The sequence below is a fragment of the Anabrus simplex genome, chromosome 6 (genome assembly GCF_040414725.1).
Source record: "Anabrus simplex isolate iqAnaSimp1 chromosome 6, ASM4041472v1, whole genome shotgun sequence".
In the NCBI taxonomy this organism is placed as follows: Eukaryota; Metazoa; Arthropoda; class Insecta; order Orthoptera; family Tettigoniidae; genus Anabrus; species Anabrus simplex.
Genome location: NC_090270.1, coordinates 30,597,684 through 30,669,772, shown reverse-complemented (window position 1 = coordinate 30,669,772; position 72,089 = coordinate 30,597,684).

Genomic DNA, 72,089 nt, shown 5'->3' with positions numbered 1-72,089 from the left:
ACTTTATCCATTTATGTAATTAATTTATGTTTATTTGAAATCTGAAAATGCATACGCAACAAAGCCCAACAAATTGTCATCTTTGCGTACTTACGATGCATGCTTACACGTACAGGAAATCATCATCATCATCATCATCACCAATCAACCAGTCAATCAATCAACACAGATAGGCTGTCTCCCATGGGGTCAAACCTGAAGCTCTTCATGCTTCAGAAACGCTCAATTTACATCATGAAACTTGAAAGGAACAATTAGAGATTAAAGAAAGGAACGTCATGGGAAATATATTAGGGTCTAGAATTAAAAATTACCCCAAACACAACTCAAAATTGCATTTTAAAAGGCTAAACTTACTTGTACAATGAGACTGGTGTGAATTCAAGTTTTAAGCCATATGAATAACACCAAACTTACTTATCGAATACACGAATTTCTTCTAATCAAACGTAAGAGATAAAAATGGTATAAGCGAGTAGAGAAAGACCTCACTGAATTAGAATCACCAAATCTTCAGGATGGGAAAATAATCAGAAAAATTGTTTACACTGGGGGATTTGAGGAGGACGAGAAGAAAAGAACAGGGCGTACTTGTACTTGGTCGGAGCAACAGAAACTACACCAGTCGATGAAAATTAAAATTGGGCAAGGAGCAAAGCTCAACAAACGTTCATTCCGTGTGATCCTAAGTGAACCATTTGCGCAGAAAAATAAGAAGAAGAAGTAATATTTTGTAAAATAGGGTTGTAGAGCGAGAAATTATGTCCATGATCAAAATCTCATTTTCGTCAGAAAGTGTGATAGCTGATAAAGAAAGGTCAGGGTTAGACGTGGGAAGGAATCGGCCTTGGCCTTAATTAAGGGACAGCCCCGGCATTTTCTTGTTGTGAAAATGGGAAACCACTGTAAAACATCTGCAGGGCTGCCGACAGTCAGTTTGGACCACTATCTTCCGAATGCAGGCTCACAGCTGCGCGTCCCCGTCACTATTGTCACTATTGTCGCTATATTGTCTCTGTTGTCACGGCCGCAGGATTTGGAGGGTTTCGTAGACTTATCTATATAAATAAAATCGTAACGACTGTATGTCTGTACATTGACTGTTATGGCAAAATTTCCCTACAGTTATCCGTTTCAGGTGTAATAATGACCATCTGCATATTTTTTAACTTTGGTGTCTGTTTGTTCCTCTGATTTCTTATAACTGAAAACTACTGGATATATTTCTACGAAACTTGATATTTAGAATCCACCTCTCCTTGGGTAAGTTTCAGGACCAATATTATTTCTGAATACCTAAATTTACAGGAAGTTAATTCGAAACCGAAACCATGCTTTTGCAGTCACTCAAAATATGCTCATCCCAAAATTAATGGAAATCAATTTCTAAAACTTTTTGTCGTGTGAATCATTTCGATAGGAGGATTAATAAGGAAGATATCACGAACGGTCGGTTTTTCAGGCTAAGTCCAGCGGACATAGCCCGAAAGGTGTAACTGGACCAGATTCTAATAACGGTGCAGACCTTCGTTTCGGGGTATTTCGTTGATAAACGGTAAGTCCTATCACAAAACGGATTGCACAATATCTGTTCAATTTGGAGTGATCTACAATTTTGGTCCTATCACTTTTTGTCCTATCTCTCTCACTTATACGTTAGATTTGGCTGTATTTCTCGATTGTAAGTAAATTTTGCACCTTTTACACGCATAATTCATACTTTGAATCACTTACAGGAAAGATAGAATCATCAAATTCTACACGATCATTAGCTCACACAGTAGCCGTATGTGAGCCAAATACTATGTTTGTAGCTGTTACATAATTGTCCGAAAAGTAATGCACTCTGAGACAATCTTACCGAATTTTTACCCTATTCACCGTTTCTAACTCAATCTGCCCCAGTAATAGATGAGATACGAAAAAATATCGTAGGACCAGCCATTAAGCCGCTAAATACGTCATTTTAAGGTACAATCTGTTTGTCTTTATGACGTATAGTTTAGAACCAGTCAATCTGTAAATGAAGGTCTGCAATATTTTAAACATGCTTATGCTTTTGTATGTCGATATATATATTGATGTCGATTTGTAGCGATCAAGAAAGGGTGTGTCTGCTATTGTAATCAGTACTCCCCACATCGACTTTGACTGGCAGTAGGCATGGAGACCTTTCCCAAATCCTGTGTGAGTGGGATCAGTAAGGAGGGCCCACCGTTTTAATTCCCTTCACGATCTCACTTGCAGAAGGCTAGGGATCGTGTAATTTTTCTCAAAACTCCGCTACCCGATTTGTGTTTGGCTGTGGGAAAGGGTACCCGTCATTATGAACAAATGTACTCATTTAAAATATGACTGGCATTAGGCATAGTGGCTTGCTATTTTAATGGAAAATCCCGAACTCGGTGTGACTGGCAGTAAGCTAGCTGGCATTAAGAAAAGTGACCTGCCATTATTATGATAACAGCACAACTCAATTTTGACCGGCAGTAGGGAAGTTACCCGCAATTATAATAAAAACTCCTCAACTGTAATCTGTCTGGAAGTAGGAAAGGGAGCCTGTGATTGTAACGAAAACTTTCCAAATCAATTGTGACCCCGCATTAGGCAATGGGGCCTGCCATTATAATGTAAACTTCCCAACTCCATTGTGAATGGCAGTAGGCAAGTGGCCGTGCGGTTAGGAGCGCGCGGCTGTGAGCTTGCATCCGGGAGATAGTGGGTTCGAATCCCACTGTCGGCAGCCCTGAAGATGGTTTTCCGTGGTTTCCCATTTTCACACCAGGCAAATGTTGGGGCTGTACCTTAATTAAGGCCACGGTCGCTTCCTTCCAACTCCTAGGCCATTCCTATCCCATCGTCGCCATAAGACCTATCTGTGTGGGACGTAAAGCAACTAGCATAATCATCAGTAAGCAAGTGAGCCTGCCGTTATCATCACAACTCCGCAGTTAGCACTTTACATTGGAGAGAACGTACGGGGACCTCCCCATGCTGTTCCTCGGATAACGGCAAGAGACATACAATTTGAAAAAATATTTTTCACTTCACGTACAGTACTTCGAGAATACCGTAGCGAAGTACGGGTACATTTGTTAGTTAGAAATAAAAGACAAATATTATGTGGATAATGTATTGTATTCAGTAGTAGATGGTACACTTGGAACGTGGGTAATAACACGGTGTAGTTTGGGTCTGTAATGTGAGAAATATGATACATAGTTTAAGTTATAATTTAACCTTTATTTTCCATTATTCAGTTTGTTAATCTATAGAAATCACCACAATGTATTCACAACGACAACTAACCTCCAACTGAACGCGCGAGTCAATACAGCGCCATATTATAACAGAGTATGCGTGTGACGTCATATAAAAGCGCTATTTCATGAAAACTGCGTTTCAGATTTCCAATTATTATTTTTTAGAATAGTCAGCCTCCTCTTTTATCTGTAAATTCGGGCATTAAACATAATCGTACCTTATATACTCTCGGCGATTTATCCGTTCTACCAAAACACTACAAGCATTGTAAAATATTTCTTTCCATGTACCCGTTATCGAGAAATGCAAGTCAGCATTAAACTCAGCTTGTCTGAGAGTGGACATGTGTCATTTTGCAGATAACCGGTAAAAATCTCTCTTCCCTTAATTATAATTATTTTATGTTGACGAGTTCTTGGTACACACATAAGAAACTTGGAAATCCTTGGGTGGAGCTTCTGACTCAAAGACGAACATAACACGAGAACAGACTTTACAAGGCCACTCGTGCTGATCACATTACGTCTGACAAAAACTTTGGCAAGCAAGCAATTTTGTCAAGCCAACTTTTGTCTGTCTTGACATCTATCTCGTGTCTTAGGTCGCCTTCTTTGCAGGATATGTTTAGGAATCTTTATTTCTCTTTCCAGAGTCCAAGAAAATGTAATACTGTCTCTTGGAATGTGTGTCTATAAGATAAACTTTCAAGGATTTCAATCATATCCCATCGTAGAAAGTTTCACCAAGTTTGTGAGCTCGGTGGCGCGGAGTAAGGAGCGATACAGGAGGCCAACTTTAAACACTCCTCCACAGTGACTTCTGTGCTAGAAACACAAGTCAAGATGACAGACCTGATACCTCCACAAAGAGAAGACGAAAAACTAAATAACTGCAAATAATATGTAATTGGATATAAGTGCGTGTATTATTATTATTATTGTTGTAACCAAGGTTGAAGTTTACAAAACACAACTTTTATTGCTTCACTTTTGATATTTACACAAATAACTGAAATTTATTTTGAAGCAAAAAGGAATATTGAATCTTGAGAAAAGTTTGTCTTTATACAATATGTACAGGTTTACAGTCTTTATATACACTCCTATCTTGAAAAGATAGTCTTTGTGAATTGACACGTTGATAGTCGAGAACTATCTGGCACACTAACATAAATGTCTTTGAGAGTCCTTGTTTGTTGAAGTGCCTGAATTCCTAAAAAGCAAGTTCAATTGATTGAAGAAATTCCACCTAGCGAAACTAAGGGAGCTTGCATAAATTAGGGAATGAAAATGGCTTGTAAAAGAATTACGGAACATAGGCAGTTGAAACAGGTAAGGGAGCGGTGACCAGAGGTGAAACCTCGTACTGCCAGAAATTCAGTCCACCTGGTCGAAGCACATTTTCAAGAGGAGTAGCCTCCGTGCTCGACGTAGGGTGTATTCTGGAGCTGGACACCGGGGCAAGTGGGCAAGTGAGCAGGCAGGGAGCTCCTATTTATAGTACACTCGATGGTCAGGCACGCGCACTGAGGGCTGCGCGTCGAAGCTAGCAGAATGATACACAGGCGCGCTTGCAGCTGGCTGGTGGAGCGAGAAAGGGAGCGCCGGACATACAACAATTATTATTAATCAGTTTACCCTGCAGGGTTGGTTTTCCCTCGGACTTAGCGAGGAATTCCACCTCTACCGACTCAAGGGCAATATCCTGGAGCGTGAGTCTTTGGGTCAGGGGATACAATTTTGAAGGAGGACCAGTACCTCTCCCAGGCGGCCTCACCCGTTATGCTGAACAAGGGCCTTGTAGGCGGATGAAAGATTGAAAAGGAGAGACAAGGAAGAGGAAGAAACCGGCCGTGGCCTTAATTTAGGTACCATCCTGGCATTTGCCTGGAGGAGAAGAGGAAAAACACGGAAAACCACTTCTAGGATGGCCGAGGAAGGAATCGAAACCCGTCGATACAGTTGATCTCCCAAGGCTGAGTGGACTCCGTTCTAGCCCTCGCATCACTTCAATTTCCGTGACAGAGCCGCGAATGGAACCCGGGCCTCCGGAGGTGGCAGATCCTCACACTAGCCACTACACCACGGAAGCGGTATTATTATTATTATTATTATTATTATTATTATTATTATTATTATTATTATTATTATTATTATTAGACTGACCCATCTATATTCGACGGATGTTTATCATTGTAATCGAAATAAACAAGCCTTCCTGGTAGCCATGATCGTTAAGGTGCTCAAGTCTTACGATCTGACACTGTGATTTTTCTGTTGGAGTGCCGTTGTTCGAAAAAACAATCTCACCATCAGAATGTTGGCCGGCAGGGAGAGAGAGATGGTTGTGTACAATTTCTAATCAATGGATTGCGTGCCAAAAGCCTGGATCCAATTCCAAACCGCTCCGAAGTATTGATGGTAATCCGACCGCCGGGTGGAGACGATAAGCCTTGAGGAGACATCTTGGGCCTACTCGGCAGGTGTAGGCTGTATGTTTGCACCCGGCCTCACCCTCTCTCTTCTTACTGTCATACATTACGTCATTCCTTTCATCTCATTACCTCCACTGATGGGATTGACGTCAAGAAGGGCAGACGGAAGTAAATTCTGGCTACGGAGGTTGATCTCCCTTTATACCCGACCCTGTAGAGAAATGGGATAGTCGTTGGACAGAAAGTTGTCGAAATAATATCTGTAATAATGGAACTGATGTAATTTATAATAGTTTTCTGTAAATGGTAAGTAATGGATACCGTATTGAACTTTAAATATTAGTATATGACCCTTTTACGTACTACTGTTAACACTTTCAAATTATTGAAGGAACGTATATGGGAAAGTGTAACTTTGGCCCTGAGTAAATACTGGCTGGATTGTAGATAACAAAACGATCTAAAGTTTATCCAAGTTCTATGATATTCGTTACATAAGTGACAAATAGGAAATTGTCGTTTTGGGATCAGAGTTCTTTGATTTATCCTTGCACCAGTAACGATTTGAAATCTAGAGAGTGTTCGTACTTATATTGTATGTGATATCTGAAAACGTGTCTATCGAGTGAGTTGGACCCATTGTCAGGGTTCCGTAGGTGTCAAATTAGTAGTTCAAAAGACCGCGCATGTAAAGGCCTTTACTTATCTCGTATGCAGTGGTTAAACACAATTCCAGTCCGTAGGTGGCACTCTGAACCAACAGTAGTGACATCTTGTAATGATCCGGTAAGTAAATGGATCTACTGTATAATAATAACCAAACTTGGGATGAATATATGAGTGAGACTAATGCAGACCATCAAATTTGCCGATGATCAAGCTATAGTTACGGGTAGTCCAACGACTTTATCCAACATTTTGTAAAGCCGAACGAAACAGCTAAGGAATTTGGTATGAAAATGAATATTAATAAAATAAAATTAATGATGCTTAGTAGGAACCCACGTCCATTGCACGTGATGTTCAGTGGTGAATCTGTACAATAAGTAGCATAGTTCAATAACCATGGTCATATCATAAAAGAAAACCTTAAGTATCACACTGAAATGAAAACATGAAAAACAATAGCAAAGCCAGCCTTCAGAGATTAACACTCCCTTCTATGTCAGGGTACGTAGAAGAATCATGAAATCTTATGTTTTGTCTGTTGCGCTGTATTGTGCTGAGACCCGGACGTTACGCAAGAGTGATATTAAGAGGACAGAAGCCTTTGAGATGTGTTGGCATCAGCACTTACGGATAATTTTGTGGAGAAGAAGACCACTACTCATGTACTGAACATTGCCCAAGAAAAGATACAGCTGTTCAGTAAGATTGGGAAGAGACAACTTTCTTGAATGGGACGTAGGCCTCGACATATGAAAGTGTTCTTAGACATTTTGGAAGGTAAAAAAAGTACCAGGAAAACGCCCTTGTGGAAGACCAAGAAAGACATTAAATTTTATGATGATATTTTTTGTGAGCTCAAGATGCAGGAGCTATGCAGACGCAAAACGTACTGCACAGGATAGACCCAGTTGAAGAAGACTCATCGTAGGAGGAAACCAGTCATTAGACCGTATTACTCTAAGAAGAAGAAGTCCAGTTCAACTGGTCTCCGTGAGAATTTACCACTTCCAGACGTTAGAATATTTGCCTACAACTAGGGAGAGGCCGAAGTAATATCACTGCAACAATTATTATTATTATTATTATTATTATTATTATTATTATTATTATTATTATTATTATTATTAATATTATTATTCAACATGTAGGAATACATGACGTTGTCAGCTAGACCAATATACATATATGCGGAAAGTGAAGAAATATTACATGGAGGGTTTGTACAAGCGACGGCTCTACCATCATTTATGAACAAAAGTAATTATCGAGTCTGAGCTGATGGTGTCACGGTACAGCAGTTTAATTACTGCTCTAGAAATGTTTTACTGACAGTCCTATATGGAGTGCAGATTACATTCATCCAGTGTCAATATAGCGAGAAGTGTTCCATGTTATTCTGAGTGGTCTTTGATGCCACTCGCTTGTCGCGCCATCTGTTTGGAGTTCAATAGTCCCGGCCTGTCACCCTGCTTATTGGCTGCAGCATATTGAGATCCTCGACAAATATAGAGAGCGCGTTCCGCTCTTATTTAGCAGTGTCCACCCTTCCAATAATAAGGCCAGAAAACGTACGTAAAGAATTAATTTTTTCCTGCAGCCTCACGACATACAGGGTGAACTATCGGTCGGGGAAAATTGCTTTTAAATAGGGCTAGGAAGTTGTAGACCTAAAAGCCGGCAAAAGTACGTTAAAATACGGTCCAAATTCATTCATAATTTTAATATTAATAACATATTTAATGAATAAATATAATATTTAAAACGCAAAATTCTGATGGTATGCAACATAAAGTGTAAAAATGCATGATTGAAATACTCCTTTCGGGTTGCATATATTTTATATTACAATATTTAACATATATATATATATTTAAAAAGTTTAGTAAAATTATAGGGGCTGCCTGGCCGAGGCGGTAAAGGCGTGGTCGGTCCGCCCGGAAGGACGTGGGTTCGAATCCCCGCGGAGTTGCACATGGCCCCGAGGTTCACTCAGCCTACACAAAAAATGAGTACCAGGTTAATTCCTGGGGGCAAAGGCGGCCGGGCGTAGAGCTAACCACTCTACCCCATCACGTGCCGAGGTTAACAATGGTGGAAGCCTTTATCTTCCACTCCTCTAAGGGCCTTCATGGCCTGTACGGAGCTGACTTTGCTTGCTTTTTAGTAAAATTAGAGCTTTGGCAAATCCTTCCGTCCGTTCTACTGGACCTATTTGCTTCATTTTTGTATTATTGTCTCCGGAATTACCTGTCGGTGTATCATGAGACATTGATAGGTCTCTACGTTCAGCCATCTTCAGGTAATTATAAAACCAAATCACTAAATGAACACTCCAATAATTGCAGGCGAAAGCTTGCCCTGACCCGCAATACATTCTGTACTTTGCAGGTTGTTACGCGACTAACACTTTCAATAATATCCGGATATGTGATTTTCATCCTTAGTAAAGTCATTACATCCAGCCATGTTTGATTAATACCTGTCAAGCCAGGGAAATATACTCTTCCTCTGATCACGGAAGAATGCTATTCTCTGCTAGATACTCTTTGATTCTCTGACCTTCCTCAGCTTCTGAATATACTTACTAGATGGCAGAACGTTCCTAAAAACTTTCATGTTGCTAAGAGGAAATAATCTACGTACGTACAGACGGAAAGTTATCAAGACTTCTGTTTGACGATTAATGAAGTGCAGGCACAAACTCTTGCAAAGTGGGTAGTCAACTAACCGGGTCAATTGTATCTTAGTCAAGATCGTTGAATGGCCTAAGCACAGAGAATATTGTATGGAAAGAAGTGTTTTAAACTACATTACTGATATTAAATATTCATCAAACTATCAAGAAAGGCGGGAAAACAATATGATGCGTCAGGCATATCAAGACGAGTTACCTAACCTGTGGAGCAGCGCGGGTCCACTAGTATATATTTAAAAAATAAATTCCGTGTTTGTTGAAAAAGTACTTGCAGAATTTAGAATGGCATATTTTTTTCCACCTAGAATGAATTTAGTGAACCCGCAATGGACATCTTTGAGAAATAAACTGAAATGGATATAACTAAAATCATATTTGGCCTAAGCACATTAGAGTTGCAGAAACTGGAATTCGGAAACCAGTTGGTCCTGCAGGATATCACAATAGTCCTCTCCGGATTCTTAGCTGTAAAAGATCTTCGCTTTACAGACAGCACGTTGCGAAACATCCAGAAACTTTCCTCCTCATCAACGGATGTTAAGAGTTCATACATGAAGGAAGTGAGATCTTCCGCTTCAAAAACCCTCATAATTATTTTTGTGAATGTGACTGGATTGGAAAGAAATAAAAACTTAATAATGGTGGTTATAGTGACAGAAAAGTGACTCAACAAGAGATGTGTGGTTTACTGAATCAGGTGAATATAAAGAATGTCCTCACTGTTAAAAGTGTCATACTTTCCCCGGCATTATACTTTAATTGAACTCCCGTGATAATGATCAGAATATCACTAGTCATATAACACTATAAACATAGCCCACCTGGTGGACGTGAAGTCCATATGATGTGACACGGTGGTCAGCCGGTTCGAGTCCCACTGGTTGAAGAAATGTTCACCCTTAGAATCGGTAGGGTAGGAGAGGCGATGGTACACAATTTCTAACCACTAGATTGCGTGCCAAAAGCCTAGATTCCGTTCCAAACCCCTCTACATTGTTCAGATGGAGTACTTTTCGTTTCCTGATTACACGACGTTCATCCAGAACTTAACTACATCGACTGCGTTTTCATTTGTAAGTGTAAGATCCTCATTTGTGCAAGGTTCACCTATATTTGCACAAGTCAGCAATTGATGGAAGTCCCGCATTATCCTACACGAGATGTTTTCTCCTTCCAAAAGCATCCTCCATCGCTCTAAAAAGGATTTGAATTTTGAATCCCCTGTGCATTTCAAAGGGGAGAATATAGGTCGATTCACACTTGTCCGTGTCGTGACGGCATCATCCCACAAAATAAAATACCATCGCCTTGTAAACGAAGTGATGAGTTCCAACACGTTTAGTGCTTCTCCGTGATCCGAGCAGGCAAAACGTATTCATTCGCCAGTGATATTTTCTTGTTTTCACGGACGTGAATTTTCTCATCGCACTTTCCGCTTCCGTCTTCTTCCAGTGTTGTAGTTACTGTGCGCGTTTACCAGAATTTGGGTAGAATTAAGTTCAGTAACATGACAACTACTTCAATATCCATTATCATTCGTGATTTCAATTTCATTTTTTTCCTCTTGTTTCATATGCATATATTTTCCCCATTTTTCTCGTAAATTTTACGTTTGATCGTTTAACAAAATATTGGACTTGTGATCATGAATGTTCCTGAAAACTTAACATGAACATGAATTTTATTCCTTTCAGTGACGTACCTACGTTACTTTAATATAATTTAAATAGACCTAGCATAGGTATACTGACCGCCATTCCTTCGGTAAGAGTTCTTAATGTGACCGGGAATTGAGTCGAGACTTCCTACTGAGATAAAGGCTGCCTTATCGGCCCCCGGATACACCATCACATACCGAACTATCAAGCCGGGATATGATTCATCAGTCATATCCACAGAAGAACGTCCCTGTTACACTCAACAGAAAGTTGTATGTCTCGAGGATTCCTACCTCTTCTCTGTCTTGAGTCCATTTGCTTTATGAACTTGATACTTCAGAGCCATTCTTTCGTAGTCCCCATCTTCTTTCATTTCGTCTCCTGCCACCACAAGCAAACTTCATAGATTTGGCTTTTGTATTTCTTTCCGTCGTGTAACATTTCTTTCGTCCGTTCTTTTGTTGAGAGACTCTGTTCTATTCATGTAACTGAAGCTATTTGTGAGCGTTTGAGCGAGAAATAATTTCCCAGATGTCCTGGAATTTATCAAAGTTACATTCTGTTCCTACCAATGACGACAATGGACTACCATTGTAATGAACGATTCCGTCAATTTCTCGAAAGAAACTTGAATTTTACAAACGTATTTATAGGGAATGGAACACATTCCTACAGGAGTTTTGATCATTACCGACAGGGGGAAGGGGATACTAATTTAAGTACAATAAAATTAATTTTATGCATGATATAATGATCTATTTAAACCACGTATAAAGCGTTATGAAGGGGCTGCCTTGCCGAGGCACTAAAGGCGTGCTCGGTTCGCCGGGAAGGACGTGGGTTCGAATCCCCGTCAGGAAGTCGTAAAAATTTAAGAAACGAGATTTCCACTTCCGGAGGTGCATACCTATGGCCCTGAGGTTCACTCAACCTACACCAAAAATGAGTACCAGGATAATTCCTGGGGGCAAAGGCGGCCGGGCATAGAGCTAACCACTCTACCCCATCACGTGCCGAGGTTAACAATGGTGGTAGCCTTTACCTTCCACTCCTCCAAGGGCCTTCATGGCCTGCACGGAGGTATCTTTGCTTTTTTATAAAGCGTTATGAAATTCTTAAGCTATAATAACCGTGAAACGAAATTACAAAATAATGTGGCAAAATTTTGCAGACGTCGAGACATATGGCGTATTTAGGAGAGCGGTATTTCATGACATTACAATCAGAAGAAAGAGTAGTTAGTGGCGATTTCAGAAAGGTGCCTCTTACGGGTGATGATAATAATAATAATAATAATAATAATAATAATAATAATAATAATAATGGTTCCATGGGTAAATGGCAAGCATGCTGGCCTTTGGACACAGGGGTCCCGGGTTCAATTCCAGGCAGGGTCGGTTAATCCCCCTGGCACGGGGACTGGGTGTATATGTGTCGTCTTCATCATCATTTCATCTTCATCACGACGCGCAGGTCGCCTACGGGAGTCAAATAAGACCTGCACCTGGCAAGCCGAAGTCCTCGGACACATCCCGGCACTAAAACCCATAGGCCATTCCATTTTTCATAATAATAATAATAATAATAATAATTGCCGTGCAGCGACTGGGGAGGGGGATGGGCCCCCTCCTCTCCAGCGAGGACGACATGTGCACGGCGAGCCGGAGCTCACCTCCCGGCCAAGGCTGATGTGCGGCGCACGACCTGCTACATGCCCGCAGCCTGTATCTGTTCACCGCGGGCGCGGCGTACTTCAACACCTCTGCTCCCCTCATAGTGCGGGCGAGCGGTATCTCAGGGTACTTGAGGGGTCCGAGCGGCCTCCGTTGGACGCAAGCTGCAACGGCCGGTCTGGCCATCCGACTCAATCTACATCAACTACATGGACAGTCACCATAAGCAATAATTACATTTGGGAATTTAACAACAATATTTGGTGGACATTGCAAAATTTTTCTTCACCTTTAAGTATTAAAAGTTTATCTTCAGAAATACAAATTCTACAAACATAAAAACTTTACTGCACCGGCAACAACAAAATTTTGAAATTGCAACCAACCAAATTACTAAAATCTTATAAATGCTTCCGCAATTAATCTTAATATCAACATCAAAACTTGGACCTTATTTTGGAAACAAAGCTTATGTTCTTCTGTGTTACCCCTTGGAGGAACTTTTGGGGGGGGAGGTCTGTACCGGGCGGTACACCTCTACTCTGTTTATTTAAAAGTTGCGCCAGTTGAAACACCTCTTCTGGAGGAAGGTTGAACTTTATCTATTCTATTAATTCTCTACTTTCTCAGAAGATGTCACCACGTGGAAAATTTTGAGTTTTTGAACTGTGTCACTTTTGATGTGTTTTTGTTTCGCTTGAAGTAAGAAGTGGGAACTTTCTCTTTTAGAGGACACTACTGAAGAATTACAATAGTGCAACCTAGTGCGAAATCAAAGAACTATTTTGTTGGAGAAATTTTTATTTCAAAAGTTTGTTTCTTGTTAAATTTCTTTCTGTTTAAGTTGGCTGTATACCCCTCTTTTTCCCCTTAGTTTGGATCTAGCCAATCCCGAATTTCTTTAATTAATTTTCCACCAATAATGTGTTTCTTTTTCCTCTATGTAGGGGTTTCTTTTCCCGAACCAATAAAGATTTTGTGGGAGGGTGTTTTATTTCCCCTAACGCCTAGAATCTTCCGCGAGAGGATATAAACTGCTGATTTTGGGGTCTCCGGGCCACTTCTGTTCCATCTTTCAGTGTATTAAGTACATAGCAGGAGGCGGGAAGCGCCTCTTTCCCCGGCAGCGATCTACTACCAGGTAATGGCCTATTAATATCTTCCTTTCTTGCTAGGTCGGCAGTTTAACTCTCGCGGCGGGTTCGAAGCGTTTTCCATCATGTAACCTTTTCCTAAAATGTAACTACTCTTTTCTTCTTTTTCTTGTAAAGTTACATATTGGGATAGAGAGTGCTAACCCTCTCGAGCTCCCACTCACATTTGTTTCGAGGTGAACTTATTTTCTCAAACTTTTCTTCGTTTATGTAATGTAAAGTGTTCTTCTCTAAGTCACCTCTGTAGTATGGGATTAGCCCTTGCGTTAGTGGCCCAGAGCCAGATTAGGTTTTAAAAGCAAAGTGTATTAGGAGTGCAAGTTCGCCTCCTCTCAAGTTGTATTTTAGAGGTCATGTATTAATCTTTTCTCACCTAATAGACCTCAGTAGGTTGGGTATTTTACCCCTGTGTATATGTCCTTTGAGGACAACTTGAAAGTTGAGTTTGGTGTGGCCTGGGAGAGGCTTAACTTTAAGAGCGAGTGGCTCTTTTCTAAAACTGAGAGTTGTATGCCTCGAGGAGGCTTTGCTGTGTAATTTGGAGCAAGGGCTCCAGGGTTTGAGTGGGGTCTTCTGCCCCTTTTGTTAAAATTGGTATATCGTAAAGTTGAGCTAGTTGCTCAAGAATTGTGTTTTCAGGGCTCGAAGCCCAAATTCTTTAATCCCTGTAATTGTACATTTCAAGTTGTATTTCGGCTACTAAGTACCTGTTCTATTTGTTGTTACCTAATTTTGAAAAGAAAATATAACCTTGTTAAATTTTAAAATTTAATTTCTCTTTAGTAGCTTGAGACCTATTCACCACCCAGCACCTTCTTTCATGCTTAACTACCACAAAAACTCGGTAACAAGTGGTAGCAGAGCGTGGTTGAATGGGTCTCAATTTAGCCCCTTTTGACGGCTAAACATTGCTTTGATTCGAACTCTAACAATTTTCTCAGTTGCTGGAATTTTTTGAGTTTTTCAAAATTGTTCTGTCATCATGCCCGGCCCTCGCGATGTTCTCCTCCTTAACTACTTGCGCAAAGAGGAGTTGATATATGAGTTAACTATCAGAAACGTTCAATCTGGAGGCACGGTTGCAATAGACACTAACAAGCTTAGAGAGTCCCTTGATTTGCCCATTTCCATCCCCAATTTGGGAGAGAAAGAAATTGACGACTCTCTTTCCACGATTGTCGAGAATATTACTGGGCTAGCATCGGTAGTCAGCTTTTTTGATGAAAACGATCCATCTCCTAATCAAATTAAGCGTGTGCAAGGCAGGCTGTATCACTTTGCAAATAGAGTTAATGATCTATTGTCTCTAAAGGTGAATGACGTTCAGAGGAAGCAAGCTAATACGCTCCTTGAAACTATTTCTGAATTGTCTAATAAGGTCACTCAATTGCTAACCGGCGAAGCTCCTCCCAAAACTGATCAACCCGCCACGGTGAATGTAGGTAACGAGGAAGAGCCTCCTCAGGGAGAAGTCAATAGGATAACCGTTGCTGCTCAAACTATCTCTGCCCCATCGAACAACGAATCTGAACGCCGTGCGTCATTGAGTAACATCCGCTCTGAATTAACTTCCTTGCCCTTGAAACCTTTAACGACTATGACACCTGGGTTCAGCAGCTTGCCTCATCCATTGGCAATGTTGCTTAGAGGTATCTCTAAGTTTTCCGTCAACACCACCAGTGACGTAATTTCATTTTTAAGATTTCTAGTGGAATTTCAGGATCATGCCCTTGTGTTTTCTCTTTCCCCATGTCAAATTTTGCAAATTATCTATCCTTATGCTATTGGTGTTCTATCTGACAAAATAGTTAGAGCCATTGCCGAGCAATCTTCTATTGAGGATTTCCACGCCCATTTGCTAGCTAACTTCATCCCGGCTAGGGCCAGGTCCTCCCTTATTCAGAAATACTATTATCGGGTACAGCGCTTGGATGAAAACCTGGCAGACTTCATCCAAGATATTAAGTTTTATACTAGGGTGTTTGCTCTCCACTTCCCTGAGGATCAGATCGTGCAAGCTATTGTTGAAGGGATTTCACCACCCTACAGGTCATATTTGTGTTTCGCGGCGTGCCCGCAAACCTTCTCTGAACTGGAAGCATTAGCCGTCTCTGCGGAAGGAGTTAGGTATGCCGATTCCTTGCGTGTGGCGAAAGAACCCCCGCCTTCCTTTAGTAACACTCGGCCTCCACCTCGCCGACCAGTCAATCCCCGTAAATGTTATGCTTGTGGGTCGCCTGACCATCTGCGGAATAAGTGTCCTCTGATCAAGTCAAGTGGGACAAGGAATGGAGTAGGGTCATCACAAGGCTGTTTTAAGTGTGGGGCCTTCTCACATATCGCCAAGAATTGCCCAAACTCAAATAGCACCCCCTCCTGCTCAACTTCTGGTGCAAATTCCAGCTATTCCAATAATAAAAAGTGACTAGTGGCGTCGGCTGAGCCGACTAATCCATCTTCCCGAGACTTAGCCCCTAGTAAACAGGTTGTAAATGCAGAGAACGACCAGCCTTCAAATTCATCTTTTGAATGCCCTAAAGAGTGTCTTAGGATTGCGGCGGATACCCCCGCACCTGTTCCTTTTCTTAAGATTGAGTTAAATAACGAGCCTATAACAGCTCTCTTAGATTCAGGCAGTGTTTGTTCCATTATTTCGGCTGATTGGTATTCTAAATTGAAATCTGTTTGTAAACTCCCTGACTATGTCTCTTCTCCTGTTCAATATGTTTCGGCTAATTCATCTCCATTAGAAATTCTAGGTTCCATACATGTCAAAATTCGGGTTTTTAAGTTTACATGGAAGATCAAATTGTTTGTGGCCAAGCGTTTGTCTTGCCCCATCATATTGGGAGCGGACTTCATTTCTCACACTGGTCTTGTGCTCGATCTCCAGAGTAGGTCGTGCATATTCAAATTTGCGTCCAATTGTAGAATTCCCTTGTTAAAGTGTAATTCTGTATCATGTTCATCTATTTCGCCTACCCAGGATGAGAGGTTGTTAGACCTTAGACATCTACCTGAGGAGCAGGCTGATAGTATTCGGAAACTGTGTCAGTCGTTTCCCGAGGTGTTCTCTGATACTCTTGGTGTTACTGACCTTATTGAATACAAAATTGAGGTCACGGATTCAATTCCTGTCCGTTTTCCACCGTATAGGCTATCTCCACCTAAAATGAAGGCTCTGAAAGAAATCATCGATCAGATGTTGAAGGATGGTATTATTAGGCCCTCTAAGTCAGCGTATTCTTCGCCTATTTTTCTAGTCCCGAAACCCCAAGGAGGCTTCAGGCCTGTCATTGATTACAGGGCTCTCAATCGGAAGGTGGTGTTGCAATCTGTGCCCCTTCCCGACCTTCATTCTTGCTTTTCATGGTTTCGTAAGGCCAAGTTCTTCACCATCTTGGACTTGAATCAGGCCTATAATCAAATTCCCCTTGCCGAAGAGTCTAAACATCTTACAGCGTTTGCCACGGACTGGAATTTATATGAATACAACCGCGTGCCTTTCGGGCTCCCCACGGGGGCAGCTGTGCTCACTAGGCTACTAGATAGGGTCTTTTCCGACATCAAATTTGAGTACTTATATCACTACTTGGATGATGTCGTCGTATTTTCCGAAACCTTTGAAGAACATCTAGATCATTTGCGAGAAGTTCTCAATCGCCTTCGTAAGGCTGGGTTAACTGTTAAGTTGTCCAAGGTTGCCTTTGCTAAGCCCTCTATATCATTCCTAGGGCATATTGTGTCACCTGATGGTGTAGCAGTCGATCATTCTAGAACACAGGCCATCCGTGATTTTAAACCTCCTAAGGACATCAAAGGTATCGCTAGATTCATTGGTATGGTGAATTTCTTCAGGAAGTTCATTCCTAACTTCGCTAATAGAGCGGCGCCCTTAAACCTTCTTCGTAGGAAAGGCATCAAATTCGAGTGGGGACCTTCTCAACAAGCCGCTTTCGAAGATCTTAAATTAGCTCTCTGTAATGCCCCTGTACTTGCTATGCCTGATTTCTCGAAGAAATTCATCGTCCAAACGGACGCGTCGTCGTCAGCTGTAGCTGCAGTCCTTCTTCAAGAGACTGAACTAGGGAGGCGTCCCATCGCCTATGCATCTAGGACTCTATCGGTTCAAGAAGCCAAGTATTCCATCTATGAGCTCGAAGGGTTGGCAGTCTTATTCGCCTTAGAAAAGTTCCGTCTCTATCTGGAACATGTCAAATTCGACCTGGAGACAGATAATCAAGCCTTAAGCTGGGTCTTAGGTAGGCCGCGTCGTACTGGTCGTATAGCCCGTTGGGCCATCCGTATTTCTGCCTTCCAATTTGATGTACGACATATCAGAGGTACCGAAAATGTTGTTGCTGATGGACTCAGCCGTATGTTTCATAACGACGTCGAGACCCACGAACCGGTCGATAGTTCATCACCTTCCGAGTCCATACTATCTGGTGTTAATGCCATCTTAACAGGTGCTCCCATGCTTTTTAGGGATATTGAGAAATACCAACGTGAAGATCCGACGCTGGCTCCTATAATGGAAACCCTTTCTTCTGGGGAACATGTTGTCCCTTATGTTCTGAGGAATGGTGTTCTATGTTGCCCTTCGAGGCATGATAAGTTGATGAAAGTTGTTGTTCCAGCGGTTCTTGTACCTATGATCTTCAAATACTATCATGAGACCCCATTGGGGGGGCATCTTGGAATCTTTAAAACTCGTGAAAAGATTCGTGAAATGTTCATATGGAAAGGTATGGACGGTGAAATTCGAGAACTTGTAAAAGCTTGTAAATCTTGTTTGATCAGTAAACCCACCATGTCCACTAAAGTAGGCCTTTTGTCTTCTCATCAAGCGTCGCGCCCCATGGAACGCCTGTATATCGATTATGTGGGACCCTTCCCCCAGTCAAAGGGTAATGCCAACAAGTTCATCTTTGTGTGTGTAGATGGTTTTACAAGATTTTCCTGGTTATTTCCGACTAAGCTGGCTACCGCTCAGTCCACCATTACTTGCCTAAATTCTATTTTTGCTTCTTTTGGTCCGTGCCAATACATTGTATCTGATAATGCTAAAGCTTTTACATCAAATCTGTTTCGTAAATTCTGTTTTGACTTGTCCATCTCTCATGTAACTACATCTGCTTATTACCCTCAACCATCTCTGGCTGAACGGGTTAACCGCAATCTCAGGTCCGCACTTATTGCCTATCATCATGAAGATCATTCTAGGTGGGACACGTCCCTGCATTGGTTAGCTTTTGCTTTGAATTCGGCGGTTCATGAATCTCACAAATTTACTCCAGCTTCTTTGATGTTTAAGTTCGTTCCCAACACGCCGCTCTCTAACCTCTGGTCTCTGAATGACATTCTGCCCGAGACAATAGATCCGGACAACATTAAAGATCTTTGGAAGAAGGCTAAAGCTAATCTTAAAGTGTCTCATGAAAAGGTTAGGGAAAGGTATGATCGTGGACGGAGACCCACCACTTTGAAGGTAGGTGACCAGGTTATGGTCAAAAATTTTGTTCCCGCGGGCAAGCTTGCCCCCAGATTTCATGGGCCTTGTATCATTCTCGATTTTCTTACGCCGGTTACCTTATTGCTAAGTAATCCAGCCACCGAGAGGATATTTAGAGTTCACCTGTCCCAGGTGAAACCGGTGTAATTTCTGTGTTAACTTGCTCCATATTATTTTGAAAGGATATGAAGGTTATATTTTTTTTGAGTTTCACTTTTAAGGCATTCTGCCCCTTCTGTAATATTTTGGTTTTAGATGTAAGCCTTATGTAAAACCTGCCCCGACCCGTTAAACTGCCATCCTGTTCTTGCCACGGCCATTACCACGCTCCCGTCTCCTGCTCCACTCTACACAGTGGCTTAATGAATACCATGAATATCTGCACGCCGCTGGCCCCTCACTCTCTCTACAAGCCTGTACCCTCAAAGAAAATAATTGTCCAACACAATTCTGCCGCCTAGCTTTAATGTTTCAGCGCCCCCGCAGCCGCGCAGCGCCGTGCAGCGACTGGGGAGGGGGATGGGCCCCCTCCTCTCCAGCGAGGACGACATGTGCACGGCGAGCCGGAGCTCACCTCCCGGCCAAGGCTGATGTGCGGCGCACGACCTGCTACATGCCCGCAGCCTGTATCTGTTCACCGCGGGCGCGGCGTACTTCAACACCTCTGCTCCCCTCATAGTGCGGGCGAGCGGTATCTCAGGGTACTTGAGGGGTCCGAGCGGCCTCCGTTGGACGCAAGCTGCAACGGCCGGTCTGGCCATCCGACTCAATCTACATCAACTACATGGACAGTCACCATAAGCAATAATTACATTTGGGAATTTAACAACAATATTTGGTGGACATTGCAAAATTTTTCTTCACCTTTAAGTATTAAAAGTTTATCTTCAGAAATACAAATTCTACAAACATAAAAACTTTACTGCACCGGCAACAACAAAATTTTGAAATTGCAACCAACCAAATTACTAAAATCTTATAAATGCTTCCGCAATTAATCTTAATATCAACATCAAAACTTGGACCTTATTTTGGAAACAAAGCTTATGTTCTTCTGTGTTACCCCTTGGAGGAACTTTTGGGGGGGGAGGTCTGTACCGGGCGGTACACCTCTACTCTGTTTATTTAAAAGTTGCGCCAGTTGAAACACCTCTTCTGGAGGAAGGTTGAACTTTATCTATTCTATTAATTCTCTACTTTCTCAGAAGATGTCACCACGTGGAAAATTTTGAGTTTTTGAACTGTGTCACTTTTGATGTGTTTTTGTTTCGCTTGAAGTAAGAAGTGGGAACTTTCTCTTTTAGAGGACACTACTGAAGAATTACAATAGTGCAACCTAGTGCGAAATCAAAGAACTATTTTGTTGGAGAAATTTTTATTTCAAAAGTTTGTTTCTTGTTAAATTTCTTTCTGTTTAAGTTGGCTGTATACCCCTCTTTTTCCCCTTAGTTTGGATCTAGCCAATCCCGAATTTCTTTAATTAATTTTCCACCAATAATGTGTTTCTTTTTCCTCTATGTAGGGGTTTCTTTTCCCGAACCAATAAAGATTTTGTGGGAGGGTGTTTTATTTCCCCTAACGCCTAGAATCTTCCGCGAGAGGATATAAACTGCTGATTTTGGGGTCTCCGGGCCACTTCTGTTCCATCTTTCAGTGTATTAAGTACATAGCAGGAGGCGGGAAGCGCCTCTTTCCCCGGCAGCGATCTACTACCAGGTAATGGCCTATTAATATCTTCCTTTCTTGCTAGGTCGGCAGTTTAACTCTCGCGGCGGGTTCGAAGCGTTTTCCATCATGTAACCTTTTCCTAAAATGTAACTACTCTTTTCTTCTTTTTCTTGTAAAGTTACATATTGGGATAGAGAGTGCTAACCCTCTCGAGCTCCCACTCACATTTGTTTCGAGGTGAACTTATTTTCTCAAACTTTTCTTCGTTTATGTAATGTAAAGTGTTCTTCTCTAAGTCACCTCTGTAGTATGGGATTAGCCCTTGCGTTAGTGGCCCAGAGCCAGATTAGGTTTTAAAAGCAAAGTGTATTAGGAGTGCAAGTTCGCCTCCTCTCAAGTTGTATTTTAGAGGTCATGTATTAATCTTTTCTCACCTAATAGACCTCAGTAGGTTGGGTATTTTACCCCTGTGTATATGTCCTTTGAGGACAACTTGAAAGTTGAGTTTGGTGTGGCCTGGGAGAGGCTTAACTTTAAGAGCGAGTGGCTCTTTTCTAAAACTGAGAGTTGTATGCCTCGAGGAGGCTTTGCTGTGTAATTTGGAGCAAGGGCTCCAGGGTTTGAGTGGGGTCTTCTGCCCCTTTTGTTAAAATTGGTATATCGTAAAGTTGAGCTAGTTGCTCAAGAATTGTGTTTTCAGGGCTCGAAGCCCAAATTCTTTAATCCCTGTAATTGTACATTTCAAGTTGTATTTCGGCTACTAAGTACCTGTTCTATTTGTTGTTACCTAATTTTGAAAAGAAAATATAACCTTGTTAAATTTTAAAATTTAATTTCTCTTTAGTAGCTTGAGACCTATTCACCACCCAGCACCTTCTTTCATGCTTAACTACCACAAAAACTCGGTAACAATAATAATAATAATAATACTAATGACCGAGCTCGATAGCTGCAGTCGCTTAAGTGTGGCCAGTATCCAGTATTCGGGAGATAGTAGGTTCGAACCCCACTCTCAGACAGCCCTGCAGATGGTTTTCCGTGGTTTCCCAATTTCACACCAGACAAATGCTGGGGCTGTACCTTAATTAAGGCCACGGCCACTTCCTTTCTATTCCTAGCCCTTTCCTGTCCCATCGTCGCCATAAGACCTATCTGTGTCGTTGCGACGTAAAGCAACTAGAAAAAAAGAAATTACTAATAATGACAGCTCCTGGGTGGATAACAATAGGAGGGAAAATTCAGAACGTGGAGAAATTTAAATACATAGGAGAACGTATAGAAACTGGGCTGACAGAAGAAGAAGAAGCAATAGGAGCTCAAAAAAACGAAAAGAATTTATCACAGAAACTATCTATGAAAGTCTACAATAAGAAAGCGATATTGAGATATTAGCAGACAGCGTTCCGCCCTGACGCTTTATACGCAGCAGAAACTCTTAACCTGGTAAGAACAGGAATACTTAAGAGATTGGATGTGGTGGAACGAAATATTCTCAGGAAGAGGAGAAGAACGAACAGAGGACGGTCAGTTTAGAAGACGAGTGAACCAAGAACTATATAACAAGATAGAAAAAATTTCGGACATCATACGGAAAAAGAGGCGTCACTTCTTCGGACTTATCCTGAAAATGGATCAGGGGAGGTCAACACTTCAAATAATACAGAGTTTCATGTGAACAGGAGAACAAAAGTACACTGGATCCAAGAGATACAAGAGGATCTGGAAAATACGGGAATACAGGAACCAGAGATATACAACAGGGTGACTTTTAAATTTAAAAAAATTCAGACTTGCACAGGTTTTCAGAACAGAACTAGGCCCAGAACAATAATCATTATAAATAGAAGAGCGAAAAGGGTTAAAAAGTATGAGATGAGAATGTTGGACAAGGAGGAAGACCAGAAGAAACGAAGGTGATTGGAATTAACGTGGCCCTCAGAGGGCCAAATCGAAAAGAAGAAAATAATAATAGCGTGTGGCTTCCGTAGAGGCCTGGTGCAGGTCTTCCGAGTTGACACCCTGTAGGCGACCGGCGCGTCTGTGAGGGTGGGGTCCTAATTAAGATGAATTCTAACACTGAAGGTGGCAAAAATACCCAGTCCCTAACCTAGAGAAGTTGACCTCTTAAGGTTAAAATCTCTAACCCGGTCGGGAATCTAACCCGCGACTCCTTGGGCCAAAGTCCAATGACATTGAGCCTGATAAAAGTAAACTCGTGTTCACCTTTCAGGAACACCCCCAATGAAGATGAGGTGCTTGTACCATTTTATCCACATTCCAACCCTCCCGCCGTTCTTAAATCTCTGGTAGTACCGAGAATCGAACTCGGACGTCCGAGAACGGCAGCTAATAACTGAGACGCAGTTTACCGCAGGGTATGGCAAGACACCGTAGGGCAGACAAAATTGCGAAGTGCAAGTGGGCGCACATTGCCACGCAGTTTTTGGTTTGCTTTCAGAAAAAAGTGCAATGGCTGGCTACGTGGATCCAAGTTCAGAGTCAGATCCTGATAGGAAATGAATACTATTATTCTGATGTATGTCGTATCAAAACGTTAAAAGTCAACCTGGAAAAGCGAGTAGGCTATATGGAGAAGAGGAGAACTATCTTCGTTTAAACAGAAGTCAGTTCAACGAAGTTCAATTAATCAATGTCAATGACTTAAAAGTTTTCAAAGAACTTAGACATTTATCAAATATTTCACGCGACAAATTATTCCACTCCGTGACTCCCCATCTTATGAATAGATATTTTCTCCAATTTTTCCTCTTAAATTCAAACGTTACCTTCATATTATGATCTTTGCTACTTTTTAAATGTTCCGCTCAAACTTATTCGTCTAGTAATATCGTTCCACGCCATCTGTCCATTGACAGCTGGAAACATACCACTTAATTTATCATCTCGTCTCCTTACTCCGAAGTCTTCCCAATATTTGCGAGATTTTTGTAACCCTCCTCCTTTATTGAAAATCGCCCAGAAAAGAAAATGCTGGTTTCCTTTTAATAATTTCCAGCTCTCGTATGAAGTAGGCCTGGAGTAGGTCCCTTACACTGGAACCATTCTCTAACCCGCAGTCTTACCAGAGACTTGTACGGCCTCTCCTTTACATCCTTAGTAAAAAGCAAAGTCATCTCTGTACAGGCCGTGAAGGCCCTTGGAGGGATGGAAGGTAAAGGCTTCCACTATCCGTAACCTCGTCAGTTGATGGGGTAGAGTGGTTAGCTCTACGCCCGGCCGCCTTTGCCCCCAGGAATTAACCTGGTACTCATTTTTGTTGTAGGCTGAGTGAACATCAGGGCCATGTGCACCTCCGGAAGTGGAAATCACGTTTATTAAATTTTACGTCTTCCTGACGGGGACGCGAACCCACCTCCTTCCGGGAGAACCGAGCACGCCTTTACCGCCTCGGCCAGGCAGCCCCTTTTACATCCTTAGTACAACTCGTAAATACCCTCATAAGCTTGTGAAGAGTTCTGTACGCTTTATTCACAACCTCGTTGATATGGTTTTCACAATGAAGATCATTCGTTATATTAATTAACAGCTAGGTGCATACAGTGATTTCCATGACGAACTATCACCTCCATCCACACCGAGGACACCTGAGAGATCATTTTCTTCTTGGTGAAAATTACAACCTGTCAAAATTGTATTCATTCTGAAATCTGTAATGTACAGAGACCGATTTACCCTAAAGGAAAATTCGCTATATTCCGCGGCAAGTGAACGAAGTTCTCAAGAGATAACAAATGAATGATTATACGATGAGCAGACATGACAGAAATCCGACATTGCCCCACTTCTCTTTGTTCAGCCTTCTTCCGCTGTCAGAAATCTACGTAGGGAAGCCGAATTATTATTTGATGTGCTTACATCGGTTTTACGTTGTTTTATTTCTCTGTTTTACGTATGTGTTGAACTTACGGAAGTCTCTTACTGTTATACCTTTCAGCGTTCAGTCTGCAAGCCAGTGTCAGTTAACTAAACGTCTCCAAATTCTTCTCTTTCTTATTAACTCACTTGATTTAACACAAAAATATATTCATATCCTACCATCCTTTTGTATGACTCGTCGTATGGGTTAATATGGCCAGTCCTAGTTCGTGAACTAGTTCGTGGGGAGAAAATGACCTTTAATCTCACCTTGTTTACTCTTAGTTTTATAAGGTTCCTCAGTTTGATCTTTCCTCTCGCAGCACCCTTTGGTCAATTTCCATTCTTTGGCGCCCACAACGGTACAAAGTTTGTAAGTCCATGGGTGCCTTTAATTTTTTCACCGATACATTCTTCCTTTGAAGGTCAGAACTCTTCCACTTCAATTTTAATTCTTTCAGTTCTGGTTGTTGTACTTACCCTTAAAACAATAATCAAAACCACCGTAGTTCTTAACATTTCCTTTCAGTCAAAGGCACTTCACGTTAGATCAAACACTGACATTAATTGCTCACTACTGTGTCTCTATGCTTATTGATAGACATTATGAATGAACAGAAGAACATTTAAATTATTGTCAGCTCTTTGGTCCCACAATAGACACATTTAGAAGAGAAATCACAAGCGTTTGTGATCATTAACGTAGGGCTAATGGAATTATATGGATGTTGCCAGCATGTGATCGGATTACACTACAAACCATCAATCGCAGACATACCTTGCTAACACTATCCGTTGGACAATTCCACAGCACCATTGTGACTGCAAAATTGATCCATCACCTCGGGGTGACATTACCTTCCCTTCCATCACCACATAACGGAGGTATTTGGTTACACCTGGCGCATAACGTTTGGACCAAAACTATTTGGAAAGAGCAGTATATCACCCAGGGAATTAAAATAAAGTATGGCACATTATTCGAAGCCATGTATTTATCGCCTCTGCACCGCAAAGAGAAGCATCCATCAGCCATGACGTCATGACAAGCCCATTGTGTGGGAGAAAAATCCTGTGTGAGGGCAAGTGTCAAATCTGTGGCAGCAAAACCTGCTGAGGTACCGTGATTGATTAGAGAATAATTTCACAAAGTAATGTTGGTATAATTGTCCCAAGTTATTCACCTATGTGTGAGTGTGGTAGAATACTTCCATGGAAGAGGTATTGCAAGAGGTAACTAAAATAGAAGTATACACGGGCTGTCAACTTTAGGGGGAGGGTTGGGGCCACGTAGCTTAGTCTAGAATTCCTTCCACTTACCTGCACCAGGATTATCGATTTTATCTCTCTATCAACACTTGTTCTCTTCCACCTCCTACGGTATTTGGTTTGAGACTTCTAGGAAATGTTTTATTTCACACCCTTCGTGGTACTCTCCTTTCTTCATTCTTCGAAGTTTCAGACATTTCCAATGTTTTTTAAGAGAGCTTTTCACTTCTTAAAACAGTAATCACCAACGCTGCCACAAGACATCACCTGGGTTCCTCCGTAAGACTGTATAGCAGATTCCCGCAGAGTAATTCGCGGTTTGATGACTTACTCCACCGTCGAGGTAGTGAGATGAAGTCAATTGATAAAGGCTATTGAAATAATGAATAATAGACTTCGTAGTAAACGGCATGGAAAGAAAAATACAAGGAAAGAAAGGAAGGGAAAGACCAAGTGAGACATACTTCGAAGATGTGGGAAACTTGATGGGATGTAAAGAATACAAGGAGTTGAATTGAATTGAATTGAATTGAATTGAATTGAATTGAATTTAACTGAATTGAAATTAATTGAATTGAATCGGCCTTTTCGCCACCAATGTGTGGATTTTTCACTCGTCCAGTAATGACAGTTGTACCTGTTTACAAAACCGACGACGTAAAACATAGTTTTATCTGCTCACAACTCATTGTCAAACAGTTCTGGCCAATCATTATGCTATTCCAAAGAGATTTCTGTGAACCCCATCCTGCGGTTACAGTTTTCAGGGAAAAATTCCTGGACGAAATGTGGCTTCCATGTTCTCCAAAGGAGATCCTTTTTAAGAATGGTTCTAACTTCATGAGTTGTTTTCAGGGAACAATTTTTTGGACGTAATGTGGCTTCCATGTCCTCCAAGACAGATCCTTTTTCAGAATGGTTCTAACTGCATGAGTTGTTAGACCACATTTGTGAGCCCCTTGACTCAATGATTTGTGTGAACTTCTGGAAAACATCTCACCCACGGTAGTAACATTAGCATCTGTTCTCGAGGTTGACGGGTTTCCTGATATCCTCGCATCAGTGACACTGCCGATGTTAGCAGCTTCCGATAACAACTTATAATTCCTTGCATCTAATGATACATTAATACACCTTCAACCCTCCACCAACTTTGCACGCATATCACAGATCCCCAAACCTCATAACTTGGCTGTCTCTTCCACACTTAACTTACAGTACCTAACAAAAGTTTAAGACCATCAGCGAAAATCAGTTAACGAATTCTTGGTCCCACATTTATTGTACGACTTGTTCTGAAAAATATTTTCTGGTTTATTCCTGTTGATACACACTTTTGAGAAAGAACCCTTGAAGTATCCAATGAAGTTTAAGAACTAAGACCGATAAATTATCCCAGTTTTGGTATAAAGACCATCCTGTCCACTAAACTACAGATGGTATATGGCTGGGGTATATTTTCTTAATTACTATCCAATAGAGTGTATATATTGGCATAAAATTCGAAAGATGAAAGTATCATAGAGTCGTTTCCTCTGCGTATGTGTTCTCTGATATTTTACATTTAATATTAGAAAAGAACACTGTATGCTTGAAAAATCTTTAGAATGAATTACCGTCTCCGAACTTTGTAGTACAGCCTTCACTCAACAGATCGCAGGGGTCGATACATGTTACAGATAGAGAATTATCAATGACTGACGTCTTAACTTTGAGGTTACAGTCAACGTCCGAACTGGGAAGTGAGTTTCGTGAAAAATGCAGAAAAATAATCCTAGGATAATTTCATATTTCGAATTTTACGGAAATATGCATTCCATTCGACAGGTATTTTGAAAAAGATATTTAGTCATAATACCTGTTGCAGATTAGGGAACAGGTCGGCCTTTACACCCAAAAGTGGGGTATTTTTATAGGTTCTCAAATTGCTTCAAACACTATAACTAATGTACATTTCAACGGTTCTTTTCCGAAAGTTGTATATCAACACGAATAAGTCAAAACTATGTGCAGACCAATTCGTACCACAAATGTAAGACCAGTGGTGGTGGTCTTAAACATTTGTTAGGTACTGTATATGCCGTAATTCAGCTGCAACAATGAAACGTCATGTCAAACAAAACCTTATGGGTCTTTGTGTATAATGCCTCGGTTTCAATAAAATCAGGTACCACCGAGCTCGATAGCTGCAGTCGCTTAAGTGCGGTCAGTATCCAGTATTCGGGAGATAGTAGGTTCGAACCCCACTGTCGGCAGCCCTGAAAATGGTTTTCCCTGGTTTCCCATTTTCACACCAGGCAAATGCTGGGGCTGTACCTTAAGTAAGGCCACGGCCGCTTCCTTCCCACTCATAGCCCTTTCCTGTCCCATCGTCGCCATAAGACCTATCTGTGTCGGTGCGACGTAAAGCAACTAGCAAATCAGGTACCGGTAACCAAGAAAAAGGTTACAGCAATTTAAAAATAGGGAGTAACTTACCAAACACACTTTATATGCTGAATTATTTATTTATTTATTTACTGCCTAGAGCTCACTTCGCACACCCTTAATGGTGACTGTAATGCTCACTTTACCTGACAGTCGCTGTGAGGAGCTGTCTAACTACCTTGATGGGTAGCACACCGATGTTCTTGTTATTGCCTTATTACGTTTTCTTGCCGCAATAAACGTGCTGCCGATTGTGTTTATTGCTCCGTCCTGGCTGGCAGGTAAACACAGCTGGATACTTCTTGAGATCGACCTTTGATGCAAAACCTCCTCTCTTACTTGCAAAACAACGGAAAGCACTTAAGTCATACATCAGGAAGCCGGAGGATTGATTAAAGCAGAGCGACAGGCATCCTGTAGACTAATTAACAGGTTCTCCTTACTTGTTTATCTCCACAGAAACTCGGAAAGTCAATTCACATTATTGAAAGGGGACCTTATATTCATTTGAAGAAATAGTGAAGCCCAGAACGGAAACAGAACCCGGTACTTTTTTGGTACCACATTCTGAAACTCCGTAGATAATTATTGCTGGTGAAATATTCAAGATGGATGTCTGTTTTACGTACAATGAGGAGCAAACATTCTACTGCACAGAAAAGTAAAAAAAAAAATACTCCTGTAAGGAATTCCTGATTATTAATAATAATCTTCAGAAGAAGAACAAGGAGATGCAAGCAAGAAATTCAAGGAATACTGGAACCAAATAAAACCAGAACATTGATGCTTTCACGGCGCGTACTTGATCCTTGTTTGGTTATTTCTTCTTAGTGTCGAGTGCACTGTAATGATACTCTTTTTTCGCATAGTAATAACTCGGTTTACATTGAAAAGACAAATAATGAAGCCCATAAAAATGATTTATTCTTACTCTGGCTCGTTTGGTGCTAATGAGGGAGACGATTTGGCAACACCGGCTACAATAGACGCAGTGAATCCTGTAAGCCGCTAACAGACACCGGGCTGCCGCTGGAGAATTGTGATATGAGGTGAGGTCGTCATGTTTTGTTTTGCCTTGGGACTTCCATCTGTTTTGGAAAAATTTAGAAACATGACCAAAACTGAATTATTTTCAGTTATGGAGAGAAACGCCATTCAGTGAATTGTCTTGACTTGCAGAAGGCCAGGTTATATCGTCAGGGAAAGTAACACTCATTCATGTTGTGAAAAAAATGTTTAAATAACCTCAATAACTATGACAAAAGGAAATAGAGAATGGGTGCCAAAATATAACAGTGTTCTTTTATATAGACCCATTCGCATCTGAAAAGGCAGTACAAACATTAATATACATACACACATTGCAAATATATTGTATTTGTAATCTGTCTGTAGCCTGCATGATTCGCAGTAAGTCAGTCCCCAATTTCTCCATAAGTTTAAGGCAGATTATTTTCTGAAATCATTCAAATACCACAAAACTTCAAACAACCGCATTTCAAATTATTCATAACCAACAGAATTTCTTTCAGGTAGTCAGGCGGGTTTAATGTGTGATTTCTCATATGTCCGTACCATACCCATTACACAAAACACACATTCGACTGCTTTATTTGTATGAAGCAAATCTTGTGACGGTATTTGTTTGAATTAGATAGGTCATTTGATTCGTCTTGAGAAAACTGACATCGAAGCATGCCGGCTTTACCCGACGAGGACAAGGAATATGAATCTGAAAATCAGACCTGTATTGACAGAGTCTAGACGTCTGTTCACATTATTACTGGGTTCATATCTCCTCCAGAGGAGTAAATATTTTATTTCATTTCCTTGTAAATAACTTTCATTTTTCTCTACTCCCATTTTGATCTGATGGGACCTCACTGTTCCTCTCCAGAGAATTACTATTTCCTTTGTCGGCTGAAGACTAGCAGATCTAGTTGCATGCGCTTCTAGGAAGGATGAGTAGATAAAGATAAACACGCATTGCCAGATTGCAGTCCGACTCGTTGGCTGAACGGTCAGCGTACTGGCCTTCGGTTCAGAGGGTCCCGGGTTCGATTCCCTACCAGGTCGGGGATTTTAACCTTAATTGGTTAATTCCAATGCCACGGAGGCTGGGTGTATGTGTTGTCTTCATCATCATTTCATCCTCATCACGACGCGCAGGTCGCCTCCGGCTGTCAAATAGAAAGATCTGCACCTGGCGAGCCGAACCCGTCCTGGGATATCCCGGAACCAAACTCCATACGACATTTCATTTCATTTGCCAGATTGCAGACTTTATCGTCAAGGAGAATACTGAGGAAACTGGAGTAGATTTTCCTCTCAAGTGTTTGATGACTGCAATGAACTGAAATAGCACATTTAATATCTACGAAGTAGGTGGATACGAGCGGTATATATTCGTCCTGACAGGTATGACTCTAGTTTGAGCTCGCTGTAAATCATATTGGAGAATGACATAATAAAATTAGCATTCAGAAGCTCTTAGTCGTAAATGTCTATTTATATAGCACTTAAATTTCCTTAATTGAAACGTGGACTAAATTTAAATATAATGTATTTTGTGCTTCTCTTGAAGTCCATATACAGTAACTATGAAGTTAATAGTGGCTATTTTCTGAGAGGAGAATTGGAGCTACTTAATATAGCCCGTAACTGGATCACCTAACCCACAATACGATTGATAATCATTTACATCCATGGGACCCGTCAACAGAATTCCTTATTCTACGATTGTTATCTATTGAAAAATGCTATTCTATGGTATTCCATTAATAATAATAATAATAATAATAATAATAATAATAATAATAATAATAATAAAATGCATCTGAAACACTGCTCACTGGGGGTATATCACTTATTGAAGATGTAGAAAAGCACGAAAGAAAAATCTGAAGTAACATTTTTGTACCAGTCTGTATAGAGGGAATCTGGATGATAAGGAAATGTCGTGACCTGTACCAACATTCAGAGCAAATCTCAGACACATTTAAGTAAAAACGTTAGAAATTGTAGGGGCATATTCTCAGAATGAGTAATCACAGATTGACCTAACGAACTCTGAACCTTGCCCTATCAATGTTAATCAGAAACAATTGGCTGCCCGAAGTTGACAATGATCTTCAGGAAATAGGCATCACAGACGACATTGTGTTGGACAGATCTAAGTTCAGGAAAATTAGTCGACAATCACCGTTGTACACACCATTCAAGCACGACCACCATAAAAACCTGGTCAGAATATCTCAAGAAAAGCCACAACGAGAAGACGAAGAGATTTTGGGAGAAGGAAAAGGCAACGACATCTTCTAAATAAGTTCAGTCGTGCTCCTTAGTTGGGTATAACGAAGAAAGAATAATAATAATAATAATAATAATAATAATAATAATAATAATAATAATAATAATGAAGTCACCGCCTCTACAGATTCGAAAGAGATTCTGTGATGATATGCACATGGATTTCGGAATGAAAAAATTGAACAGCAGTACACCTGAAACAAGAAAAACGTGAGTTTAGTGATAGATTTGAGATCTCTGAAAAGAAAGTAATGAATGATCTTGTACCAAGAGAATTTTACAAATACTTGGGGTTCCATCGACTTACAGGACTCAGTCACTCAAGCAACCATCAAAGAAAACCTAAAGACTGCTTCCCTTGAAAGTGCTACAGCCGTTTCTAAATCATTCCTAATCCAGGAAACAAAGTAAAGCCAATTAACTCTTTCGCAATCCCTGTTCTCATCTGCTTATTTGGTCTCGTTAAAAGGTCTGAAACAAATTTTGTTGAATTGGAGAGACAATTGTGGACATGTCTGAAAACAAATAGAATGCTTCATCCTAATTCTACAATAATGAGCAAATAAACTTTCTACGTCTCAATGCAGGAGAGGGATACTCAACCTCAGGAACATATCTCACTGTAAAGCAAAAAGCTTACGAAGGTTCTTCCATTCAAAGAGGGATATCAGTTCACACCTGTCTCTTGTGCTAATGGTTACTCCACTCATTCGTAAAGGCACGTCAACTCCTCCTGCCAAATTTGGCAACACAGAGCAACTACAGCATGTTCGGGAGCAGCAAGAACTCCACGGTTCATATCTTTACCATCTAAGTACACGATCTCTTGACAGACTGAAACCTACTCACACAGTTACCTCCACGAAGAAACAGAAGGATTCTTGATAGCAATAAGGACCCGTAACTACCCCAAGTAAATCTTCATGGGAGAAGTGAACGATAGATGCAGAAGATTAGGAGAATCAGCTGAGAGGGAGCATATTGCGGGTACATGTACGGCCATGACAGCTAAAGTATATACCCATCGACATGATGAGATAGCGAAATTTGTGCACCAAGAGCTGGAAATCATGTAGGGATTCAAAGATGAGAAAAATCCCATATTATGATTACAGAGCATCTGATGTGCTCGAAAGGTTCAAGTAGTTCAATACATTTCCAAATTCTTTGCAATTATTTAAGAAAAGACTAAGCAAGCAACAGCCGGACTGAGTGGCTCAGGCAGTTGAGGCGCTGGCCTTCTGACCCCAACTTGGCAGGTTCGAACCTGGCTCAGTCCGGTGGTATTTGAAGGTGCTCAAATACGTCAGGCTCATGTCGGTAGATTTACGGGCACGTAAAAGAACTCCTGCGGGACTAAATTCCGGCACCTCGGCGTCTCCGAAAACCGTAAAAGAGTAGTTAGTGCGACGTAAAGCAAACAACATTAATTAATCAAGCAACAGATAGGGAATCATCCACGTGGGATACTGCCCTAAATAGAGATGACTGGCGAAAGATATGGTACATCCCCAGGATTTTCCTGGTGTGAAAAATGGGAAATCAAGGAAAAAATACCTTCAGGGCTGCTACCAACAGTGGGCTTCGAACCCACTATCTCACGAAAGTAAGCTCACAGCTGCGCGACACTAACCGCGTGACCACTTGCTCGGTAAGTAAACAATTGATAGGCAATCTGCCAAATGTGCGACAGCCTTAAATGCAGCTCAAACACGATTGATTGATTGATTGATTGATTGATTGATTGATTGATTGATTGATTGATTGATTGATTGATTGATTGATTGATTGATTGATTGATTGATTGATTGATTGATTGATTGATTGATTGATTGATTGATTGATTGATTGATTGATTGATTGATTGATTGATTGATTGATTGATTGATTGATTGATTGATTGATTGATTGATTGATTGATTGATTGATTGATTGATTGATTGATTGATTGATTGATTGATTGATTGATTGATTGATTGATTGATTGATTGATTGATTGATTGATTGATTGATTGATTGATTGATTGATTGATTGATTGATTGATTGATTGATTGATTGATTGATTGATTGATTGATTGATTGATTGATTGATTGATTGATTGATTGATTGATTGATTGATTGATTGATTGATTGATTGATTGATTGATTGATTGATTGATTGATTGATTGATTGATTGATTGATTGATTGATTGATTGATTGATTGATTGATTGATTGATTGATTGATTGATTGATTGATTGATTGATTGATTGATTGATTGATTGATTGATTGATTGATTGATTGATTGATTGATTGATTGATTGATTGATTGATTGATTGATTGATTGATTGATTGATTGATTGATTGATTGATTGATTGATTGATTGATTGATTGATTGATTGATTGATTGATTGATTGATTGATTGATTGATTGATTGATTGATTGATTGATTGATTGATTGATTGATTGATTGATTGATTGATTGATTGATTGATTGATTGATTGATTGATTGATTGATTGATTGATTGGAGAGCCAAGAGGAACCCCAGTTGTGTTATATCGGTAGTGGAACCGCGAGTTGTCATGCATTCAGTTGCATTTTTCTTCTAAGTACCGGAGGGACGGTGCCGCAATAGGTTGAAGTCTCAGTATTTGACAGTCTTGAGGTTTGCTTGAATGACCAAGAGCCGAATACTACGGTTATCTGACGGGAAGCCACGTGGATGCGGAATATGGGGTACGACCATAATTGAATCGCCCCTTTCCAAGAGGTTCTCGGTCAAATTAGTTTATTAAATCCGTTACCTTTAGGAGAAGGTACTTCGGTAGTCGACACATTTTCTACAACAAAAGAGCATTAGTCCCATAAATATGTGTGAACTGTCACATCGAATGTCTAGTTCAGCGTCTAAACAGCGTCGGTCCTGGATTCTAGCGTGTTTGGATGCAATGTTGGCAGCCTTTGTTGCTTGGACTGAGACCCTTTTGGAAAAGAGTTCAGATACAGTCGAACCTCAATATCTCGAACTTCCATTTCTCGAATTTTCAGTATCTCGAACTAACTTCAATTTCCCGGCCGTTTGTCCTATTCTTCATGTGTATTTATTTCTCTATCACTCGAAATTCGGTTGCACGAACTTCTCGATTTCTCGAAGCAAACATTTCCTTCCTTGAGGCAAAAAAAATTCTGTAACTCGAATTTTGTACAACATTAACTGTGCAATATAGCATTTTTAGTTTATGAGGAAAAGTTAACAAGTAAGGAAAGGGTTACAGTGACGTTGGGAACTAATATGACGGGAACCGAAAAACGAACTTCTAGTGATCGAAAAATTGGTAAAGCCTCGCATTTTTTCGGGTGTGAATTCATTACCGGTCACGTACGAAAGCAACCCCGGAAATCGTGGATGACAAGCTCCATTTACGGATCTTGGCTGCGTGGTTTCGAACCTGTGCTGTGGTTGAGTGGAATGTGTACGATGATATCTTCGAAGAACAACCCCGGAATCGGAATCCCATCACTCCTACTTCATGGTAACCGCGAATAGATCCAAGAGCAAATGGGCCGATGGTATGTTCGTAAAACTTAGCATTATATTAAACATTTATAAATATAGGGTTCTAAATATAAGAGGAATACAACGTCACTACTAAATTAGAAGAATGATATTCTAGGTTTTTCGAATATAATTTTAATAATCTATCATGGATTCAGAATTGATGACTTAATGTTCATCTCTCCTTCCAGACTTTGAATTCTGCATCAGACAACCCTATAACACTTAAGAGCCATCCCCCTTATTATCACTTCATTTACTAGCACTCATTATTTAAAACACATATTAATTAATTAATAATTACACATAATAAAAAGGCACATTCCTAATTACGTATTGCGTCATTATCATGAATTCATGTTCGTAAATTCGAAGTTCATTGTGTTATGATATCATGTGATTAAGGCATTGAATAAATTATGATAAGCACACCGGAATTATTTTCTAAAAGCTATATATTTTCAAATTTCTTTACAAAACAACCTTATCTCCTTCAAAATACTTTCCATTACAAATAATACATTTGTCCCACCGGTGCTTTCACTGTTCGAAACATTTTTGTAGTCATCTTTAGAAATGGCTGACGGTTCTTCCCTCGTTTTTTCTTCACCTCTTCAATGCTGTCAAATTGGTGTCCTTTCATGCCCCTTTTCATGCGTGGAAATAAGAAAAAGTCGCACGGAGCCAGGTTAGCATGGGCCAGTGGAACCGTGCCATTTTCAGCCAAAAATTATCTAACAGAGATGGCTGTGTGTGCAGGTTGCGCAATCTTCTTAAAACTTCCCAATAAAAGGTTTACACGTTGTTAACTTAAACTTGCCATAAACAATAACAAAACAGCGCTAGCAAAAACAATCACTGCAGATGAACAGAACAAGCCAGGTCGACAACACTGGTGGCACTGAACTGGCAATGAGTTGCGTCATACACACCTAGCGGCAAAAATGCTTACTGCACAAGCTTCGCTCACGACAATGTTATTCCCGTTATTTTTTGGGTACCCCTCGTATAGACTTGACGCTTTAAGGATTATGGCCACCAGGCGTGCTAGAACATCACTAACCCTCCACCTTGCTTCGCTCGTAATGAACACTGTTTGAGATACACAGTGTTTTCAGATCTACCTTGACACTTGGAGAATGATTTTAGGAGGATAACTTATGGAGTGAGGGCATATGACGCCGGTGATGGTGACGTAAAGCCTTGTGCAGAGCCCTTGGTGTTATTCGCCAGTAGCAGGCTACGTGCCGACTCAGGTTCCAGCCTCTCCCTACTTCATAATAATCATGCTATGCTAATGTGAAATAGCCGGGTTACGTTATCGCCCTCCAGAGTGCAGACTGGAATCATGCGACCGTTTGTAACATGTTACCTGGAAACACACCACCCTGAGGGCGACCATCGAATAGTTATTCAGTAGAGCACAAGTGGAAGAGATGCTGGACTCAGCTGAGGACTACGAAATGTCCAACGCAGGTTTTCAAGTCAAGTTACCCAGGGGTAACCCCGTTTATGTCACCTCTCACGACAGGCAGACGACATTGTGGATCTATTATACAACCCACACGCACGGGGCTTTGAATTGTACCGAAGAGAATGCAATTGTAGGATACTCGTACGTAAACCAACCCGTCAACGAAAGGTCAGCTCTCTTGTGACATACGCTTTACTTAACAGAGCCTTATGTTTGATCTTTCAAACAATGAGGCAGGTGGACTTCTTCATTGATCGTTCTGTTAGAGAAAATCCTCTTCACTCCCGTTGCGCCAGAGGGAGACCTGGCTTTTTATCTGTATACATCATTCATATCTTATCCTGCGAGGTAGGTGTACAGGAGAAGAGTCCCAGTTTATCGGCTCCAATGGAACATTTACATTCCATCAATATTTCCAACTCGCCTTTGTTCCACTGCGAAGTGCGTAACCATAGGAACGATTCGAATACATACCACACGAGGAAGGCTTCTCTTCTATATTTGGATTTTTGTTCCTCCTATTGTCAATAGAGGGAGAGAATTCAGAAAGGAGCATATAGAACAGCAGAACTCAAATAAAACCTCAAGAATCACCAAACGTAGCAAGTCATCGTAACGCCTAATAATAATAATAATAATAATAATAATAATAATAATAATAATAATAATAATAATAATAAAAGTAAACTCGTGTCCTCATCCCGAGGTGGTGCTGATCTTTTCAGGCACACCCCCATTGGAGGTGAGCTGCATGTACCATTTCAACCACATATCAGCCCTCCTACCATCCTTAAATATCTGGAAGTACCGAGATCGAACCCGGGCCCCCAAGGACGCCGTACAATTGTCAAAGAGTTCACTTTTGATCTTGATAGCGTGACCTTTCTTGATGACTAGGGCATGTAATTTTATATCCGTTGCTCGTGTAGCAAGTTAAAATGGCCTACTTGTTTCTTTTTATATTTCTGCTGATGATGATGCTTGTTGTTTTAAGGGGCCTAACATCGAAGGTCATCGGCCCCTTTTTTTTATATTGCTACCGAGCTCGATAGCTGCAGTCGCTTAATTGCGGCCAGTATCCAGTATTCGGGAGATAGTGGGTTCGAACCCCACTGTCGGCAGCCCTGAAGATGGTTTTCCGTGGTTTCCCTTTTTACACCAGGCAAATGCCGGGGCTGTACCTTAATAAAGGCCACGGCCGCTTCCTTCTCACTCCTAGCCCTTTTCTGTTCCATCGTCGCCATAAGACCTATCCGTGTCGGTGCGGTGTAAAACAGATTATTAAACAAAAGAGTAAATACCGAACCTATCGAACTGAACGCTTTACAAATCTCAAAAGCGTTTGTCTTTGAACTTGTTGGTACGAACATTTCACCGTGGTGCGTCATTTTTCATTCGCTACTCATACTGTAAGTATACAAATATGTTATTGGTTTTACGTCCCACTAACTACTTTTACTGTTTTCGGAGACGCTGAGGTGCGGGAATTTTGTCCCCGAGGCGTCTTTTCACTTGTCGGTAAATGAAATGAGCACCTTCAAATACCACCGGACTGAGCCGTGGTCGAACCTGCGAGCCTGGATTCCGGAGGGCAGCGTTCCACAATCAGAGCTTGTGATTTCCACATCCAGATCATTATCAGCGCCTGGTCCATTGTTAATCAGCTTCTTCCTTTTCGCGAGCCTCAACAATCCGCCGGCACTATTGTTGTGCTCCACCAGGATTGTCACCTCTCGCCAACATTGGAGCTCCCGCCGACTTAACACGATCTCCACCCTCATTGTTAAAATTTGAACTCTGCTGGGCTGAGTAGCTCAGGCGGTAGAGCGCTGGCCTTCTGAGCCCAAGTTGGTGGTATTTAAAAGTGTTAAAATACGCCAGTCTCGTGTAGGTAGACTTACCACCACGTTAAAGAACTTCCGCGGGCGAAATTCCGGCACCTCGACGTCTCCGAAAGCCATAAAGAGTAGTCATGCAACTTAAAACAAATAACATTATTAATACTCCTTATGATAATGGAAATGACTCCATTTGCAATTACAGATATTTAGTTTAAAAAAACCATTTATTTGGAATTCCAATAGCCCCCTTAGTCCAGGTGGATCCGTGTTCTATTCCCGTTCGGGTCGGGTATTTTAACCATCATTGGTTAATTCCTATGGTTCGGAGGTTGGTGAGTGTAACGTCTTTATCATCAGAATTATAGGTAGGGCCACATTCTCACAAATACGCAGGTCGCCTGTAAAGCGTCAACTAGGAAGACCTGCACCAGGCCTCTTCGGAGGCCGCACTCCTTTATTATTATTATTATTATTGTTACGGAGCTCTCCGTGGTAGTTAGAGGTGAAAGAAGGTGCTGGGATGAACAGGTCTCAACTTACGAAATTAAAGTTAATTTTAAATTCAACACGGTTATATTTTCTTTTCAAGATCAAGAACTAACAAGTACAACAGGAACTTGGTTATATAGCAACAAAATAAGAATGTACAATTACAGTTTATTAATATATATTGGGCTTCGAGTTCCAAAACACAATCCCTGAGCAATGAGCCCAACTTTATTTATACACAAGGTTTAACAAAGGGGCAGAAAACCGCAATCATGCCCAGGAGCACTCGCTCCCTATTACTCAGTAAAGCCTGCTCGAGGCACACAAAAACCGATTTAAGAAAGAGCAACCCGCTCTCAAAGTTCAAGCCTATCAAAAGCCACACCAAACTCCACCTACAAGCTGACCTCCAAGCATATGAAAACAGGGGTAAAAATACCCAACCTACTGAGGCCTACTCAATAAAGAAACAGGGCAATTACATGGCCTCCAAAATACCAACTTGAGAGGAGGCGTACTTGCACTCCTAATACACGTTATTAAAACCTAATTTGGCCCTAGGCCGCTTACGCAAGGGCTAATTCCATTCTACGGAGGTGACACGTTAGAAAACTTTATGACATTACGAGTAGAAGGGAAACACGAAAACGTAGTCACCTCAAAACAACATGAGTGGGAGCTCGAGAGGGTTAGGCACTCTCTATCCCAATTTGTATTTAAACAGACAGAATGTATACCAAGTGTCTTTTACATTTTAAATATAGGTTACATGAGGAAAGTTTCGAACCCACCCCGAGGGTTAAACTGCTGAGCTGGCAAGAAAATAAGTTATAAAACGGCCATTACCTGATGGTTGAACTGCTGCCCGAAAGAAGAGGCGCTTCCCGCCCCCTGCTACATAATTTACACAATGATAGAAGTTACTGAAGTGGCGAGGAGACCAGAAAATCAGCAGTTTATATACCCTCGCGAAAGATTCGAGACGTTTCATGAATGATTACAACCCGCCCACAAAATTTTATTGGTTACCGAACACAGTTACAGAGTAGGTTGGGGAAGAAAGCCCCGATTGGTCGAAAATTAATTTAAGAAATTCGGGATTGGCTAATTTCAAAACTGGCGGAACGAACGGATTAACATTGCCAACTCAAACAATGACAGAAAGAAATTTAACAAAGAGCAAACTTATGACTACAAAATTTCTTCAAAGAAAGGTTCCTTCACTTTGCACTAGGGTGCACAATTGTAGTTCTTAAGTGGTGCCATCTAGAAGAGAATGTTCACACTTCTTGCTACAGAGAAAACAAATATAAATCGAAAAAGACACAGTTCAGAACTCTTCAAAATTTACAATAGCGACATCTTCTGAGAAACTTTAGAATTAACATGGTTGTTAAAGTTCAGGCTTTCTCCAGTAGAGGAATTTCAACAGGCGCAAATTTTGAATTAACGGCGTGGAGGTGTACCGCCCGGTACAATTATTATTATTATTATTATTATTATTATTATTATTATTATTATTATTATTATTATTATTATTATGTACTTAACATACACTGACTGACAGAGGAAATGCAACACCAAGAAGGAGTGGTTCGAAAGGGATGAAAGTTGGGGAAAAAACAGAGACGGCACGGACGAATAATTGATGTTTATTTCAAACCGATATGCAGGTTACACAATGCGCACGGCATCGACTCAGTAGGATGTAGGACCACCGCGAGCGGCGATGCACGCAGAAACAAGTCGAGGTACAGAGTCAATAAGAGTGCGGATGGTGTCCTGAGGGATGGTTCTCCATTCTCTATCAACCATTTGCCACAGTTGGTCGTCCGTACGAGGCTGGGGCAGAATTTGCAAACGGCGTCCAATGAGATCCCACACGTGTTCGATTGGTGAGAGATCAGGAGAGTACGCTGGCCACGGAAGCATCTGTACACCTCGTAGAGCCTGTTGGGAGATGCGAGCAGTGTGTGGGCGGGCATTATCCTGCTGAAACAGAGCATTGGGCAGCCCCTGAAGGTACGGGAGTGCCACCGGCCGCAGCACATGCTGCACGTAGCGGTGAGCATTTAACGTGCCTTGAGTACGCACTAGAGGTGACGTGGAATCATACGCAATAGCGCCCCAAACCATGATGCCGCGTTGTCTAGCGGTAGGGCGCTCCACAGTTACTGCCGGATTTGACCTTTCTCCACGCCGACGCCACACTCGTCTGCGGTGACTATCACTGACAGAACAGAAGCGTGACTCATCGGAGAACACGACGTTCCGCCATTCCCTCATCCAAGTCGCTCTAGCCCGGCACCATGCCAGGCGTGCACGTCTATGCTGTGGAGTCAATGGTAGTCTTCTGAGCGGACGCCGGGAGTGCAGGCCTCCTTCAACCAATCGACGGGAAATTGTTCTGGTCGATATTGGAGCAGCCAGGGTATCTTGCACATGCTGAAGAATGGCGGTTGACGTGGCGTGCGGGGCTGCCACCCCTTGGCGGCGGATGCGCCGATCCTCGCGTGCTGACGTCACTCGGGCTGCGCCTGGACCCCTCGCACGTGCCACATGTCCCTGCGCCAACCATCTTCGCCACAGGCACTGCACCGTGGACACATCCCTATGGGTATCGGCTGCGATTTGACGAAGCGACCAACCTGCCCTTCTCAGCCCGATCACCATACCCCTCGTAAAGTCGTCTGTCTGCTGGAAATGCCTCCGTTGACGGCGGCCTGGCATTCTTAGCTATACACGTGTCCTGTGGCACACGACAACACGTTCTACAATGACTGTCGGCTGAGAAATCACGGTACGAAGTGGGCCATTCGCCAACGCCGTGTCCCATTTATCGTTCGCTACGTGCGCAGCACAGCGGCGCATTTCACATCATGAGCATACCTCAGTGACGTCAGTCCACCCTGCAATTGGCATAAAGTTCTGACCACTCCTTCTTGGTGTTGCATTTGCTCTGTCAGTCAGTATATTTTCTCTGGACAGAGGACAGTTGGAGAGCCCCATACACATGAATATTATTCCTATCGAGTACCTTAATTGTAGTGCCCTTATGTTTTTAATCTGCCCTCAGTGTCCGCAAACCGCTTGAGCAGCCCTCTGGCACATTTAATCAAATTGAATTGGTTCATAAAGAAAGGGCATCAGCCACATTTTTTTTCCGAAATTGAGTTAACACAGAATTTCTCATCTTGAATGGTCATCGCATCGTTTTATAAAGAAAAGAGATCAGTCCAGCCTCTCCTTCACTGTGATTTTGTGATTGGAAAGTTAGCGTTTTGTAATTTGTTTAATTCAACTACAGATGATAAATTCCTGAAATATGTTCAGAGGAATCCTAATATTCATTACATATTTGATAGTAACAATTTTTATATTTCTATTATGATGATAATAAAATGTTCTGATAGTTTTTCTTGATTTCCCAACAGTTAGCTAAAATTTACTTAAGCCCTTTCTTTACGAACCAATTCAATTAATAGATTACCCCATGTTGTGTTATATCCCCAATACCCCCTACTAACTATTGTTGATAGGCTCCCTCAAGATCCCTAGAAACTCCTCAGGGTATCGGGTTGTAACCATGATACGCTTCACAACTGAAGATCGGGTATAATATTGACATTCGCATGAAGTCACAAATGTATTTCAGTATCACTACAAAAGCCTTATAAATGTCACTAATGGAAATTCCTTCTAGTGCATACGTTTTCCAATTTCATATATTTAAAACATTTTCAGAAAAATATATTGCTTTTAGCTTCAAATATTTTGTTTCCCAACGTTTTGTAATTGTATTTTATACGAAGTGTTTCGAGGGTGTTCTGTAGTTTTATTGAGCGGAAGCCTTTCGATGGAAAGAAAATATCGGTATATCGTGTTCAAATTGACCATTGAGGGTATTGTAACACATTTCCTTGGAATGACTGGTGCAACCTTTATCGTGGATTAAGATCGAGAATGCGTTACTGTGACTATTAAATTCAGTTGTGATTTTGTAAATTAAATTCAGTTGTGATTCTCTAAATTAATCTTATGATTACAGTCTATGCGCCTGGTTATTATTCGGAGGCCAATACTCTGCATTATATGCATCGATTTTATAAAATAGGCCACCTTGTTCACAAAAACCCTATTTTGTATCCGAACTTTAAATGTTATTGTATCATGATTTTGTGAAGTAATAATACGAAGGAACATAAAAGCCAAAGTAAAGTTTGAAAACAAAACTGGGGTTAGACAAGGGGAAGGTGACGGTGGTCAGCGGATGCAGGATTGGTCTCGGCCTATAAGTGGTTAGTCAGATCTGCACTCCGACCAGCCAGCGAGCAGAGGAGGGGTGGCCACGCCTCTACCGCGGCTCTATGCCTCTGGATTCGGAAGACGGAGAGGGGCTACTCCCCACCGTCGGCTGTTCTGAGAATGGTTTTCTGTGGTTTTCCATTCTCCTGCGAATGCCTGGATAGCTCCTAGAATATGCCAAGATCGCCAACCCTCTCACCTCAAGCGATACAAATCTCCTGACGTGAGAGACGGCGCCACCGTCTAGGAAACCCACCTCCCCCTTCAGGGGAGGAATGAAAACATTCAGTAGCAGTAGGTGATGGTCTTTCTTCAATACTTTCTAACTGTGTTTTAGAAAAGAATGATCAGAGAATGGAAAATCAAATTCCAAGGAAAAGATATTCAGGAAATTAGAATTGAATCCCTGTGGATAGGGGTGGTTGAGTACATTCCACGGCATCTCCTGCCTATCGTAAGAGGTGACTGAAAGGAGAACCTAGGGCCTTTCGTCTTGAGAGCATGAGTTCACGACCACGAGTCCCTTAACTGAATCTGGCATGGATTACACTTCCTCGTAGCAGGCTCCTGCCTTTTATCCCTCCTATCCGACAACCCTTGGTCAACTTTTGTTCTTTTTTTGAGGCCTAGAGTTTTCATTTTCATACTTATGTCTTCGGGGCACGAGATATTTCTGATATAGGGTATGATGACTCCTTGAGACAACAGAAATACCGAACAGGTAACGGAAAACTGAAGACTGCCGAAATATAATAATGCATTCCTTAAAAAAGTGTTTTTAAAGTCTTGAGCAGCGTAGGACTTCACAGCAAATCAACAACGCAAATCAAAGTACAGAGTGTAAGTCTCTAACTATTTACACTACACAGACCACCAACCTTTGTTATCATTCTTTCGTTTCGGCCAGCTATGCACCACAGGATTTCAACTGTATCCTTCTTCGGTGAGCTTCCTTACGTTCTTCGGTCCACCTCTTCTCGCCTGTCTTCATTTTAGGTTTTGTTCGAAAACTCCGTAGACCTTCCAGCTTTTTCTTTAAAGGGCCACGTTGCAAAAAGTCATCAAGTAAGATCCCCAATTCTTTTTTTTCCTTTTTTATTACAATTGGCTTTACTACGCTCCGGCACAGACAGGTCTTATGGGGACGATCGGATACGAAATAGTGTTGCCTACTGAGTGTGTGATTCGAAACATTGTATCGATTCATTCAAATGTCCGAGTGAAACGATTGATAGGGAATCTCCCACCTGCGCGAGAGTTCTAAACGCAGATCGCTGATGCTTGTATGTACAAATACTTTTCATCTAACTCTATATACTTATTTAATGGGAAGACTTTATAACATCAAAACTTGATGTGAAGAAGTGGCTGCAGGAGGATCGAGAATCTGAAAGCTAGATGACGCATAGGAAAGCCAGATGGCAGCAGCAAGCATTGAATGTTGTTGCTGCTGTCTTTTCAGTACACACTACACAGACAATAGGATCGATGACTCTAATGAGACGTGAATCGGCTCACTGAATCAATTCAGTAAAGGTGAACGGAATCAAGACCAACTACAATTACATCAGACCGTAATACAGAAAAAAACATGGCGGACATCGGTGAGCGATATGAGAGTTTGAGGGGAACGTTACGCATGTTTATTCCGAGTCACCTAAAGAAAAGATCACAAGTCGAACGTCATGAAATGCAATTCACTAACTCAAAATATGAATAATTAAACACCAAAAGTACAGTAGCGTTATCGCGTATTGTAAGCCTAAATGTAATTTCAGAGGCGAAAATAACGAAGGGAGAATTTTCTTTTTTTAAAATTTATTTTGCTATTTGCTTTACGTCGCACCGACACATATGTCTTATGCCGACGATGGGATAGGAAAGTCCTATGAAGTGGAAGGAAGCGGCCGTGGCCTTAATTAAGGTACAGCCCCTGCATTTGCCAGGTGTAAAAATGGGAAACCATGGAAAACCATCTTCAGGGCTGCCGACAGTGGGGCTCGAACACACCATCTCCCGATTACTGGATACTGGCCGCACTTAAGCGACTGCAGCTATCGAGCTCGGTGGAGAATTATTGTATAAACGTCAAGTTGAAATAGACACAGAGTGTAAAAATATTTCACATGTGAAACTCCGGTCAGCAAATACGATATATAGATGTCAACAAAGAGCATTATTAACCTTACATGAAATACTATGCAACACCATCATTAACCACAGCCCATTATGTAAAACACGCAAACAAATTTCTCCAACAAAATTTTACCCCGCCCCCCCAAATCCACCTGTATTGTTGAGTAGGTACAAGCGATATTTGTATGATACACTTAACCATCTAAAGCACTCGCCACCTTAAAACTCACCAGAATTGATGGCACAACTGCATTTTATATAAAAAGAGCATAATCCTCATGTTCACTCACGGGAATTGGGGTTATGTTTACGATACGCACGTTCATTGGAAAACGTTGAAAATTTATTACATCATTCTTGCACCACCGTTTAAGATTAATCATAGTCTCTAAATCATAAATCTTGGTCATGATATTCTGGATCTTTCTGGGAGTGACTTAATTTTCTTTGTAGTGAGGTACGTTGGCTGATAGGGCAAATGCTAAGATAAGCACCATTAGTTTGAGCGGCACTCGAATTAGATCACCACCTTCTATGGGTATATAATATCTTCACTAACAAACCATTTGGTTTCAAAGATGAAAAAATGATTAATGCACACAACATTATTAGGCCTATCATTCGGTTCCAAGTTTTCCTTACGAATGCTCTCAAACCAGTTTTGCCTTAATACCAGGTCTTTTGTAAACGGGAAAACTGAAGCTTGTGCCCTACCTCTTACTTACATCCAGGCACAAAGCACATTAAACTATAAACACACTGAATAGGTAATTAAAAATTAAGAAAATACTTTCATAGAAGAACACGAGAATCAACATTAACCTAAACACCACGAATACTGTTGGAATAATCTCTTGGGGACAAACGGCCTCTTACGGCACTGAACGAGGATCTATAACCTTCTTAAGACTATAAATAAATATAAGGTACTATTAATAGTATTAAAATTTCCCTAAATATTTGGTAACAACACGATGTACGCAAATCAAAACAAACGCATGCTAGCACTCCAGCTGCCACCATTATGGACAGTTTCGATATGTCAGTTAAGGTCTGAGGTATTGTATTTGGTCTTCACGGAATCAAATGAATCGATTCAGTGAAATGAATCGAATATCCCATCACTAATAGGAAAGGACCACGAGTGGGAAGGAAACAGTCGTGGCCTTAATTAAGGTACAGCCCCAGATTTTGTTTGGTGTGAACATGGGAAACAATGGAAAACCATCTTCAGGGCTCCCGACAGCAGGGTTCGAACCCACTATCTCCTGGATGCAAGTTCACAGCTGCGCGCCGCTAAACACACGGCCAACTCGCCGGGTCCAAATTGTTGTGAATTCTTTTTTTCAACTTAGTAACTCAGACCCCTTTAGTTTTCTTATCAGAAAGTAGACAAAGATTTGAGTAGACAATCTTTCTGGTCCCATTCGTGTTAAATGACCGGAGAAAGAAATCCTTATTTTCCTAATAGTGTTTGTGATATTCTCCAATATTATTATTATTATTATTATTATTATTATTATTATTATTATTATTATTATTATTATTATTACATCGTTTTGGCCAATTGAGAAGCATGATTGAAAAAGAATTTAGCTGATGTATCTATTTTTATTTCTACCAAACTCTGATCTTCTCACGGATCTTTTCTTTGCGATCTTCTAACCATGTGTTTTTGGTTGTAATTTTGGGTTGGCCTGCAAATAGGTGATTGCCGACTGGTGTTCTGAAAGCAGATCAGCCCAGCTTAATTTCGCCTATAGCGCAGATTTTCGGGATGCCTCTTTCAACTTCAGTTAGCTAATTGTTCTTGATCTTCACTCAGAGAGCAAGATTCAGAATTAATTTGTTCGTTCTAAAATCATTACCGTAGAACATAAATCGACTTTTCCTGAAACTGTCGGAGATCTCTTCAGAATGCTGATATCGCTCATGTGATTTCCTTTTCATCCAGTTTTTCTCTACGCAGGCAGGACGAAAGATTTTCCTCTGGGTTTCGCTTTGTTGCTTTTCAATGTCTTCTTATTACCATTGTAACGTCGTACAATAGATTATTCTGTTTCGCTGCTCGAGGCATGCTGTGTCCACTCTCCACTGCAGGTGTTTGTGGCTAAGAGGTAATCAATGGGGAGGGAGTATCCAGCCATTGTCATTCTGATGAACGTAGGAGGCAATCACCGGCCAGTACTCAGTACACCTAAAGGGAGCGTCCTAGTTACAGATGAGACGACAATCAGCGTGACTCCATTTACACCTAAGTGTCATTAGAATGGACGAAGTCCAGTTTCTCCTGGGATGAGAAGAGAACTACGTTTTCATTAGAATACATCTCTAGTTGATGTAATTAAGCTGGTGAGATTTTAAAATTTGTGCAGCCTTTTGCATGTCCCATACCAGATGTTTCTGGATGTTTGGACAGTGATAGAAAAATCGACACTTCTAGCCCTTCAGGCAAACAACTCAATGTTGAAAACATCCTCTGGATGAGAGCTACGAATTTTTGGTACATAAAATTTAATAAAGTATGAGAATATTTCCTTTATTTATTCCTAAAAATTACAACACTTTTCTTAATCATCGTTATCCGGTCGATTAGATTAGCAGTTTCCACCACTACGAGCGCTAATATGAGTTGATGCAAAGTTTCACTTAATCCCTTGAAACTACTGTACATTCGGTGGAGACATATTCGAAAAATCAAAATACGCCTAAGGGTATTGAACCACGGAACACATTACAGAGAGAATTACGTAGATAAGTTAATTTGGCCAGAATTTGAATCAAAAAGAAAACGAGAAAAGAAACAAGCGATTTTAGTTTCATTTCCGGAATTATACTTAGGCCGGAAGTGGTTTTCGAAATGTGTTTTTCTAGTTTGATAGAGTTATCCAAAACTCACAATTTTGGACATTCCCGGGCCCTTCAACTTTCGTCACAATTAAGGAAAACATTTAATTTTACATGTTTCGCAGTATGGGGATTTTGTCTGCAAGGAAATGTTTCCAACATTAAAACACCTTGTATTTACACAGCTACTGAGCAGTCACGGAACAACAGCAATAGCAATAGTTTACTCTTGGCACTTTTACCAGAACTTGGCAACCGTGTGTTAAATGTCTACAGGTTGTTTCACAAGAACACATCATCATTGTTCTCACAAAAGTCAGGCTCGTCAACATTTCCTAAAATATCTGAAATATAATCTTCCCTCAAGCTTTGTTTACACTTCTGCGCACCCGTCTCAGAAGACATCTTCTTCTTTATCCGTTTCCATTCCTCTGGGTTGGCTTTGGAACTTCGTCCTCTTCCATTCTCATCATGTTCCCATATCATTATTGAGATTACCGGTCTCTATATTTTCTTGCAGTTTAGGGTATCGAATTCTCTCCCTAATTTCTATGTTTCTCATTATTTTATCCCTTTGTGACTTACCAATTATTCCCCTACGGAATTTAATTTCGGCTGCTTGGGTTCTGCTTTTATCATGTTTTATTGTTGTCCATGTGCCTACTGCGAATGTCAATAATACACTGGGAACAGAATTTTCTTCCATTTCACCGGAACGTCCCAGTTCCACACTATTCCTCTCACACATCGGCTTGTTGGATTCTCTTTCCAATTTCTTAATTCATTTTCCCATCTTCTGTGGGTATACTCCACAAATATTTGAAAGTTTTGTCTTCCTTCTACTTCAATAATCAATCTTCCTTCTCTATTTCGTCTCGTCATCACTACAGACAGCTATAATAAAAGAAAAATACAAGACACATAACTATCGTCAAAATACGGTAAGTTGATTTACGAATCGTCCGTCGTCTGAACAGAGAGTGTGATGAACACCGTCACTCTGAACTCGGAAGTGGAGAAGAGCACATTGCTTTCAAGCCGAGTTAACTCGTACAGGAACAGCTCTAGATATGTTGACGTCCAAGTTAACTCGTGCATGGGATGGGAAAGATTAAAAATCATGAAGGTTTCAAAATTCAAATCATTCTAGACATGATGTGCGATGACGGTTTTCAAAACCACATTGTAAAGATAAAGACCAGTGTACTCAGCAACCACAGTCTGACATTATCGGGCGATAAATTAGTGCTGCCATCTCGAGGAAATAAAATCGTCATGCCGTTCCGCTAACAAGTAGTACAGCTTTGGACTCTGCCGCGATAGCACGTCGTATTGGGTCTCAGAGAGTTCTAAAAGTATATGTTGAAAGCAAAATCAAACCTTGTTAAAACCTTACTGTTATTGCTCTTCTGAAAATATTTTCTATCAAAAGAAAAGGTAATTTTACATTTCATATTAAACATTTTCTTGGCGTCCGGTTCCATGGCTGAATGGTTAGCAAGCTGGTCTTTGGTCACAGGGGTCCCGGGCTCGATTCCCGACAGGGTCGGGAATTTTAACCTATCTGGTTAATTCCCCTGGGGCAGGAGGACTGGGTGTATGTGTCGTCTTCATCGTCATTTCATCCTCATCACGACGCGCAGGTCGCCGACGGGTGTCAAATCAAAAGACCTGCACCTGGCGAGCCGAAGTCCTCGGACACATCCCGGCACTAAAAGCCATACGACATTTCATTTCATTTTCTTGTTGTTTTTTGCCCATGGTTTGGCCTTGCCGCTTCTTCCCTCTATCCTGCCACCTGCTGGTAACAAGTGGTAGTAAAGCGTGGTTAAAGCCCTTTCGACCATTTTAATCGTTTTCCTCATTTAAGCATATTTTGGTGCTAAGAACTGCGCGATTGTCACGAACCTTTTCTTCCACATAACGGCTTACCTTCCCATGGACCTCATTAGGGCCACTTCACGTTCCACAATCCTTCAGTAGTTGCCATTGTTAGGCCTATAAGTTGTTTCTCTCGCGTATGATTTGATTTTGCGCATTTATAAGTCTACCGTCGTATTTCCAAACTTAGATAAGAAACCGCCGCTACTTTGTTATTTTACTATTTCCCTATTTATTTTTATTGTTTTCCGAATTTTTATTATTCTTAGTCCGTGTATGTGCTAAATATCTCGACAGGTGCTACAATGATTTCTTCACCCTCAACTCAAATATTATTAAAATTAGCAAATAAAAAAATACAAGAAAGAAAGACAATAAATGACAGAGCAGCTGATACTTAACTCACTCAAACAAAAAAATATTTAAATAGACATTCACAAAGGTCCACTGAACCAAAATAAAGACATATTCAGGATACTGAAGCAACTTTGTAAAACGCAAGGTTTAACACCGTATATATTGTCAATAACAAAATGCAGGTGACTGACTGGCGAAAACAGTCACTCAGAAAATTGAAATTAGTGACGACTGGAATCTAGGGCAAACTCCAACACGTTGAATTTAAATCATTGAGAGTTAGATTAGACGAGAAATTACCGAAACACTAGAAGGAATTAAATAAAATCAACATGATAGAAAAACATGGAAATAGCCCTTACCAAGGAAGACGGAAGTTCCACGAGGGGACCCCTCCAGTGCGAACGCTCCCGAGGACGGTCAGATGGAAAAGACGCGGCAGAATCGCGGCACTTACACGAAGCCGGCAGGAAGCCGGAAGTGGCCCGATCACAAATAACCAATGGGACACCAAATTCCTCTAGATTCACATCTTTCACCTATTGGAAAGGTCGGTATTCTGACCATTCCAATTACATGCTCATATATGGCCATTTCTTAACCTGCTGATGCAAGAGGAATTGCATCACCTAATCTCTCCACATGCAGTACCTACTGTTCCAAAAGTTATGTACCGCACGCGTTCGCCCAAGCAAAATATTACAATTCTTGAAGTACAGAATATAAAATGATAATACCAGTTTTAACTCTTCTTCACACTATAATTAAAAATATAACTTCCAATAAATTCTTCAGTTACATTAAAATGTTCAGAATGTCTTTTCTCCACGCTTCTTGAAATTAATTTAAATGATACCCACAACACTAATTCAACACAACTGAATGAAATATAAATACAAAGGCCACTTAATCGCTCTTGTAATGTAAAAAATATTCAAAAGGTTTACTTAAATTGCATAAAAGAAATATCACAAACATATTCAAATAAATATTTTCTTCTAGTTACATGAATATAATTCCTGCCGAGTCCAGAGTCCATGTTTCTTCATTTTCCACAATACTGAAACATTACAGACAAAGAAAGAAATTCTCCTGTCCTTTCTTGATGACAACGCAGGTGACAAAATTATTATAATACATTTTACATTTCTAACTCTTTGATATTTTGTAACTTTCTACCTCACATGTTTGGAATTTTGTTAGCTCTAGGAAGTTGCTGTTTTCCAGAACTAACAAAGTCCCAAATAATTAAGTTTGAAATCTAGTTCTCGGTTTTTAAACTTCATATAAACAAGGATTTAGAAAGTGTTTATTGTGTTATAGAATGTCCAATAGAATTAGCGGATCATGTTCTTGAACATCAGATATCTTACAGTAATTTTTACACAATTGGTACCAGTGGCCTTATTGCAGTGACACCTTGTGGATTAAAAGCAGGAAGCATCTGATTCTCTCTAGTCTTATCTCTGCAATGCGGTGCCAAGAAACCCCTCGAAACAATGTGAGTACCTGTGTGTCGATGTGTGATAGTGAGATACACAGGCTGAAGTTGTCATTTGTGGAGTTCGAGCACGAATAATGAGACTTCTCAATGACATACAAGTCTCAGGAGCAGTCATTTTGATCCAGGAATGGTGGACTTCTTGTTGTGTTGCTGAGGACTTCAAAGTCCTCTCCCCCTTCTGCCATGTATCGGTTACAGAATCGATAGGACGAGACATGTTATTTCACCATATGGCTTGATCAAGATCGTCGTCGCATCATCACAATCCCAAATGACGACCGATACCTGGTCATTTCTGCGTTGTGTTGTTCTACCGTAAGTGACAGAAAACTGAAAGAAGACCTAAGATGGTCAACAGGAGTCATGGTATCCAATTAGACTGTAAGGAACAGGTTACGCAAAAGGAACTTAAGATCAAGACGACCTGTTCTACTGCCTCTCATAACGCAGGTACTTCAAGCAGCTTGCCTTTTGTTCGCCCGCCACTACGCCAATTGGCAACTTCACAGTTAGAGAGCTGCGTTGTTCACGGACAAGTGAAGATTCCCCCGGACTAAAAGTGATTGCCGTATTTTCTTATGAAGAGGCCCTGGTAAGCGTTACGTGCTAAATATCGTACAGCAAGTAGACACATTCGGAAAAGGTTCTGTTATGGTATGGGTTGCCATTGCCTTAGATATCTTGTTGTCCGTGGCTTCCTTAATCTAAGGGAGCGCATCAGTCAGATCTTGTTGTCCGTGGCCTCCTCTAAAGGAGCGCATCAGTCAGAGCTTGTTGTCCGTAGCCTCCTCTAAAGGAGCGCATCAGTCAGATCTTGTTGTCCGTGGCCTTCTTACTCTAGGGGAGCGCATCAGTCAGATCTTGTTGTCCGTGGCCTTCTTACTCTAAGGGAGCGCATCAGTCAGATCTTGTTGTCCGTGGCCTCCTTACTCTAGGGGAGTGCATTAGTCAGATCTTGTTGTCCGTGGCCTCCTTACTCTAAGGGAGTGCATTAGTCAGATCTTGTTGTCCGTGGCCTCCTTACTCTAAGGGAGTGCATTAGTCAGATCTTGTTGTCCGTGGCCTCCTTGCTCTAGGGGAGCGCACCAGTCAGATCTTGTTGTCCGTGACCTCCTTGCTCTAGGGGAGCGCACCAGTCAGATCTTGTTGTCCGTGGCCTCCTTACTCTAAGGGAGTGCATTAGTCAGATCTTGTTGTCCGTGACCTCCTTGCTCTAGGGGAGCGCACCAGTCAGATCTTGTTGTCCGTGGCCTCCTTGCTCTAGGGGAGCGCATCAGTCAGATCTTGTTGTCCGTGGCCTCCTTGCTCTAGGGGAGCGCACCAGTCAGATCTTGTTGTCCGTGACCTCCTTGCTCTAGGGGAGCGCATCAGTCAGATCTTGTTGTCCGTGGCCTCCTTACTCTAAGGGAGTGCATTAGTCAGATCTTGTTGTCCGTGACCTCCTTGCTCTAGGGGAGCGCACCAGTCAGATCTTGTTGTCCGTGGCCTCCTTGCTCTAGGGGAGCGCATCAGTCAGATCTTGTTGCCCGTGGCCTCCTTGCTCTAGGGGAGCGCACCAGTCAGATCTTTTTGCCCATGGCCTCCTTGCTCTAGGGGAGCGCACCAGTCAGATCTTGTTGTCCGTGGCCTCCTTGCTCTAGGGGAGCGCATCAGTCAGATCTTGTTGTCCGTGGCCTCCTTGCTCTAGGGGAGCGCACCAGTCAGATCTTGTTGCCCGTGGCCTCCTTACTCTAGGCGAGTGCATTAGTCAGATCTTGTTGTCCGTGGCCTCCTTACTCTAAGGGAGTGCATTAGTCAGGTCTTGTTGTCCGTGGCCTCCTTACTCTAAGGGAGTGCATTAGTCAGATCTTGTTGTCCGTGACCTCCTTACTCTAAAGGAGCGCATCAGTCAGATCTTGTTGTCCGTGGCCTTCTTACTCTAAGGGAGTGCATTAGTCAGATCTTGTTGTCCGTGGCCTCCTTACTCTAAGGGAGTGCATTAGTCAGATCTTGTTGTCCGTGACCTCCTTACTCTAAAGGAGCGCATCAGTCAGATCTTGTTGTCCGTGGCTTCCTTAATCTAAGGGAGCGCATCAGTCAGATCTTGTTGTCCGTGGCCTCCTTACTCTAAAGGAGCGCATCAGTCAGATCTTGTTGTCCGTGGCCTTCTTACTCTAGGGGAGTGCACTAGTCAGATCTTGTTGTCCGTGGCCTTCTTACTCTAGGGCAGCGCATCAGTCAGATCTTGTTGTCCGTGGCCTCCTTACTCTAAGGGAGTGCATTAGTCAGATCTTGTTGCCCGTGGCCTCCTTACTCTAGGGGAGCGCATTAGTCAGATATTGTTGTCCCTGGCCTCCTTACTCTAGGGGAGCGCATTTGTCAGATCTTGTTGTCCGTGGCTTCCTTACTCCAAGGGAGCGCACGAGTCAGATCTTGTTATGCGTGGCCTCCTTACTCTAAGGGAGCGCATTAGTCAGATCTTGTTGTCCCTGGCCTCCTTACTCTAGGGGAGCGCATTTGTCAGATCTTGTTGTCCGTGGCCTCCTTACTCTAGGGGAGCGCACCAGTCAGATCTTGTTGCCCGTGGCCTCCTTACTCTAGGCGAGTGCATTAGTCAGATCTTGTTGTCCGTGGCCTCCTTACTCTAAGGGAGTGTATTAGTCAGATCTTGTTATGCGTGGCCTCCTTAGTCTAGGGGAGCGCATCAGTCAGATCTTGTTATGCGTGGCCTCCTTAGGGGAGCGCATCAGTCAGATCTTGTTATGCGTGGCCTCCTTAGTCTAGGGGAGCGCATCAGTCAGATCTTGTTATGCGTGGCCTCCTTAGGGGAGCGCATCAGATCTTGTTATCCGTGGCCTCCTTAGTCTAGGGGAGCGCATCAGTCAGATCTTGTTATGCGTGGCCTCCTTAGTCTAGGGGAGTGCATCAGTCAGATCTTGTTATCCGTGGCCTCCTTACTCTAGGGGAGCGCATCAGTCAGATCTTGTTATGCGTGGCCTCCTTACTCTAGGGGAGCGCATCCGTCAGATCTTGTTAGGCGTGGCCTCCTTAGGGGAGCGCATCAGTCAGATCTTGTTGTCCGTGGCCTCCTTAGTCTAGGGGAGCGCATCAGTCAGATCTTGTTGTCCGTGGCCTCCTTACTCTAGGGGAGCGCATCAGTCAGATCTTGTTATGCGTGGCCTCCTTACTCTAGGGGAGCGCATCAGTCAGATCTTGTTATGCGTGGCCTCCTTAGTCTAGGGGAGCGGATCAGTCAGATCTTGTTGTCCGTGGCCTCCTTACTCTAGGGGAGCGCATCAGTCAGATATTGTTATGCGTGGCCTCCTTACTCTAGGGGAGCGCATCAGTCAGATCTTGTTAGGCGTGGCCTCCTTAGGGGAGCGCATCAGTCAGATCTTGTTATGCGTGGCCTCCTTGCTCTAGGGGAGCGCATCAGTCAGATCTTGTTATGCGTGGCCTCCTTAGTCTAGGGGAGCGCATCAGTCAGATCTTGTTGTCCGTGGCCTCCTTACTCTAGGGGAGCGCATCAGTCAGATCTTGTTATCCGTGGCCTCCTTAGTCTAGGGGAGCGCATCAGTCAGATCTTGTTATGCGTGGCCTCCTTACTCTAGGGGAGCGCATCAGTCAGATCTTGTTATGCGTGGCCTCCTTAGTCTAGGGGAGCGCATCAGTCAGATCTTGTTATGCGTGGCCTCCTTAGGGGAGCGCATCAGTCAGATCTTGTTATCCGTGGCCTCCTTAGTCTAGGGGAGCGCATCAGTCAGATCTTGTTATGCGTGGCCTCCTTAGTCTAGGGGAGCGCATCAGTCAGATCTTGTTATGCGTGGCCTCCTTAGGGGAGCGCATCAGTCAGATCTTGTTATCCGTGGCCTCCTTACTCTAGGGGAGCGCATCAGTCAGATCTTGTTATGCGTGGCCTCCTTAGACTAGGGAAGCGCATCAGTCAGATCTTGTTATCCGTGGCCTCCTTACTTTAGGGGAGCGCATCAGTGAGATCTTGTTATGCGTGCCCTCCTTAGTCTAGGGGAGCGCATCAGTCAGATCTTGTTGTCCGTGGCCTCCTTACTCTAAGGGAGTGCATTAGTCAGGTCTTGTTGTCCGTGGCCTCCTTACACTCGGGGAGTGCATTAGTCAGGTCTTGTTGTCCGTGGCCTCCTTACTCTTGGGGAGCGCATCAGTCAGATCTTGTTATTCTGCTGCATACAGTTATTTTCGCTTAAATCTCTCTCATACACGACAATGCCACGGTGCATGTAGCGGTGACGCCTTGTCGCCTTGGGAAGGCTTCACATTTAAGTGATCACACTGAATCTCTCTGAACACCTCTAAGTTATGATTGACAGACGTGTTCCTGTTCGTCCTCTCCAAGAGCGCTCAGAGCCTCTCATTGAAGAATGGAAACCTCCATAGACTTTTACGGAGTATGTGGTTAGGCTGTGATAAATGCTTACGGAAAGCATACACGATATTTAATCTTTCCAAATCGGAAGAAAATCAAAATCTATATATGGATGAGCGGCTATTCTCTTTCTTGTTTTTGATAACGTTTAAACATTCAAGTTTTTTTTTTTTTTATAAATGAGTGAGAAACAAACTACCTTTCTAAATGTAATTTACCTTTGAAGAATACGAATACATCTGTAGCATTGCTAGGTTTTAATTATTGTTCTAAGCAGTGTGGAACATGTTTAAAAATGTGCTCCGCTAATTCGTTTGGACAGTGTATCTAAGACGTCGCATAATGTTAGCAAGTAATGATAAACGGAGGAAGTTATTTACCCTTTTCAAAGAATATAGTTTTGGACTAAAGTTACATTTGCTGAAAGTTTTCCACTTATAAACAACTTCTTGTAAGAGGTCTATCGACCTGGAAAGACGCCACCTGGTCTTAATTTTGACAAAATGCGTAAACCGTTCACCACTCTATCAAAAACCTCTGGTTCGAGAATAAATAGTGGTCAATTGTTTCAGTACGAGCCTCTTATATCTAAAAGCCGAAACAAAGGGGTCTAAAAATCTTGCTGTCCCCTGCTTCTCATTGCGAAAATATATTTTTCAAATGAGAAATCAAGTATATTTCATTCGCTCCTTATGGGTACTCTACGAGCGCCACTCTCCTGGCATTAGCGCGTAAATCTCTCATCCGCGAGAGAATGTGAAATAACCGAGAGGTCTAAAAGCAAATTAATTGTTTACGGGCGTCCCTGGTTTAATTACTGGGTTACCTCCAAAGGACACCCATTATTTCCCCTCTCTTTTATGGACAGAGAGAACCAGGTAAATGAAATTAGAAAATAAATTGGAGCACTTGCTTGTTGTATTTCTCATTAATGGGCAGTTAAAAGGTCCATGTGTAGCTTTATGTCTGACACACAGGGAGAGTACGCAACTGGCTGGGGCGTTCACACTCCCATGTCCCTGGGGCAGAGTAGTAACACGTCCTTTTGTTGAAAACTCAAATTTTTTATACGTTTATAATCATATGAAAGGCCGCCCACTATCCGTACTGCCGGACGAATGCCCTATGCTGACATCTGATACAAGTGGTAAGACACTGAGGTGTTGTTTGGGGCTGCGATACACTCTCCAGGTACTAGGAGTAGCTCTCGGTGGTCATCCTGCACATCGGAAACTGCTGCAGTACAATCACGATGACGACGTGATACACGATACTAAGGCTCTCTAAATCAGAAGAACATCGAACTGGATGTGTGGATGAGTGGCTATTTCCTTTAAGTTTTTGACAATGTTCGGACATTTAACTTTGTTTTGTAGAAACAAGGCATCATATAATGATAGCAAGTTCCAGTCTTCTTCTTTGGTCTTTTTTCTTGGTCAGCTTGCCATTTGTGAATTTTGGATAGAAATGACATTTTTCAACTAATTTATAGAATATACTTCCTTTTTGTGAAGACAATTCCCCTACATCTAACGACATATTTGTAAATGCCCATTAATGTCACTTCCTGTATCCTATTCTTTCCGAAAACTGTAGACGTAGTTAGTCCGATGTGAAACCAATAAGGTTTTTCTTCAAATTTTTCGAGGTATTTTGCCTATTTACTGCAATCGTCACGGGTTACCCTTCTTTATACCTACTCTGTGTGGAGGGATTTATTCATTGTTTGGTTTCTGTGATGGTTGGTAGTGTTATGTAACGCAAGCACATATAATAATAATAATAACAATAATAATAATAATAATAATAATAATAATCATCATCATCATCATCATCATCATCATCATGGCGCATGGCCTGCTGAAGGTCTTTCCAACTAAGGACTGTAGATGACCTGCACGTCAGCGAGGATGGGGCTGTACACACGATGACTAATTGTAATGCTGAAGACAGCATAAAATCCCAGTCCCAGACCCAGACAAATTAATCAAACACGGTCAAAATTCTCGAACCGTTCGGGAATCAAACCCGAAACACCTTGGGTCGTAAGTCAACACGTTAAGCACTTAGCCATGGAGCCCAGCGTTGTATCTAAGAAGAGAAGTGTATGAAGATGAGTACACGTAACCAGTCTCTGACGCAGCCGAATTAACCGAACGCAGTTAAAATCCCCGGCTCGAGTTGGAATCGAACCAGGAGCCCTTTGCTTCGAAAATCTGTTCGCTGATCATTCAGCCAAGGAGCCGAATAAAACTATTATTCTTATTGTTGTTGTCATTTATATACGGGTGTGTGCGCGAGTAAGCCCATTAATACCACGCACAGTACTTACTAGAGGCGTGCATTAGCCTTCCTTTGTGCCCATATTTCTTTCATTCTTTTACTGTGGGCTTCCTTTCTGTCTCCAGACCAGGTTATTCCAGTCTTCTTCTTTGGTCTTTCCTCCTGGTCAACTTGCCACTTGTGAATTTTGGATCTGAAGATTACCCTGCTTTGGACATCTGCTGGTGTAATTCAGGCCTGTTTCAAATCGGTTTTCATTTCGCCAATCCATCTCGTTGTGTCTATTATTATTATTATTATTGTTATTATTATTATTATTATTATTATTATTATTATTATTATTATTATTATGATTATTATTATTATTATTATTATTATTATTATTATTATTATTATTATTATTATTATTTATCCGTTTGCGCTCCAGGGTTGGTTTTCCCCTCGAACTCAGGGAGGGATCCCACCTCTACTACAATAAGGGCTCTCAATGTCTTGGAGCGCATGAAACGTGGGTGGATGATCAGTATCTGTCCCAGACAGCCTCAGCTGCTATGTTGAACAAGGGCCATGTTGGGGGATTGGAAGGTAGGAAGAGATTGGCAAGAAAGCGGGAAGGAAGCGGCCGCGGCCTTAAATTTGTATACCACAGCGGCATTTCGCGATTCCTCCTACCAATTTTCAAATTTCGAAGCTGGGCCTCTGGGCGTGACAGCTAATCACACAAACCACTGCACCACAGAGGCAGACACTAAAGATTTACGTACCCATCCGACGGACGAATCACCATCAACAGCGTCATATGCCCTCACTCCATATGAGCACTGCGGAGAGGTTTGGAATTTAATCCAGGCTTTAGATACGCAATCTAGTGATCAGGAATTGTATACCACTACATTTCCTACCCTGTCGGTCAACATTCTGATGGTGAAAAACGTTTTTGATCATTGGAACTCGAACCGGCTAATCTCGGTGTCAGAATGTAGACACTTCACACCTTAACGTCCATCGCCACCAGGCGGTCAGTAGAAACAGCAAATGGCTTACTACTGTATATCTTGACAGATGAAGTATGAATAATCAATCAATCACTACTGATCTGCATTTAGGGCAGTCGCCAAGGTGGCAGATTCCCTATCTGTTGTTTTCCTAACCTTTTCTTAAAAAATCGCAAAGAAATTGGAAATTTATTGAACATCTCCCTTGGTAACTTATTTCAATCCCTAACTCCCCTACCTATAAATGAATAGGTCCTCTTGAATTCCAGCTTTTTCTTCATATTGTCATCTTTCCTACTTTTAAAGACATATATATTCGTCTACTGATGTCATTCCACGCCATCTCTCTCCTGACAGCTCGGAACATACCACTTAGTCGAGCAGCTCGTCTTCTTTTTCCCAAGTCAACCCAGCCCAAACTTTGCAACTTTTTTTTAACGCTACTCTTTTGTCGGAAATCAGCCAGAACAAATCAAGCTGCTTTTCTTTGGATTTTTCCAGTTCTTGAATCAAGTAATCGTGGTGAGGGTCCCATACACTGGAAGTATACTCTAGTTGGGGTCTTAGTAGAGACTTATATGCCCTCTCCTTTACATCCTTACTACAACCCCTAAACACCCTCATAACCATGTGCAGAGATCTGTATCCTTAATTAACAATCATATTTATGAGATCACTCCTTATATTAACACCTAGGTACTAATACACCTGACTTATTTATTGTAAAACAAAACACAAATATATCACATTGATGACGATGCATTCCGTAAAGTCATTGAGAGAAACGAAATAGAGGCATATTGCGGGAGTTAATTACACTCCAGACTCTCTGTTCCTTCTCTGTGTCGTACCACTGCAAAAATCCGACAACGTTGCTTTTCGTACAAAGAACACAATTTTTATTTTGGTTGGCTGCTCTTCTGCCCTTTAGCCATACCTTACAATTCCCTCTCGGAAAGTGAAGCACCCCTCGACTGCGTTTTCACCCCTCAGTACCTTTCCGTCCTTTATCTCAGCCTCTTGTTGCGACTCGAGATCTCTTTACGAACGCTGCGAGCTACAAACAAAAAGAAGGCAAGTGAAAATTCCCTGGCTGTCTCTCTTTCTCTCTTGGTCGCTCGCTCTGCAATAGCTGGCAGTTGAACAGCACCCATTGTGCACAAACTTAACACTTTATCCGCAAGTCCGCATTGAGAAGTTCACTTATTATGACTACGTAGTGTTTGCCGATATTTTTACACTTGTTTACCCCTATCTCTATTTTTAAAAGTCCGGCTCTATGGCTAAATGGTTAGCGTGCTGGACTTTGGACACAGAGGTCCCGGGTTCAATTCCCAGCAAGGTCTGGAATTTTAACTATCATTGGTTAATTTTCCTGGCACGAGGGCTGGGTGTATGTGTTGTCTTCATCATCATTTCATCCTCATCAAAAGACCTGCACCTGGCGAACCGAACCTGTCCTGGGATCTCCCGGCACTAAAAGCCATACGCCATTTCATTTCAATATTAAAAAGACCAAAGGTATGACTACAAATCAGTATGGTACAGTTTGTCTAAATCTGAATGGAGAAAAGGTAGAGAGTGTGGAGGATTTTATCTTCTTGGGAGCCAAAATTAGTCAAGGTGAAGATTGCGGTCCTGAAATTTAAAGGCGGATTTCGCTTGGACGAATCGCTATGAGGACTATGTCCCCGATCTGGAAGAGCAGAGATATTACTTTGGCTACCAGGTACGAATTAGTCAATGCGATGATATTCCCACTGTTCGTGTACGGATGTGAGAGCTGGACGGTGAAACAGGGAGACTTTTCTTGAGCTCTGGTGTTGGCGAATTACAAATACCATGGACTGCAAAAATCACCAGTAAGGTAGTATTTGAGCGCATCAAGTCCCGTATGACATTGGTTGGTATGATTATGAAGCTGAGACTAACGTACTTTAGCCGCGTTGTGTGATGAGATGCATTGGAAAAAGCAATGATGCTAGGAATGATCAGCGGTACAAGAATACCAGGTCGCTAGAGGACTTGATGGTTAGACACCATTAAAACAGACACCACCCTCACCCTGGAACAACTAAAGTAGGCAGTGTGGAACGGGAAAACTTGAAGAGCGCTAATTCATAGAATTGCCGAATTTCATAAATTGTATCGATATCCATTGTTTTTAAATTAGGAGCTGTTCTTAAATAGGTACTGATACTCTCGTTCAGTGCCTTTATTAACATAAAAATAGTAGAAATGAGTTATGAAAGGAAAATTGTAACACTGAAAATACAGACAGATTTAATTCTGTGATATGCGTAACTTCTTTCTTTCTTTTTTTGTTTCTTAATCTGTTTACCCTTCAGGGTTGATTTTCCCCTCAGACATAGCGAGGGATTCCACCTCTACCGCCTTAAGGGTAGTGTTCCGAAGCGTGAGACTTTGGGTCGGGGTACAACTGGGGAGAAAGACCAGAACCTCGCCGAGGCGCCCTCATCTGCTATGCTGAACAGGGTTCTTGTGGGGGGGGGGAGGATGGGAAGATTTAAAGGAATATACAAGGAAGAGGGATGGAAGCGACCGTGGCCTTAAGTTAGGTACCACCCCGGCATTTCCCTGGAGGAGAAGTGGGAAACCGCGGAAAACCACTTCGTGGATGGCTGAGGTGGGATTCGAAACCCCTCTACTCAGTTGATGTCCCTCGTACCAATTTTCACATTTCGTGGCAGAGCCGGTAATTTAACCTGGGCCTCCGGAGGTGGTAACTAATCACTCTAACCACTACACCATAGAGGTGTACGATATTCGTAACACACAAATAAATACATCTGTATATCTATATAAATAGATATAATCCCTCTGTCTGTCATTCACAGCGATGTTGAGAAAACGAGTAGGTTTCAACGGTTAAAATTGGTACCGGTTATAGATTTTATGTCTTCCTTATAAGGAAAATACGATAAACCGCTAAAGAGCACGATTTTTGTACTTTTTAAAGAAGAATCCGCTTCTATCAGCGAAGTTCACATATTCGCCAAGATAACGTAGGTAGACAGCTTCATCTATCGGCATGACTTCGAACTACGTAGGGTACATCCTGACTTCTACTGTCTTCCACATACTGAGAAAACGGGAACGTCTGAGAGACTCAGACTGGTACTTGCAACAACAATGCAATGATGGGCATCATACTTAAACTGAACAGTGAAATATAGCCTACTATCCTTCAGTGAAATTTTTATCAATTCTATGGTTTATCTCTACCGATAAGCACGAGGTATAGCAGCCCACCTGGTCAACGCGTCAAGTCTATATGGTTATGCGGTTCTACTCCTGTTCGTAGAAAATTATTTTTACCTTCTGAATGTTGACCGGCAGGATAGGGGAGGTGGTGTTATACAATTTATGATCACTAGAATGTGTGCCAAAAGCCTGTATTGAATTCCAAACCTCTCCGCAGTGCTCATATGGAGTGAGGGCATATGACGCTGATGATGGCGATTCGTTTTGGACAGTTGTGCGTAGCTTCCTCAAGAGTACGCAGATCCCTAGACGTTAAAGTACAACTCGAGCTACAAATGCACTCGATATGGTTCGTAAGGAAATACCTGTTGTGATTCTATTGGAATGTCGTATAAGAGCTGTAAATTTTATTCAAAAGATATGATAAAAGTCGATTGGTCAAGAGATAAAGATTCTGAGGAAAATACTCGGACCAGAAAGAACAGAGGATGAATCATACAGAAAGAAAGAAAACCAAGAATTATAGCTCAAGATAAGAAAAGATCTCAGATACCATCCGGAAGAGGAGAACCATGTTCTTCGGTCATATCTACAGAATGAACCTGGGAAGACTGACCAATCAGATAATAAGATTTTTGAGATCAGAAAAACTAGAGTGTGCTGGTACCAGGAGGTGAAGCAGGACTCGGAAGAAGTGGAAATACAAGTAACGGAAATCAGAAATAGGGTTGCTTACAAGTCCAGGAACAGGACCACGGAGAGGTTTCAAGGAAAATGTAGATCCCGTACCCAAGCGCCATTGACAGAAGAATGAAATGATGGAGGAGAACTGGACGAGGATTAAAGCCCAGAAACAGACGAAGCTGAATTCGAATTAACGTGGTCCATAGTCAGCCAAAACGAAAGAAGAAATCCATTTAGAATTTCCAATTACTTTATAGGTAGTAATTTTGAATGTCGAAGACAGGCTTATGTACTGGTTAATTATAAGTGACTAGTTATTAAAAACACTCTTATTTTAACCATTGCATTACCAAAGTATTTCAAACCGTATATACCACCAATGGAGAGCGGGGGGAGGAGGAAAGGGGGAATATTTTGTGTCCACTTCAGATACATTTAGTTATGAATTATTTGTACTATAATTTACAGGAACAATGTGCAGAAAGAATATATTAAATGTCCTTTGATATTTTTCAACAATGACTACAATTTAACACTCACTGAAATGGCGTATGGCTTTTAGTGCCGGGAGTGTCCAAGGATATGTCCGGCTCGCCAGGTGTAGGTCTTTTGATTTGACTCCCGCAGGGGACCTGCGCGTCGTCATGAGGATGAAATGATTATGAAGACGGCACATACACCCAGCCCTCCGTATCAGCGAAATTAACCAATGATGGTTAAAATTTCAGACCTGCCGGAAATTGAAACCTGGACCCCTGTGACCAAACGCCAGCACGCTAACCGTTTAGCCATGGAGCTGGACTAACACTCGCTGAAATCAGTAGATAGGCAGAAACCTAGACGTACTAATTGTTTAGGTGAATTACCAAGAGGGGTATCCTTTGCTACCAACTAAATGTATTCCCTTGTCCTAGAAATACTATCAATGGATATATCCGGACAGAAACACAATAACGCTGAGGAATTAATAACATTTACTAGACTAAATAATACTAACATATTTATGAATACAATTTATTTATTTCTTTCTTTCTTTCTTTCTTTCTTTCTGAATCCATTCACCCTCCAGAGTTGCTTTTTTCATCGGACTGAGAAAGGGATCTCAACTCTTCCGCTTCAAGTGCAGTGTCTTGAAGCGTGAAACTTTGGTAGGGGATACAACTGGGGACGAGGACCAGTACCTCGCCCAGGCGGCCTCACCTGCTATGCTGAACAGGGGCCTTGTTGGGGGGATGGGAAGATCGGAAAGGATAGACAAGAAGCTGCCATGGCATTTGCTTGGAGGAGAAGTGGGAAACCACGGAAAACAACTTCTAGATTGGCTGAAATGGAAACTGAACCCTCGTCCTTAAATATCATTTATTTATTGAAAATTTAAATAATACTGTACAAAGTAAGCTACCGCTGGTATTCTTCTTCAACAGCTTTTCCCACATCTTGTGTGGTCACGGGTGCAAACCGTGTCGCACTTGTAATTCAGCCCAGTTTTACGACCGGATGCCCTTCCTGCATTGCGAAATCCTGTGGTGGTTCGTAGTGTGGTGTGTTGTCTGAATGTAAAGAGTTGAGTGTTGGGACAAACAAAAACACCTTTGCCCCCAAGCCAGAAGAATTAATCGCACGCGATTAAAATCCCCTACCCGGCCGGGAATCGAACCTGGGACCCCTGAACCGAAGACCTCAACATTGACCATTCAGCCAAGGAGTCAGAAAAGCTACCGTTGATATTACTGGAAATGATGATACTTATTTCATGTTGAAGTTCAAACAGATTTACCTCCGCGCGCAGAAGTATTGGGTTGTGAAGGTTTCCCATGATTAATGTAGAGTTGTAGAAAACGTGTCACAACATGAAAATAAAGCGTTTCGGGATCAGTGTTTATATAACAATTCTTCTTTCACTGTATATGTGAAGAATGCATCCTGAAAGTTTGGCCGTGTCTTACTGTTACACCCAGTATAAGCCTTATTATTATAGTATTCTTAATCTGTTTACCCTCCAAGGTCGGTTTTTCCCTCGGACTCAGCAAGGGATCCCACCTCTACCGCCTCAAGGGCAGTGTCCTGGAGTACCAGTACCTCGCCCAGGCGGCCTCACCTGCTATGCCGAACGGGGGCGTTGAAGTGGAATGGGAAAATTGGAAAGGTTAGACAAGGAAGAGGAAAGGATGCGGCCACGGCCTTAAGTTAGGTATCATCCCGCCTCTTGCTTCGAGGAGAAGTGCGAAAACAGGGAAAGCCACTTCGAGGATGGCTGAGGAGGGAATCGAACCCTCCTCTATTCAGTTGACCTCTCGAGGCTGAGTGGATCCCGTTCCAGCCCTCGTACCAATTTCCAAATCTTGTGGCAGAGCCGGGAATCGCGCCCGGGCGTCCGGGGGTAGCAGCAAATCATACTACCCAGTATAAGTCTCGGTTGAAAATTTCTCGACTTACTGGCAGCAAAATCGAACCGTCGTCTTCTGGGTGAACCAACCACTCCTTTTCCAACTCAGTGAACCAGTAACCTTCCTTACTGCGTATCAAGTATCAAATCTAGCTACATTGTGAGAATCAACAAGTCAGTATATAAAACACTAAGGCTTCATGTTTTAGCGCCTATTTCCAGATTTCTACGGGGTCGATTGTAATAGCTTTCGTGTCACCCTAAATCTCCGGTCGACTTGCTTTCATGAACACCTTAATCTGACTTGTTTTCCGGAAAAGACCGCCGAAAAATTGAAAGGCTTTTAACCCCTTAAGCATTAAATATATCGAATTGGAGCCTTTAACAATTTGATTCCCCGATCCCGAAAACTAGAGACGTTTTGTGCCAAAACATAAATTCCGTAAACTTTACGACACACTTATTTAAACATTATCTTGAATTGATAATGGGTGATTTGAAGAAAGCTACTAAAAACCATCATGAAAACCATGCGGAATGTCGTAACATGTGGTGATTATTATTTTAAGAGAAGTACAGTAGATCGTCCTCTATTAACGCCGATAAGAGGGATAATAGAAAAGGTCCGATCATTTGCACAGCGAATCGAGTGACGTAACATCACGTGTTTGCGACACGACATAACGTACTATGAACATTATTGTTATTTTCTTCTGAGTGGTAGTGGTAGTGGTGGTGGTGATTATAGTTTTAAGAGGAAGTAGAACAGGTGAACCATCCTCTATTAACACTAATCAGAGAGAAACATGGAAGGGATCCTACACTTCGAAAAATGAAGGTATCGGCCAAAGAAAGACAAGAGCCGCGAAGGGCGTAAAATGGAAGATTGTCTAGCCCTCGATACCTCACAGCATCGGGGTCGGAAAAAAACAAGTTTTGACCAAGGGAGATCAGGCGGGATAGGTGAAAGTGAGACGCCTGGCACGAGTAAGTGGAAACAATGCCAGGACTCAGCTATGGATCCCGTGGTCCCCAACCCACACTCCAAAGTTCAGAGTCCCTGGGGCCCCTACTAGTCGCCTCTTACGACAGGCAGGGGATACTGTGAGAGTTATTCTACCGCCCCCACCCACAGGAAGAAGTATTTTCTGAGCAAGTGTTAGAGGACGACTGGATCTGTATGCAGAGCTAAGAAACACACCGCTGCAAAAGTCATACAATCGTGTCAATTATTTCAAAACTGGACTAATATAAGGCTCAGTAGAGGGTCCATACCTCTTGCTGTGTGAGGAATATCTAGATTTTCAGTTAAAGAAATTGTTAAGAACATTTCTTCCTAGAGCACGTCCTATTTTTCCATGCAAAGGGTTTAATGCTTCTGTACCTAAAAAGCGATAATTCCATTGCCGGGGAAAGATGTACAATTCAGCCTTGTTGTTTCTCCGGGTATATTAATTGCTATTTGTCATAAACATGATGGCTACCAAGCTACGTACATGTTTAACCAACTAAAACATCACGTATAATAGAACCACAATTATCATTCAACACTCCCCATTTACACGGCAAACCTTTCAGCATGCAATATTATTATATTGTAAACAGTCATGTTATGGCTAGGAAACGCTTTGCGGAGCAAGGCACTCACATGTTTATCATGTGAGACGTTACAATAACCACTCCTTACAAGGGTGGGAATGGCGAGTGATGGTTTAACTGGAAGCACAATTTGGTAATCATCCACCAAGATGGGGCCATTGAAGTTCGAAAGGAGATCGATGTAATGATTGTGTCACTGTCTATTTCCTAGAACATTTTCGTTAAGGAAGTATTTCAACTGATAAATGACACGTAAATAGAAGGTTAGCTGAAAATAAACCTCTGTGTATTTCTTCTAAATTCATACTTGTGTCTTCTTTCCACGACCGAAATACCCATTCGAGCCCCTTTCTGTCTATTCCTCTGCACCACACAATTAAAATTATGGAATTATGGAATTCCCTGCCAATTCAGTTCCGAGAAGTAAGCTATGTACCAAGATTGCTTGCCAATATTACCTGCTCAAGACAGCTGACTAAATGGTTGAAGGATGAATGAGTGTGTGCCTGAGGAATAGTTAGATGGATTATATTATGTTTATTTTACTGTAAGTCCTAAATTTAATTTATGTCATATTTTTATTATTTATTATTTTTTGTGATTTATTACAATTAATTTTTAATTCTATCAGTGTATTTATTTTAACTAATACGGAGGGAGATGGCCGTGCTGTTAGAGGCGCGCAGCTGTGAGCTTGCATCCGAGAGATAAAGGGTTCGAACTCCACTGACGGCAAACCTGACGATGGTTTTCCGTGGTTTCCCGGTTTCACACCAGTCAAATGCTGGGACTGTACTTTAATTAAAGCTACGGCCGCTTTCTTCCCGCTCATAGGCCTTTCCTGTCTCATCGTCGCCACATAAGACCTATCTCTGTCGGTGCGACGTAAGCAGGTTGACAGAAAAATGTGACTAAGTGTAAAAGAAGGCCTAGAGCCGTAAATTCTGCACTGAACAAGGCATTAATGAAGAAAGAAAGAAAGAAAGAAAGAAAGAAAGAAAGAAAGAAAGAAATACATAAATAAATACGTCAAACTTCAGGCAGCAGGGAGGACATTTAAAGCTGGGGAGATAATCCATCAAAAAGCACAGTAGACGACTGCAAGGTTATTCACGGATCGGAATTTCGTGCCATGTCTATTCAATTCCTCTCACGAGGATCTGTACTCTTCATTACAGCTTAAATTTAAAATAGGACATTTAAAGCTGGGGAGATAATCCACCAAAAGTCACGGTAGACGACTGCAAGGTTATTCACGGATCGGAATTTCGTGCCATGTCTATTCAATTCCTCTCACGAGGATCTGTACTCCTCATTACAGCTAAATTTAAAATCTCCGGCAGTGTAGGAAATAGAATCCAGGACCTCTGGAGTCTTAATACCAACTGTGAGACTATAGGTTTCAAACACAATAACAACATTCCTAAATTCTGATTTAATATTTTAAAAATTTTGTACCGTCTTTGATATTAACAATTTACCCTTTAAAATTTCCTGGCAAGTTGTTTGCGATGTCTTCTTCTTCTTCTTCTTCTTCTTCTTCTTCTTCTTCTTCTTCTCATTAGCACTTTCCTCACTTTTTGGGATCGGCACTTTATGCATTTTTGATTCAGTTTTACGACCCAATGCCCTACCTTACGCCAGTCCAATGTGTATAGATAATTCACTACTGTGCACCTCTGTGGTGGTTCGTAATGTAGATTGTTGAAGGATATGTGTATTAACTAGGAGTTAACTATACGTAGAGAAAATTTCCTACCCGGCCGGGAATAGAAACCCGGCTCTTTGAACCGAAAACCAATATGCTTACCATCCAGTCAAGGAACTGGACTTCTAAATGGACGGCTTTCTCAATGTCTTGGAAACGAACGGTTACCCCTTGCGGGTGGGAATTGTACAATAAGACACACGGTATTCCCTGCCTGTCATAAGAGGCAACTAAAGGGAGCCTCTGCGGCTCTTAATTCGGGAGCGTTTGTTGGCGAACGCGTGGATCTTAACTGAGTCATGTCATTGCTGTCACTTCCTCGTGCCAGTCTCTACACTTTCATTTATTCTATCCGGCCTCCCTTGGTCAACTCTTGTTCATTTTTGACCCTGACGGTGTTAGAGCATTCGAGACCTAGGAAGTTATTCATTTTCACCCCTTTTATGGCCGTTTTCTTTTGTCATGGCCAAGTTATAGTCAGACGGCCAGCGTCATAGTAATTGTAACGCCGTTGGCGGATACTAGTGAAATTAATAATTCAGTAACTTTTACTCTAGGAGAAGAAGTGATGGCAACTCATTGCTTATGTTTGGATATTAATAATGCTAGTGGAACTTGGCGTGTTACCAAATTTTCTGGTGTATTACTTCTCGTTTAATAAAATTGGTGTGGTTGTTTCTTAGTATAACTCTTTATTTAATAAGCAGTCCAATATAAAAAGTAGTTTTCAACATTCTGGACACCTTTCTTTGACCGATACTTTTATTTTTTAAGTATCGGATCCCTTCCATTTTTTCACTCTGATAAGTCTTGATAGAGGAGAAATGCCTAGTTATACTTACTCTCAAAACGATAATCACCACCACCACCAAATCGAACAGTTATATACTTCTTTCTGCCATCTAATTGTGCGATTTCTATAAAATCACATGAAAATAAAAATCCACAGACTGCTTCCAGTCATTTGACCGGGTAAGGAATGGAATGAATGAAGCCCCCAACTAGCAGCAAGGATAGGAATTGTGCCGCCTGCCGAAGCCTGTCGCACTTCTCTGGGATAATGATTAATGACTGACAGATGAAATGAAATGATATTGGAGGGTGTTGCCGGAATGAAAGATGACAAGGAAAACCAGAGTACCCGGTAAAAATCCTGTCTCGCCTCCGTTTAGTGTGCATGTTCTTTGTCCAGGGGTGAAAGGCCGGCGCGCTGCCACCTGACCCACGGAGGCTTCACTATAAAAGCACTTCATTGATAAAAAATATATTAAAATTCCCGCATGTTGATTCATATTTTCACCACTTAATTTTTGAGAAGCATTGTCACTGATCTGCAGGAACTTATTTCTTTTAATTATTTCATCATTATTGTAATATTTTGATAATATACACGAGTGCACTGAGTTTCAGAGCTATATCTACTGAGGAGAAATATGAATAAGAGTAGTAGTATAATAGAAGTAAGTTATAATAAAATATATCAGCCAAAAAATCGACACTACCCATTCAAATGAGTTAAAGACTTCCTGTAAATCCTCCATTATTTTCCATTATAATGATAAGGTACGGGCACATTTTTCTTAACTAATGCCGATGAGAAAGCCGTAAATCTAATCACTGCAAATAATTATTCTGGGCGAATATGAGGCAGCCATATTGCCGGACGTGTGACACAGCTGATGACTTTACCTACAGCTCTCTCATCAGTCTGTTATATAATACCAAAAACCTTAATATTACTTATCGTATTATACCGATATATATCTCGATGTCCACCGACGACAATAAAACTAAAAGGGTGTGTTTCTGTATGTTTCAGGAGGAGCGCTGGCATCTCCGTGATACGAGAGGATGGAATCCCAGGCAGCAATCTTGTATAAACGTTCGCCAGGATGTACTATGGAAGGAACAACACAGAAGATTCCTTAAAAGAATCTTCTTCTTTTCGTACTCAAAGAAAATCACGCAATCGGTCAAGCTTGCATTTCATTGAAGTCTACATTTTAATTTTAGGGATTTTATTTTGCTATGTATATAAATAAAGTACTCAAATATTGAATGATTTATCGTTCAATCACTTCGACCAAATATTTTAGAAATTCGTAGTTGACGTTTTGGTCTCCGTTTGGTTCTTTAACACTCCGGTAGATGACAGTAGTAGGAGAAAAACATTTCGTTGGCATTTTTGCGTAGCAGCTCTTCTTTTAAAAGATGATTTACTTACCATTTTATGAAAGATCAGAAGAATATTTTTAAAGTCAAGAATCTGTAGTAGAGTGTAATGGAGTGCAAATGAAATACGTCATAATAAATCGCTGGCAGAACGTTCAACACCAAAAAGGTTCATTAGACAGGAAGTGGAATGAAACAATTACGAAAGATCAACAATAAAAATTGCCTAACTTAGAATAAACTGGAATAATCAACTAGAAATAAAGGTCTATCTCACAACACAAGACTAAGAGAGTGAGATATATAGAGAAGAGTATAACAGAACCACAAAGTAAACGAGACAAAATAAGACATTAAATAAAGAAGGAAACTAAAGCAAATTAATTGTTATTGAAATTCTGTAATTGTAATTGTGATTTACATAATAATGTTAACCTTACCTGTCCGTAGAAATGAGAGATTTTCTGTGTCGGAATCTTAAAGTTAAGTTGTTGTTTTCATCATATTGTGTGCGGCTGGGGAAAATTACCAATTTACGGCATAGCAGCCTCATCCTACTATATACCTTAGAGGGACGGGAATCTAGAGAAATTGGAGGACATACTACACTTTGATGTTATTCAATGTAGGGAAACACTGATCATTCATTTTGAATTCGAATACACAGAAC